Source organism: Anabrus simplex, chromosome 13, assembly GCF_040414725.1.
Source record: "Anabrus simplex isolate iqAnaSimp1 chromosome 13, ASM4041472v1, whole genome shotgun sequence".
Lineage (NCBI taxonomy): Eukaryota > Metazoa > Arthropoda > Insecta > Orthoptera > Tettigoniidae > Anabrus > Anabrus simplex.
The window spans coordinates 16,777,830-16,849,918 of NC_090277.1; the positions used below are offsets into that span (position 1 = coordinate 16,777,830).

The following is a 72,089-nucleotide window of genomic DNA, read 5'->3' on the forward strand; positions in this document are numbered from 1 at the left end:
AGTCTTGTTTGTGTTGATAATGACACCTGCACAATCCGCTTCCTTCTGCAACCTACTCAGTTTATCTTCTATGTCCCGGTACCGCTGCGCCATAAGGCAAATGTCGTCTGCGAAGTCAAGATCTTCAACCCTGTCTCTCATCCCCTATTGAACAACCCTCTTCCGTCCTCCTATTTCCTTCTTCATCACACTGTCTAGGACCAGCGGGAACAGAGTGGGAGAAAGAATACACCCCTGTCTCACTCCAGACTTGACGTTCATCTTTTCTGTTAGTTTTCCTTCATGAAGAACCTGACACTAATATCCCTCGTACATCTCCTTCATGACCTTCATAATATTTGATGGAATTATGTCTTCCTTGAAGGTCTTCCACATGATTATTTGGTTTACAGAATCGAAGGCTTTCTCAAAGTCCACGAATGCGAGGTAGAGTATATTCCGCCATTCCACACTCTGTTCTATGATGATACGGAGTGTATTGATGAAATCCACACAGCTGTGATGTTGCCGAAATCCCGCCTGTTCCTTTCGAAGCCTTCTTTCTACTGAATCCTTTATGCGATTCAGGATGACTCGGGACAGCACTTTGCTTGGAATGGAGAGCAAGGTGATACCCCTCCAGTTGTTGCAGTTTGTTGTATCCCCTTTTTTCGGTAACTTGACTATCATCTCCTTCTTCCAGTCGGTCGGTATTTTTTTTCCTCTTTCCATATCTTCTCCAGCATTGGGTGCAGCAATCTGATTGTAGTATCAAGGTCTGGTTTCAGTATTTCCGCTGGAATGTTGTCCAGACCTGGTGCCTTCCCATTTTTCATTTGCTTCAATGCTGTCCGTATCTCACCCTGGGTTGGAGAGTCAAGGCCGATGCTTGGATCACCTTCTGCTTCTTCTTTTCCTTTCTGCTCATTTTCCAGTCCCACATCTCTATTAAAATCCTCCGCAAAGTGTTCCCTCCATCTACTCAGCTGTTGTTCGCACGCGGTGAGGATCTCGCCTGTCTTGCTCTTCACAGGCCTAGTTTTATGAAAACCTTTCTTCGAAAGCATCTTTGTGATACCATAAGGCTCCTTTATATCACCCCTTTTTGCCGCCTGCTCTGCTTTCTCTGCCTGCTCATCAATCCACTTCCTGTGATCCTTTCGCACACTACTCTTTACTTCCTTATCTGCTATTGAATACTCAGCTTGAATTTGAGCCTTCTGCTGTCTAGTTTTGCATATATTTAGCTTGGCCTTTATTTCCTTCCTATAATTTATCTTGTCCCAGGTCTGATCAGATATCCATTCCTTCCGCAGGTAGTTTGTACCCGAGCTGCTTCTCACTTGTTTCCACAAAGATGTTCTTCACCTCGCTCCATACAGAAAATGATTGGAAGAACAACTAAATACCTGGCAGAGGGCAACTGAAGAAGCAGGCACGGAAATGAGTTTAACGAAAAGTGAGGTAATGAAAATCAATAGAGAAAAAAGGAAAATGACGGCTGTTAGGTGTAAAGGAAAAATTCTTAAAGAGGTAGATGCTTTTCAATACCTGGAAAGTAAGCTAATTGGGAAAGGAAACATCAAGGAATACATTTTGGAGAGGATAGGAAATTGCTCAAAATTTTATTACTGTGTATCGTACATAATTAGAAATTATTTACCAAAGCAAAATATTGACCTATCGATCAGAAAGCTGGACTTTGACAAAAAGATATCTGAGCAGATTACAAGCGACAGAGATGAGCTTTCTGCGAGGGATCTTGCGTAAAATGAGAAGGGACAAGAACTGAAAGAATACGAAACAATAGAAACTACGGAGAGAAATAGGCTGAAAGGGTACAGCCACGTCAAAAGAATGGGACAAGAAAGACTACCAAGAAGAGCTCTGGAATGGACAGAATCTGGAAGAAGACCACGAACAAGATGGAGAGATCAGGTGGAGGATGATGTAAATTGGAGAAGGCTATAATGAGACACAGTGAAGAACGATATAATGTGGGAAAAAGAGAAGATTAGAAGAGGATCTGAACGAACTGCATCAGCAGAAAGGTTTCAGGAAGAAGAACTGACAAATGAGGAGCGTTGTTATAATTGTTTATTGCAGCAGAGTAAACTTACAAAATATTCCAATGTAATTACAATATTTATGAAGGTAAATATAAATTACATTTTAAAGTTCATTTCGGTTAACATAACATAATGTCTATGGACTTCCCTTTGACATCCATAATTTGAATGTTGCAGAGTTAGAATTATGTCAAAAAAAATTAATGTTAAGAGACAGTGGAACAGAATAGAACACAAAGACAAGTCCGCAAGCTCTTCATGATCAAACAAAACTAGGTTTTGCTGTGTTCACTTTGCAATTCTTGCAGTGACTCTGGGTCAGTGAACAGATTCATTTATGGGTAGCCATTTTCTAGCAGACGCAAAGGCCCAGCAGAGCTCATCTGTTACTTGTTTACTCCAGCAAGGAAGTCCGTGCGTGGACAACTTCTACATTCCATGAATAAGCGGAACTAATTCCAAACTAGTGTACTCAACAATGTGTGTTCACGTGGTCCAACCGAGATGTGAATGTCTAACCTCCTCAGCCATCATCATCATCATCATTAAACTTAACCGAACATCGTGCTAATACTTCTTCGAATTAACACGTACGTTGTGAAGAGAAAAGTGTGAGCAAAGTGTTAGTTACATTTTATTTCGCATGTCACACCGCTATGAAAGAATATCACCCTCCTGTCGAGAAGATGCACACCAGAATTTACAACTGGAACTTGGAGACTTAATATGTGACGTGCAGCAGAAGCACTAGTATGAAGAAAGGAAAATAATTTACCTTTACTGAGCACTTGTCCCGTTACCCTTCCCACAAATCCGAAAGTTTGCGGCAGAAATCCTGTCGATCTTTGGAAGTACTTACAGATGTGAACCGTTCTTTTTCTTGGATGAAGATCAAGAAGTCTCAATGTAGCACCATCAAGCCTAACACTGACTGACGAACGTTAACAGGGAACATAAATGCGTCGCTTTTAGACAACGGAAGTGAAACCACGATGCCGTGGATATAGACAAGTGCTCACCAGAATGAATTTATCTCATCACATGATTGTTTTGTCACCGAGAACACTCTTAATTTATTAAATTATGTATCTTGAACATGTCAGAATTTGATTCTTTGTTTAATATTTGGTTAATGTCTGCAGCATTTATGTAGCCAACAATTCTATCGTCTTTGTATATATCGTTAACATGTTTATTATTTCATATAAATTAACAACTTACAGTGCTTTATTAATGATATTGGTAAAGGATGGCCCTAATTTAGAGGTAGCGCACTTCGTTCGCAATGAAGGAAGGAATGCTGTGCACCCCTAACACATCTCCTTGGAATTTCTCTGCTCCAGTCAGCCTTTGCCAGTTGAGACCGCACGGGAGTAAAGACACCTGGTTTACACCGTGTTAACTTCTGTCCTAACAAGTTATGTCATCTTGGGCTCAAAATTGACAATTAGACTGTCAAATCACCAACCAAGAACATGTGAAAGTCAGTCGCCCTACCTAAATGCGGAGACGTGGCACGCGACGTGCCTCATGACGGCGCTGTACGACGAACAAGCTGCCCTGCAGACTGGGCACGGGTAGACGTTTTCCAAGCAAGAATGCGCCATCAAGCAAAAGCCAGATTCAAAGTCACGTTTGCACAACGGACAATAAACCCTGATTCCAGAGCTGTGCGTGCAGAGATGCAGTCGGAACATTTCCTTCCGATCAAACCTAACTTTACAGGGCATACATTGATACTCCCACCTACGATGCACCAGGTTGTGGGTCATCAGAAAGTACTCGTGTCTGAATGTCTCTGAACAAGTAGAGCAGCTCAACTGCTTGCTGTTTATCTGCAGATTGGGAGCCCTGGTAGTGATAATCATTACTGCCTTCTTTGCTGCTACGTTGTCTACGGCGCACTTCTCCGAACTGGAAGGAAAAGAAAAATACAAACCAATGAAAGGTGCACGATACCGCCGCTAGATGGCAACAGTACTAAGTTGCCTCCTATGCCATTCAACTGTTTTTGTTTCCTTTTCCTGACGTGATAAATGTATGCATAGACATTAATTATGTCCTATTTTGTGAATAATTGTTCATCAAATTATAAGCTACGTGTATAAATATTCCTTGTGACTGAGTTTGTGTTCATAGAGAGAAGAAAGTCTGTGACAAAGGCATTTGTACCCAGTACTTGTGCAATATGGTCGAGGAAGCAAAGGTTGTTAAACCTTGCAAATTAATTTCCATGAATAATTTAAAATGTTTTAACATTTTTTTTTTTTTTTTTGCTAGGGGCTTTACGTCGCGCCGACACAGATAGGTCTTATGGCGACGATGGGATAGGAAAGGCCTAGGAGTTGGAAGGAAGCGGCCGTGGCCTTAATTAAGGTACAGCCCCAGCATTTGCCTGGTGTGAAAATGGGAAACCACGGAAAACCATTTTCAGGGCTGCCGATAGTGGGATTCGAACCTACTATCTCCCGGATGCAAGCTCACAGCCGTGCGCCTCTACGCGCACGGCGTTTTAACATTCAAGCTGTGGCAGAGCATTTCAAAAGCTGTCAGCATCAGATTTAGAAAATGCAACAATAAAAGAATGTTACCCCAATGTATAAAGGGGCCGTAAGGTGAAAGGGAATCTAGATACTCAATGAACTTAATTACAGATGAAAAGGGAAGGATTTAGGCCGGTATTCATAGTCGCAATAAGTAATACATAAAGTCTAACTTCATGAAGCTGGACTTATTGGAATTCATATTCATTTAAGTGTTAACTTGTGTGATGAAATAAGTTGAACTTCGTCAAGTCAAGCAGACCCTTGACTTATTTCGCATGTTAACTTATAAAATGGATGAAGAATTTGAGGAAGTGTTAGAAGAAATCCGTGCTCCAAAGCGATACTTGCAAAATGTTATGGACCCATTTGAATTTTACAGTGAAGTGGAATTCAAAAGGAGGTTCCTGTGATGGCATTTCATATTTGCCCATACATCCCGCAATTGTTGGCATCTCGCTATAATAAATTATAACCAAATTAGTGCTAGGTATAATAATATTTATACAATCTTCGCTTCTGAAATAGTATTTTTACCATTATAAGAATATTACTTACATTTTCTACAGTATGTATTGAGGAAATGAATTCTTCAGCAATACTTAACCAAGCATCTTCCTTTTGCTTAGAAGATACCGCGTTCGTCTTCTTATTCTCTACTAGCAAATGAACTCGTGCTTCGCTACGGTATTCTACGTTGTATACAGATTTCTACGTGAATTACTGTACACGCGGTGAGTGAGATTTTATTAAATAGCATGTCTCTTAGCATTACCGAAGAAACGCCACAGGAGGACCCCATACGTTCTTTCCCGTGTAACGTACGAGTTGCGGAGTTGTGATGATAACGGCAGGCTCACTTGCCTATTGCCATTCACAATCGAGTTGGAAAGTTTCATTATAATGGCAGGCCCCCTTGTCTACTGCCGGTCACAATCGATTTGGGGAGTTTTCGTTACAATGGCAGGTCCCCTCTCCTACTTCCGGACACATTACAGATGAGGAGCTTTAATTACAACGGCAGGCACCTTCCCTACTGCCAATCAATATTGAGTTATGCTGTTGTCATTATTAAGACAGGTCCCACTTTCTAATGCCAGTCAGTATTAATAATAAAAATGACACACACTTTCTAGATCGCTCCAAACCGACTTCCTTTTATAATAGATGACAGATAAACATGGGCACGTTTGTAAGTGCAGACCTTAATTTATAGATTTACTGCTCCTAAACGGTTCATCATATCGACAAACGGTTTAAGCCGTCAGACGCCACTTTTATCGTTCTACATGTTTGGTCCTCAAACATTTTCTCGTATCTCCCATATTTATGGGTTGAGTTAGAAAATTTGAATCCGGTGAAATTTGGGTACATTTTTAAAACTTTATATTATTTTCGCATACGTACGTGGAAGCTAGCATTGGTCGTGTCAGTGTCAGTGTGCGTGCCAAATTCGATGACTCTCTCTTTCCTATAAGTGTGTCAAACTATGAAATATACGTGTAAAAATCACAACATGTACGTACAATCGAGAAATACAGCCACATGTAACGTATAATGGAGAGAGAGACGACAAAAAATCGAGAGTAAAAAGTGAAAAATTTAAAATTCTTGGAATTTTTCCGTCGCTTACAGGCTAAAAGCTATACCTTCCTCGAATTTCAATTTTCTAGCTCGTCTGGCAGATCGTGCTGCCAGCTTGATTTGGAGGGAAGGGGGATAAAAGTTAGGAATTTTTTGAAAGTTGTTTTAAGCCCACTAAAACTATAAGTTATCGCTTTGGGTTAATATATATGAGTGCGTTCTTATGCTGAGCCCAAAATTTCAAGCCTCCCCCATCCCCCAGCGTGCCCTCTGAGGGAATTTTGAGAATTTTCGATTTTTCTAGTACGTTGTAAGTTTCTGAGATGCCTGGAAGTGCCTCATTAATTCACATCTCTTTTCATTTTTGTACCTTTATATAAGTTATATATGTATAGACCGACTTGCTTATATTAGATAGATAGATGATTTGAGAATGTTTAAATAAAATATCCTTGAAAACCTCCTTTTTAACGGAGGTAAAATGCTTGCGACTGCATTTCATATCCATTTAAGAAAAAGTAACTACAATTTTAGCCGCAGAGGAACAGGCAAAAGGACAAATAAACAAACAAAAAACTCGGAATAAGGAGCGCAGCATAATCTAGTTGGCCGTGTCTGAAGGATGACTCGCATATTCATCTGTTGTGATGATGGCTGTACTATTTCTCATACTATAAAGTTCAACTTAATTGTGCAGAGCGTCTGCATAATAAGTAACGCTTTATCAAGTCCAGCTTAATAAAGTAGAACTTGACCAACGACTATGAATACGAGAAACGTTTAAGTCGACTTCACGAATAAGTACAGCTTTGTTAAGTCGTTCTTATTAAAGAAATAAGTCGCTGACTATGATTCCTTACCTGGAAACGAATGAACATCAAGAACATTACCGTATATGCACATCTGTGGAGAGTGACTGAGAACACAGCACCTAGAATACTTTGATAGAACTTAGCACCAGAGTCTGAATTTTCTTCAGCACCAAAATATTCCAACTTTGTCATTAAACTGCCAATAATGTGTGGTAAGAAACTCGTTGTTGTAACTTTGAAACGTTTGAGGAATAAATAATCAAAACACTGCACTACAGACAGTTTTTTTGTAAATAACTTCTGTTCATAAATTTGGCACCTTTCCAACTGTTGGGCCTCTGCTGGCAAGATCAAGTGTTTGTGAGCAATGCTAGTAACACCTCACATTGTGTGCTGGAGAGCAGACAAGGCAGGATTTCATTAACATAAGTTCCAAACTTTGTCTGAAGAGAAACAAACACCGAGTGTGAATTGATACAACTGATGATGATCTTAACGAAACGCTGGCCAGGAGTGTCTCATGACCCCGAGCAGTCTCACACAGACACCAGTGTCGTGAAGGATCATCATCGGTGCACAGATCACAGCACACGCACATTCAGGTTTCCGAGGTCAACAGCGTTGAGGGTGGATCTTCGATATTGCAGAGAAAATTTTAACACCCACGTGAACCGCCGCACGGGAACACCGCAGGTATTTAACGAACGGACATCGCGTCGCCTCCGCAGAACCAGTGCACTGGCACTGCCGGTGGCTCCAAGTAGCCTACGCAGTGGCCTCCACGGTATGCACTAGCCAGCGTCTTGGTGGGTGTGCTTTTTAGCAACTGATGAGCCCAACTTAGCACACTGGGTCGAAACGCTGGCAACCAGAAATGAGTTAGCTGGAAAATGTATAATGTCCAATAACAGACCATTTATACTGAAACATACTGTGCGCTCCATGGGCTACTGTCAGTCGGATCACCCCCCAGTTGAATGTTGGCAGTCAGGAACCCAGGACTGTAAGGAGGCAACATAGACTTCACCAGCCTTTGCTGACTCCTCGACACAGAGCTCATGAGCCCGCGAACATCAGCAATGGACCATGGAACAGTGGCAGCGTGTGGTATGGTCCGATTAATCCCCGTTCCATCTGTATTGAGCTGATGGGCGCGTGAGAGTGTGGCGTATGCCCCATGAAGCTATGGATCCTGCGTGTCAACAAGATTGTGTGCACGCAGGAAGTGGCACGGTTGTGGTCTTGTAGAGTATACCTATTGGTGCCGTTTTGAGGGCTCGCGGAGGAACAACTTCCTATTAACATCACATTCAGTGTCTTCCCATGCCTTTTGGCCACTCAGTGCATTTTGATCACCGTGAACTTCCATGAACAGAACAAATGTGGCTTATTTACAGCTCACCTTCTAGGAACTTGCAGTGCTTTTTATTTCCTAACTGTAGCCTCTGAAAGCACGAACATTTCATCAGGTGGGAGTCATTCTCCGGACGAGTAACAACAGTGCTAACTGAAAGTGTTTTAGATCTGGAGAACAGTGATTGCGATTATGATAACATTAAAGAAGAAATCTGAAGTGCAAATTATATTTCATTGATACGAGTGACAGTAAAATCATGCCTAAAGTCCCACGTGCTAAACCAAAACAGTGACTGGCTGTGGGTTAGTAACAGAGATAACCAACCAATCACTTTACAAGCTCTCGAGCGGTATTTATTTATTTCGTGTCAGAGTGTTGAGAAACTTAAACTGAAAGACGAATATTTAGGTAAGCCTGTCTGTATTCTTGGAGGTATTTGACACCAATGAGCACGACATTAAGGCCTTCTTAGCGGTCTGTATTCTGATGTCCCACGTTCATAAGCCTCACATCCAATTATATTAGAACAAAGACAAATGTATTGAGACACCAATTTTTCGAGAGACAATGACTAGTGTGAAATGCCTCTACATATACCCTAATACCACACAAAATCAGTGTTAAGTACAATTCACTGAAACTTCTGTTTGCTGTTCCACTATACTTGGTGGCTTACTCGTGTTGAGTGCAGGACCATCAAACCTGAAGCGATTGGCTTTATTCCTTGTTTAATACAGCGCGAGCTTGTGTGTTCGACAATTAACGGAGACGACACTGGAAATAAACGTATTAGGACAACGTAGCAGCTGTTTATGCACCGAGCGCAATACATAGACCACGATTGCTCCGTTTACGCACAGAGAGTAGGCCAGCAGTCGTATGGCACGAGAAAGCCAGTAGATGAGACAACTGGAGTACATGCTAACAGTATTGTGGTCGATAAAGGAGGCACATGGCTTGCTAAAAACAAAACACTAATAGAAAAGATCGCTAAAGTGGACAACTTCACAAAACATTTTCCAGCATATACACGAATAAAAGTGTGAATCAGAAGCATTTGTCACTGGACCTTGGTCTGGAGATATTGTATCATTTATATCGAGCCAAGCTTAGTGACATGATCTCTTACTGTACAATATAACTATTTATAATAGTTTATTTAAATCCGCCTTGATCAATACACTCATTAAATGAAAGAAACATTATTTATTAAACCATACATGTTTCGGGAAATCTCAACCATTCCCTTCATCAGTGGTTAGATCAAAGAATAACATAATATGACACAATCTTTTGTTTTACAATTTGAAGGAGTATTGTGTCCCAATACATCATGTCAAAGAGTAAAGAAAACTTATGAAATATTATAAAAATGATCAATACATACAATTTTGGTTGAACTGAATGAGAAACACTATACAAATTTATGATCTTCAAGTTTTTCTTCTTTTCTTCTTCTTTTTGTTCCTTAAATGATTATATGCTAGCCTAAACAAAGAAGAAGAAAAGAAGAAAAACTTGAAGATCATAAATTTGTATAGTGTTTCTCATTCAGTTCAACCAAAATTGTATGTATTGATCATTTTTATAATATTTCATAAGTTTTCTTTACTCTTTGACATGATGTATTGGGACACAATACTCCTTCAAATTGTAAAACAAAAGATTGTGTCATATTATGTTATTCGTAGTTCATCATTTGTTTTCCTTGGCAACCGTGAGAGGTGTTGTTTGAACTTCAGCAAATAGTTTGAAGTTTATTTACTGGTATATTTTGAAGAACTTTGTGCCTCCAGTCGCTACCTAATACTTACACATTACGATACGCTTAGTCGTGTGCTACGTGTTTTCAGTATTTGGTTGTGAGGATTCTTTTTTCTTGTTTAAGTGCTAGTGCCGTGTGTTATTATGGCTGCCTCCAGTGGAGGTGAAAGCCTTTTGTTAGGAGATAAGTTAGTTGTTGTGCAGGAGGAAGAAGTTCGGATGCAAGACGAATCTTCTGGAAACCTGGCAACTCAATCAATTTTGACAGACTCACAATTATCACAAAATTCTAATTCTAATGGTGTCAATGTACTGCCGCCTATGGAACGTGAACAGTATTCCCATTCACACCTTGGACGTTATATTGTGTACGTTGAATCTCTGGAAAACAAAAATTTAGGGCAACTCCATCCTATGGCCCTTGGGAGACATTTTTATGAACGTAATATTCCCGTCCAGTCTATCTCCCGTAAAGGTCGTAATCGCCTACAAATAATTTTTAATAATGCGGGCCAAGCCAACGATTTTCTGTGCCACCCTCTGCTCACATCTCTACATCTTAAGGCATACATCCCGTCATCTAATATTTTTCGTGTGGGGATTATTCGAGATGTGGATAAGAACCTTTCTGAAGACGACATTCGACTTTATCTTACTTCAACCGTACCGGTTAAAGCAGTACAACGTCTCAATCGTCGCATTGTTTCCAATGATGGAGTTGGTTATGTCCCCACTGGGTCAATTAAAATTACTTTTCGAGCCCAAAAGTTGCCTACACAAGTGTCTCTTTTCCAAGTCTACTTGCATGTTGAGCCTTTCATTTTTTCCCCTGTTCTTTGCAGAAAATGCCTCCGATATGGCCATACACAGGCCCAATGTCGTGCACAGGTAGCACGCTGCGGAAAGTGCTCAATGGAGCACGCCACCGATCATTGTACATCTCAAATTGCAAAATGTGTGTATTGCAAAGGCCCACATCCAACGGGAGCAATAACTTGTCCGGAACACAAATACCAACAAGAGATAAAGAAGGTCATGAGCACGGAACATATCTCATTTCAAGATGCTAAGAACAAGACTTCCCTCCCTCATTATCATCCGTCTCAACACCCCCAGGATTTTCCCCCCCTGGTACCAGAACAAGTCTCTTCTTCCCCTGTTCAAGATTTTTCTAGAAAACGTAAATTTACACAAGTAATCCAGAAATCTGCCCCTCCGCCTTTGACTCCGGGTTATGATAGAACTGGTTATCTTGCCTTGGTACGCCCTGACCCTGGTTCTACGGGCCGGGTTCCATTTTCTTCTCCTCCGCCTGCTACAACACCATCTTCTCTTCCCACAGCATCACCTCCCTCTACTTCGGGTCCTAGTTACCCGCCCCGATCCCACGACTCTCAACTGTTAATACAAAGAAACCAAGTACATCAAGAAATCCAACAAATCTTATTCTTGCTTCTTCAGAATGTGGGAGGAGAGTCTCCCATTTCACCGGTAATTTATCAACTACGAGATCGCATCGCTCATATCCTTACCCTATATGATACGCGTTTTGCAGTGGAACGCTAGAAGTCTTTTTCATAAAAAACATGAACTTCAACTGTTAATTCAGGAAACATGTGCTAACATCATTATAATACAAGAAACGTGGTTTTATGCAAACACCCTTTTTCATCTTCCTGATTTTCGAGTCGAACGCCTTGATACTAATGGAAGTGAAGGCCTTGCCATTTTTATTCATAAGTCTATTCCATATGTCCCCTTTCTTCTGACGCATTGCATTCCAAATACTCTTGCTTTAGGTATTATCGTGCGAAATATATATTTCATCAATAGGTATTGTCCTCCTGATGTTTATATCTCTACCTCTCACTGGTCCCGCTTCCTTACCCAATTTGATTCCATAGACAATGTTTTTCTCTTTGGTGATTTTAATTGTTCCCATACTGCCTGGGGTAGTTCTAAAGATACATCTAAAGGGACAAATTTTCTTACGGCAACTCAATCCCATCACTTTACCCTTTTAAATGACGGGTCCCCAACTCGACTCACCCCTCCTGGTTCACCCCCTAGTTCTGTTGATCTTTCGCTCTGCCATGACCACATGACTCCTAATACCGTGTGGCATATACTCAGTGACACTCATCTGAGTGATCATTTCCCTATTATTATTTCTTTTGGTGTTTGTAAACCACCCTTTTCCTCATCCCCACCCTCTCAGCTCAGTAATATTCGGTCTTTCCGAAATTTTGATAAACAATCGTATTGTAGTTTCCTTCACACCCATTTCCTTCAATACACGCCCAATACCTTAGACTATCCTACCCTTCTACGCATTCTCTCCTCATATGTTGAGACTTTCCATCCATTCAAATTTATCCCCTCCCTCTGCCCCCGTCCTTATCAGAAAATACATTGGTGGGACGACGAATGTCACAAGTTAATACTGCGGCGAACAGCTTTATTTAAATTGTATCGTAAGAATATGACACTAGCTAATTATTTAACATTGAAGCGTCATAATGCATGTATCAAACGCATATTTAATGCAAAGAGACGCGAGTCTTGGAAGGCCTTCATCTCCTCTCTTAATCATCGCGTATCTGCAACATCCCTTTGGAACGCCATTCGCGCACTTACCCGTGTTACTTCTGTACATCCTGCGCATTCGATTATTCTGCCTAATGTCCTTCTTTCTTTTCTATATACTATAACACCTGACTTCACAATTCCGCCTCCCTTTTCTTCTTTCCGTCCCATATCCCCCCAATTTTCTGTTTTACTTCAACCCATCCAACTGTCCGAATTACAGTCCGTTTTACAAGTAGTTCGTAGTTCATCTCCTGGTCCTGATAGTATCACTTACACTATGCTCCGACTTTTACCCCATACCGGTCTTCTTGTCTTACTTTCTCTTTTTAATACCTTCTCACCTTACAGGTACCGGCACAGTGGAACAACTTTCATTTAGTCCCAATTCTTAAACCTGGAAAAGATCCCTCTTCTCCTTTAAGTTATCGTGGCATTGTTTTAAGTTCCTGTGTTAGGAAACTCTTTCAAAAAATTCTACTACGGCGTCTTCTCTGGGTTATGGAGAAACATCAGATCCTTCCTAAATATCAGTATGCCTTTTTTAAAGGACGTAGCACACAAGATCCACTCAATATTTTGTTGACTGATCTCCTACTAGCTAGACATCGTAAACATAGCACTATTACTGTTTTTCTTGATATTCAAGGAGCTTATGATTCCGTTCCTTTACATCTATTATGGTCGTGCCTTGATTCGCTTGGCTTTCCCTCTGCTTTTATTTCTCTATTAGAACGCCTATATACTTCTCGCACTCTCATTCTCAAATCCCCCTACCCCCCGTTTCCAGGAAGACACGTTTCGCATGGAGTCCCACAGGGTGATATACTAAGCGGTATCCTCTTTGCGCTTTATATGCGAGATTTAGAACGTATAATTACAAAGAACGCACGAGTTTTAGCTTACGCAGACGACTATGTTTTATACGTATCACATGATAGTGTTGATGTGTGTAGGAGAAAAATAGAATGTGTCCTTCATGAGGTTGCTCTCTGGTTACATGAACATGGTTTCTCTCTCTCGCCTTCCAAATGTGCTGCAATCCTATTTACCCATACTCGCGCACCTAACCGTTCTCCTCTCCTTCTTGATCGTCTTACTATCCCCTTTGTTAATCAGCATCCCTACCTTGGAGTCATATTGGACCACAAATTATCATGGTCTCCTTATGTGGTCTCTCTTCAACGTAAAACTGATCGTTTTATTTCTATTTTACGTACGATCACCCGTCGAAGTTGGGGCGCTGACCCCGTTACAGCTATTCTCCTTTACAGAGCAACTATTCGATCCTTGCTAGATTATTGTGCTCTTTTTATCGACACCGCTTCTGCTACTACCCTTGCACATTTAAATACAATACAATACCGCGCACTACGTGTCTGTTTAGGAGCACTTAAAACTACACCAACCAATGCCTTATTAATAGAAGCCGGTGAACAGCCTTTAAAGATTCGGCGACAGACTATAGCCGCTAAGTATGTCCTCAAACATTTTACTGTCACCCGGTCTCAGCTTATCCCCAAGCTACGACTTTTACATTCTTATTATTCTTCCAAATCTCCCCGTGGAAACCGTGTCCCTGCTTTATATACCGCATTTCGTTCTCTTATACCAAGAGAAGATGAGCTCCTCCGTTTACCCACATTGCCTTTATACTCTATCCCTTATGACAGTCAGTCCTTTTGTCCTCAAGTAATTATATCTTCTTCTGAATCATTTTCTTGTCTAACACATTCTACTCCTCTTTCCCCTCTTGCAACTAAACGTATTCGACTTTCCCTCTACATAAGGGAAGTAAGCATTTTTACTGACGGATCAAAATCAGCACACGGCGTTGGAGCAGCCTTTTATATCCCCCAACCATATACTCTCTCTGAGTTTTCCCTCCCTTCTGCCTTTTCTGTTTTTACCGCCGAATTGTTTGCTATTCGACAAGCCCTCATTACCATCAGGTCACATGCTTATGATAAGGTTACGATTTTCACGGATGCACAAAATGTTCTGCATGCCTTATGCTCGCCTCTCTCTTCCCCTAATTGGTACTTATATAGCGTTAAGTATCTCTTATATATCCTTACTCGTTCTGGTGTTTATATAACTCTAGTTTGGGTTCCCAGTCACTCTGGTATCATGGGGAATGAGACTGCTGATCAGGCAGCTAAACGAGCATCACAACAATCCCCCTCTCTTTTTCTTGCGATCCCCCCTTCTGATCTCATTCATGAAGTGCGGGATATAGCATATCAACATTGGCAGTCCGATTGGAATGAAACGTCACGAGAAAAGGGATGTTTTTATCATCAATTACAACCTGTTATTCCTCTTAAACCGTGGTTTTATTATGGTACGTACTCTCGACGCCATATCACATCTATTATACGTCTACGTTTTAATCATGCCCTTACTCCCCAATATAAAAATCGTTTTCATCTTCCTCCCCCAACTTCCTGTGCTTGTGGCTTGTCTGATACTGACAGTAATCATCTTCTGTTACAATGTCCTGCTTTTGATGTTCCCCGCCAGCGCTTCCTATCCTCTTTGCTTAACATGGGCATCCCCTTCCCCACAAGTATTTCGTGTTTATTATCCTCTCTAACTCCTAATCTTGTGAACAGCATAAATCAGTTTCTTGATGAAGCACATATTATATTATAATCCTCTGACAGTCTCTTTATGCTCTCTCTTCCATTGCAAAATGTTTATCATAATTTTGGTAGGATATAAATCTCTTTACCCTCTGTCTATATGTTATCATCGTTTTCTTGTGTGACTCCTATAGAATGTTTTTTTTTTTCCTTTTTTTTTCTATCAATTACTTTTTAAAGTACAATACGAGTGATACATGTGTCAGTGTTAAGTAATTAATGTTTTCGTGACTGGACGATAACACATGAGTCCAACCACACCTTTCAAGAAGAAGAAGAAGAAGATATTATGTTATTCTTTGATCTAACCACTGATGAAGGGAATGGTTGAGATTTCCCGAAACATGTATGGTTTAATAAATAATGTTTCTTTCATTTAATGAGTGTATTGATCAAGGCGGATTTAAATAAACTATTATAAATAGTTATATTGTACATTCAGACCAGTCAATACGGACTAAACACAATATTAACCTATCATGGTTAAGTTTATTAACAATGATCTCTTACTACATTCTTGATCATATTTTTAATAGACTATTTAATTTGTCAGAATAGTGGCCTGACCCACAACAAAACAGCTAAAAAATATACTTTTTTTTCACAAGCTGCATGGATACAGATAGGTCTTATGGCGATGATGTGACAGGAAGAGGCTAGGAGTGGGAAAAAAGTGATCGTGGCCTCAACTAAGGTACAGCTCCAGCATTTGTCTGGTATGAAAATGGGCAACCACGGAAATAATCTACTACTACTTTCAGTGTGAAGTCTGCAATAGGCCTTCCCTCTCAGCTGGTCGACAGGTTGCACTTTGCTTTATCATCAGCAACTGGTCCGCGAGTACTTTGTATGACATTCACGTCCCTTTTGCTAAACCCGAGTCAAATCACTTCCCGTACTAAATTAATTCTCCAGAATATGAACCTCAAAACAACATCTCAAACATGATTATAGCAGGGATGACAGGAAATTTATGAACGAACCTTAAATGATTTTGGACCCTCACATCTTCATGGAGAAATACAACTCCCATAATTCCAGACAACATGAACGAAATTATGTAGTGATTCCATACGAAATGAAGTCGCACCACTTCCCTCAACCTTCTCCAAAATTCTAACCAATTCCGAACTTATCTTTTCATCTCTAAAAGCATGATATCACTCATTAGCAGTTATAACAAGATTGCCCGATGAAGTTCTTCTTCGCCTTCCCTCTCTCTCTTTAACTCTGGATCTTTTCCTGATGGTTGGAAATACCCATTCATAAATCTGGTGACAGACATAACCCCTCCCTCAAACAGGCCACTTTTGAATCTATCCTTTCAGCAACCACTGAGGAATTCTACACTCCTGACTGATATATTTCACAGCCCCTTTCTTGTCAGATACCGTACAAATTCATATTTTGAAGGTATTCACATATTTCTGCATACATATTTGAAGTCTCAGATTATTTTAATTCTTAACTTCCTCAATCGTAATTTAAAGAGTACTGCACGTCCCTTAAGGAAGAATTTTTCATACCTTCAAAATATGGAAATACTGTCCTTTCTTCCCAGCACGTCCTCACCACACAGAGATTGACCAATAGGGGGACTTTAAATCACATGATAGGCCTAGTTGGGTCTTAGCAGGTGCCAGTAAATCTCTTTGCGTAAAGTTCCAGAATTTTATTTAGGAGAAGTGTAGTCGAAGATTTTTATTAAAACCCTAGATTTCAGGCAATACAAAAGATAGTAATATGAGAAAATATTTCAACTTTAAACATTCTAAGACAACAGTACACATCAGATCAACAACACGCCAAATCTAAGATTAACAACCAATCCTTGTGAAGCTGTGTTATGAACCTTTACGTTCATTTCTGGAAAAATACTGTGTTAAGTAAGAAAGTAACAAATGAAACACTTATCTACTGTCACTGTATAACTCAATCATTGTCACAATTCGAAGTGACATTGGATAAAGCATAGTAAACTTCAGTTTTTTTTTTTTTTTTTTTCAATTTGCTTTATAATCATTAACAAGAACTATAATATACACCACCTTTCCAATACTTATCAGTCCTTATATTTAGGATACAAACATTACGACTGGTGTTATAAGTTGTGACGTGTTTCACCGTAAGCATCCTCAGCCAAAATAAACCTTAGCCTAAAGTTTGGTCAGGGCCCAAATCTAGTGATCTTAAAGTATATGGTTCCCTAAGATCTGAACTTTACATTAGAGACAATCAGTAGCCTTAAAACTAGTGTGAAAACTTCTGACAATGTTCGATATAGCTAAGAGTAAAAACACTACAATCGTATTGATGGAAGTTAAAACATTAATTAAATAAAATCATACAAGATATCATATTGCTATCAGTCAATCAGTAAAAATGTGGCAATGGGCAGACGATTACCAGACCTCGAGCGGCTAAGCTGACCAGTCACTGCTCTTCCAACATAAGGGACTTCAATTCATGCTCATTGCATCTTACTTTCTCCATCTATGACTTTGTTGAACTCCCAGTAGAAATTCGAGGACACCTGTTTTCAGCTTAACCAATGTTTAAAGGAACTGGATACAGTGTCATGTGTTACTGCTCATTAGTCAACTACTAGATGTGATTTTTTTCAAGTGACTCATGTCTATGCAAAGGAATCAGATTTAACTAGCGACTATTCTAATTACCTTCTTCATTCCATTTTTATTAACGAAGACAACAGAAAATATTCTGGGATTAATTGGAGAATGAATTGCTAAAGACGCCAAGCAATCGTGCCAAAATTTTGATGGGCGATTTCAACGTGCAGGTGGGGAAAGAACGTAAGTTTGAAAAAAACAGTAGGTGATTATCCAGCTCACACCAGAACAAATACGAATGGGAAGAGACTTATTAACTTATGTGAGACTTTTGATCTTAAATTAATGTCCACGTACTTCAGAAGACTCCCAAGGAAAAAGAAAACTTGGTGCGCTCCACGGATAGACCTAGATGAATTTCAACTGAACAATGTTGCAATTTCGAGGAGAAACACTAAAGAAATTATGAATGTGGTAGTATGGAAAGGAGCTAATCTTGACTCTGATCACTTCTTGACCCGCATAAAATTCAAGCCGTTACCGTTAAACAAGAAGAGACGCTCTCCGAATGTGTCAACAAAAGTAAACCACGAAAAACTTAAAGGAAACAGAAACGACTTTCAAAGACGTATGCGGGAGAAGAAAATGGAGACTTGCGAGGATATTTGAGAAAATATGGCAAATATAGCTAAGGATGTTGCACCAGTGCGACAAACTCTCAGACACCAATGGTGGACCACAGACTGATGTAGCAATTGAAGGAGAGCTGCAGCCTATAAAGCATCGTACACAGATAAAACAGAAGATAAATTTGAGACATACAAAGAGGTACGCAAACAGACACCAAAGACCCTCTGGCAAGCCAAAAGGAATCAAGTATCTGAAGAAATCCGAAGTATTGACATGGAATTTAAGAAGAACAATATTAGAACCTTTTACAGGACCTTTAAAGAGCAATAAATGCACATCAATGATCTACCATGGGATTTCGAAGGGAAGATGGAAAATTGGCTGTGAATAAGAACAAAAATTGTGAGATATTAGCTACATATTTTGAGAAATTTTTGAACGTTGAAAAACCTAAAAATGAATGGCCAAAAGAGGATCCAAAGCAACGGAATGAAAACGCAATACCCCCTGATGAAAAAGAACTCCGTGAAATAATTACAGACTTAAAGAACAACAAAGCTGTAGGGGAAGACTCCGTCCCAGCAGAGATGCTGAAAAGTGGTGGAGAAATCGCAATCACAATTTTAAGGCAAGAAATGGAAAAGGTCTGGGAAATGGAGGTTATCCCTGAAGACTGAAAAAAATGCTATCATTCATCCTCTACACAAAAAAAGGTGATATAGCAGACCCTAACAACTACCGTGGCATTTCCATCACACCTGTAACATATAAGACACTTTCTAAAGCACTACAGAAGAGACTTGTGGAACAAGTGGATCACCAACTAGGCGAGTATCAAGCGGGATTTAGGAAGGGAAGATCATGCGTTGATCAAATCTGGAGTCTGATACGTTTACTAGAGAATCATCTCTCAAAGGATCTGGTAGTGGTTTTTATAGACTTCAAGAAGGCATATAATTCAGTCGACAGGGAAGTGCTATTCAATATATAGATGGAATTTGGAATCAACACCAAAACAACGGCAATTAGCAGACTTTAACTGGGACACATTCAAAAGTTAAGTTTATGGGAGAGATCTCCAAGCAGTTCAAAATTAAAACAGGAGTCAGGCAGGGTGATGGACTGTCACCAATTCTTTTCAACTGTGTGTTGGAGATTATTATCTGGGAATGGGAAAAAGAACTGGACAGAAAAGGATTACTTAAGCAAGTATACATTGGAGGGTCAAAAAGTGGTGTCATGATCAATTGCCTTGCCTTTGCTGATGACGTTGCGCTGCTATCTAAGAATACTGACACAGCAATAGAACAGCCGAATGTACTAAAACTACAAGCAGAAAAAGCAGGACTAGAGATTTCTTTCAAGAAAACTAAATAAATAAACATCAAAACAGCCCCTCGGTACCTGAAGACAGAACACGGTAAAATAGAAAGAGTTGATAGCTTTAAGTACTTGGGTGAAACAGTGCAACTGAAAAATAATGAAAGAGAAGCAAACAACATAAGACAGGAGAAGATGACTGCGGCTTTTCATAGGACATATCCTATATACAAGAAGAAAACCATCTCCAAAGGAGCTAAACTAAGGCAATACAATAGTGATTTAAACAGAATGTCTGTACGCTAGTGAATGCCTCCAAATGACAGGGAAAGCAAGACTGAGAGAAGCTGAGAAATTCGAAAGATCCTTTGCAAAATAATGGGTCCAAAGATTGTGGACGGTGAGTACAGGTCTAGAAGTTTCATTTCCGTATTGATTATATTCACAAATATGAAGTTTTGAATCTTCCACCTAATCAATACATATATTTATATATTATTGTTCTACAGTGCTGGTTTCGACCTTGTGAAGGTCATCTTTAGCTGACAATCACAACATACAATTAAAACATCACAATAGGAATGTCACATGATATGGGTAAAAACATAGTCATTACAAATGTTCTAGTTTAAATAATCGTCTAAATTAACTAATATAATAATTAAATCTTAACATTACTATATGTACATGAATGATGTGTGTTAAAATACATATTTCTTAAATTATAAAGGTGTCACATAGTATGGATAAAAATGCGACAATGAAAGGCTGAGTCCATGAGAAAACAGAGACCTAAATTCTATGGGCATTTATTTAGAATGGATGAGAAAAGACTAATGAAAAGGATTTTCACAATACTAGACACCAGACCTAAAGTGTCAGACAAATGGTTCAGAGAGGTGAGAAAGGATCTCAAACAGGTGGGACTAAATTCAGAAGACATCTCAAACCAAACAATGTTTAGGTCAGAGATCGACAAATTCCAGGGATTCCATGACGAACCAAAACTTAACCTTGGGTGGACGGAAGAAAGAAGACAGGCTGCCAGAGAAAGGACGCTAAAGTTTTGGGCTGTGAAGAAGGCTTCCAGAAACATGTAACTGTTACCTAACATGGTATCTAATGGCCTAAACGAAAAAGAAAAAAAAAATTAAATTACTTAATTCTATTTATTTCTTTACAATACGTCTACAGTTTAACACTAGCAACTTCCATACTTCATGTCATGCTTCCTACACTGTCATCACCGCTCCATTGTCCACCCCATTTCCCTGAATTTACCGTCCTTCGATTGTTCAATTCTAGTAGCACAGTTGTCAATGTAGAAGCCATTTTTCAGTTTCTTTGCTTTGGAAACAGAAGTTTCAACTTCACTGCCTTCAATAAACTTTATTTTATACATGGAAATCAATAACAGCAGTTTAAAAAAAGGACTAAAAGAAACCCTGAATAAAACTCTTGTGTGACGAAGAATTTGGAATTCTCCTTCTCGACTGTGCCCGAGAAAATCCTGATCACCCCCACCAACTGCTGGCCCCACTACCAGTACGCGACCACTCTCGCCAAGAAGTGCACACGAGCCCTACTCATTACTGCTGCTACTTTCACTCACGTTACTATAAGAATACCAGCTCTTCGTTACATGTTTTCATTTGTATTTGAATTAATAAAGACCCAATATTTGTAGAGAATTTAAGACTATCAACTCCAATATGAAGTTAAAAATGATGGCTTTGAAAAATGTTCTCCATGCAAATGAAAAAAATCAGCACGAGGCAGCAAACAGAAAACTGGTGGTGATTATTGTTTTTAAGAGGATGTCCAACTGGGAGAATGGAAAGAAAAGTTGAAACTGAGTTGGGAGAAGATCAATTTGGCTCAGAAGAAGCAATCCTGACTTTACGTCTGATCTTAGAGGATCAAATTAAGAAGAACAAGCCCACATGCATGGCATTTCTAGATCTTTAAAAGGCATTTGATAACGTTGATTGGACCAAGCTATTTGAGATTCAGAAGGGGATTGGAATCAAATACCGTGAAAGAATGATCTAAAATCTGTACAAAAATCAATGACCAGTGATAAGAATCAACGCTGGAACAACTGAGCCATGCAGTGCAGCAAGCATGGGCCACAATTCCTCTGGATGACGAAATGAGATTACTTTAGTTGAGGAATATTCACAATTATTGATATTTATATAGCAGGCGAGATCATTAACAAAGTGATTGTTTAATATCTTGAAAGTCAGGCCAATATAGGTGGTTTTCGTTTAAAACATGATAAAAACAATCCAGTCATAACAATTGTTTTACTTGCCAATGTACCTAACAAATACTAATAATAATAATAATAATAATAATAATAATAATAATAATAATAATCATCATCATCATCATCATCATTTCCCTTTATCCAGCTGTAGCCGGGTAGGGGCAAATATGGTTCCTCTCCACTTTCTTCAGTCTTTCCACCACTCCTCCTCCAACACTGTGTCCCAGTCCAGGTTTCTTTCTATAATGCTGCGTTGGATGGTATCCTTCCATCTCAATCGAGGTCGTCCACGGCCTCTCCTTCCTTGGATTTGCATTTCCATCACCTCTTTTGGCATTCTTTCGTCGCTCATTCGCTTTATGCGCCCAAACCATCTTAGTCGGCTCTTCTCTATTCTATCATTCATTTTTTCCACTCCAATTTCTTCCCGGATTTTCTCATTCCTTATTTTGTCTCGTCTACTCTTCTGTATCATACTCCTCAAGAATTTCATTTCGGCTGCCTGTATTCGACTCTCATCCTTCTTTGTCATTGTCCAAGTTTCTGCTCCGTAAGTTGTTATGGGTACGTAATACATCTTGTACATAGTATCCTTTGCTTCCATTGGCACATCTTTGTCCCATAACATATTTCTTACACTATGATAGAAACAACTTCCAGCTTGAATCCTTTTACTAATCTCAGCATCCAGTCGAGCATTCTCCATTAATTCACTCCCCAGGTATTTAAACGTTTCCACTACTTCCAGGGGCTTGTCTGCAAGTCTAATCTGACCTTTCCCTTCTTTCTCCCCTCTCGTCATAACAAGAGTTTTACTCTTTTCTACACTTATTTTCAATCCACATTCTTCAATCTTCCCATTCACCACATTCAACTGTTCTTGAACCTTCCTGTCGTCTTCTCCCCAAATCACAATATCATCTGCAAATAACATCATGTTCATTTCTCTTCCTCCATATGCTGCTTTTGCTGTTCTCATGATGTCATCCATTACTATTGTAAACAGGATTGGTGATAGAACACTTCCCTGTCTCAGCCCACTAGTTATTTTGAACCAACTTGTCCTGCCAACTTGTGTTTGCACGCAACTACAACATTCCTTATACAATGCCATGATCATTTTTATTAATCCCTGTCCAGTTCCTTTTTGCACCAGACTGTCCCAAACTTTCGTCCTAGGGACACTGTCATATGCCTTTTCAATATCAATGAATGTCATCACCATATCCTTCCCGTACTCCCAATGCTTTTCCATTAGTTGTCTCATAATGAAAATGGGCTCTATTGTTGATCTTCCACTTCTGAAACCAAACTGATTTTCCTGTATCTGCTTCTCAAGCCTCAACCTTATTCTACTTTCCAGTATTCTTTCCATTATCTTAGCAACATGGGATATTAGAGTAATTCCCCTGTAGTTCTTCAAAACTTTCTTATCACCTTTCTTGAAAATTGGGATGATTATTCCTTTTTGCCAATCCTCAGGGACCTCCTTATTCTCCCAGACATTCCTGAGAACCCGATATGTCCACTGCAGGCCTACAGCTCCAGCTGCCTTTATCATCTCCACTGAAATTTCATCTATTCCAGCAGTTTTTCCATTCTTCATCTTTCTTACTGCCATTTCAATTTCATTCATTGTAATTTCTTTATCCATTTCTTCGTCAACTAATTGTCTTTCCTGGTCGTCCATTGAATGACTGTCATCCGTTCTTATGTTCAGCAGCTTCTGAAAATACTCTCTCCATCTATTTCTTATTTCTTCTGGCTTTGTTAAAATTATGCCACCTTCATCCTTCACAAATCTGGTGTTTACTTGATCTCTCTTTTTGTTTCTTAAGATACCATACAGTAATTTCTTGCTGCCCTGCGTATCATCTCTCAATTTCTGTGTGAATAAGGCCCAGCTTTTCCTCTTTTCTTCCTCCACTACTTTCTTGGCCAAATTCTTTGCCTCCACATATTTTCTTCTACTTTCTTCAGTCTTAAATGTTTTCCATGCCTTCCATGCCATTTTCTTTTCCTTCACTTTAATCTTTACCCTATCATTCCACCAGTGTGTTTCTTTGTCTTTCACATTTCCTGATGTTCTACCACACACCTTTTCTGCACATCCAACTAGTGCTTCCTTAAATCTTTTCCATTCCTCTTCAACATTCCCCACCTCTGTCCTGGGTACCAAGGGTATTATTTCCCTTTGAAATTCTTCTTGTACGCTTTTCTCCTTCAACTTCCATACTTTAATTCTTTTCTCTCTTCTTAATTGGGGTTTTTCAATCTTTCCAACTTTCAATTTTCCTATCACAACTCTATGATCTCCACCAAAGGCTTCTTCAGGCATGGCTGTTACATCTACAAGGTTCTTCCGGTGTTCTTTCTCTACGATTATATAATCAATCATGGTCTTTGTTCGTCTGTCTCCCCAGCCATACCTTGTAATCTTCTGACTGTTCTTCTTCCTAAACCAGGTGTTTCCAACAATCATTTGATTCCTCATGCAAAAATCCACCAACAACTCTCCTTCTGGATTTACATTTCCATATCCAAAGGGCCCTACAACATCTTCCTTTCCTTGTCTTTCCATTCCAACTTGTGCATTTAGATCTCCCATCAATAGTACTTCCTTATCTTCTATCTGTCTCTCCACTTCCTCTAAGAAGTCCTCTAGATAATAATAATAATAATAATAATAATAATAATAATAATAATAATAATAATAATAATAATAATAATAATAATAATTTCATGTCCCCACTTTTAACGAATTTCGGAGACGCAAAACAAAACATAGGTGGGGTATGCATTAATTTAAAAAATGCAGACAACGAACGGACAAAATTAAACAATACGATAATAAAACGCATGACCACCACACCTGTAGATATCCATAAAAGCAGCAAACTTTCCTGTTATTTTTATTCTTTCCGTTGGGAAAACTTTTGGCACTATCCGGGAGATAGCATACCTAAAATAAACAATGCTGTCTCTCTTATCTCATTTACAGCTGTTTAGGTAAATCCTGATGTGATAACTACAGAGAACAAGCATGAAATATACTTAAAAATAAGGGTCTCGCTTTCAACAGCTGCAGTTATCTTAAGAATGCTTCCAGTCACTATGTATTACATTAGGAAATACAACTCTTAACATACGTGAGTTATCAGCTGGTGATTGCGCACGCTTTCTACAGCACGGCTTTGCACAGCTTTATTCGGAAGGAGTGGCTTCTGCTACACATACACAAACTCTCCAGAAGCTATTTGGGAATAGCTTCACACAATTTGGACTCTAGAGTCTGGAATGAAACTATTTTTAAAAAGTTTCAAAAAGACGGGACCTCGAATGCTCTCGATTGCAGTGCACGGCTGATGAGATAGCAGTGTTATGATGACAGGAAAGTTGGTGGTACAGGATGATACCGTATTCACTCTCGTATTAGACTCCTTTTTTTCCCCACTTTCAACGCCAAAATAAGTAAAGGAGGGTCCAATATGCGATAACAGTGCAGTGAACACGACTTCTAGACCATAAAGAGCTATAAATTGTATATGTAAACATTTTACACTATTCTTTAACAAACTAATCAATGTATTTGACTTCTACTGGCCATTTGCGTTGGAAGGCAGTATTTCTAAATGTTAAGTCAATAAATGGTGATTGTTACTTTTAGGCCTACATATGAAGTAAATATGGTCTTTTTTTGTTACCCATATCACGTCTTTGTTTCATCTCATTAATTCCACTGATGAGGTTGATGCCAGGAAGGGCATACGGTTGTAAAAGCTCTCTAAGAAGATTCGTCTCGCTTCATGCGCGACCCCGTAGAGAAAAGGGATAGGGGTATCGTATTATCACATCGCAGGCATCAATTTTTAGTGATGAGACAAAGTCTCTTAGTGCATTGGCACTGCCGGTGGCTCCAGTTAGCCTACACAGTGGCCTCCACGGTATGCACTAGCCAGCGTATTGGTAGGTGTGCTAGGTACCAACTGATGAGCCCACCCTAGCACACGAGGGCGAAACGCTGGCAACCAAGAATGAGCTAGCTGGAAAATTTATAATGTCCAATAACGGACCATTTATATTGGTATTATAAATTTGCTCATTCAGGACAAATATTTCAGATTCCCTATGGGAATCAACGTCTATATCATCTGATGGCCAAGCAGGCATCAATTTTTAGTGATGAGACAAAGTCTCTAAGTGCACTGGCACTGGCGGTGGCTCCAGTTAGCCTACACAGTGGCCTCCACGGTATGCACTAGCCAGCGTATTGGTAGGTGTGCTAGGTACCAACTGATGAGCCCACTCTAGCACACGAGGGCGAAACGCTGGCAACCAAGAATGAGCTAGCTGGAAAATTTATAATGTCCAATAACGGACCATTTATATTGGTATTATCACATTATGCAATATTGATACAAAATAACTCAATGGCCAGTCATTCGTGTCTGTCGGGTGAGCAGAAGGCTTACCAGACAGTAAACCTGATCGCTGCTTTCATTTTAATTGTCTTGCGCTGCAAACGTTCTTGCTACCGGTGTGTCGTCATTCCAAGTGACTTCATCTTCACTGCCGTCTGGTTAGCCATGCACTGCAATTGAGACCGAGAGCATTCGAGGTCCCGGCTTTTTGAACCTTTTAAAAACAGTTTCTTCCTGACTATAGAGTGCAAACTGTGTGAAGCTATTCCTAAATGGTTTCTGAAAATGGTCCCTGATATTCCCAGCTGGTGTATGTGTAGCAGAAGCCACTTCTGAATAAAGCCGTGTTGTTGAAAGCGTACCAAACCACCAGCTGATGACTAGGGTATATTACGAATTGTACTTCCGAATGTGATACATAGTGACTCGGAGCATTCTTTTGATAACTGCAGCTGTTGAAAGTCAGACCCTTATTTTTAAATATATTTCATGCTTGTTTCTCTACATTTATCACATCAGGATTTATCTAAACAGCTGTAAATGAGATAAGAGAGACCGCATTGCTTAGGTTAGGTATGCTATCTCCCGGATAGTGCCAAAAGTTTCACGACGGAAAGAATAAAAATAAATAACAGGAAAGTTTGCCGCTTTTATGGATATGTACAGGTGTGGTGGTAATGTGTTTTATTATCATAATGGTTAATTTTGTACGTTCGTTGTCTCCTATTTTTTATTAATGCATACCCTAGTATGGTTTTCTGGAATCTCCGAAAATCGTTGAAAGTAAGTGGGGACATTAAAAAAAATCAATACTACTATTCTTTGTCAGGTACGTTGGCGAGTACTGTGACTGGATTATTTCTAACACTTTTAAACCTACTTCTCTCCCACAAACCCTATATTGGCCCGAGTTACAAGATAAAGGATCACTTTTTTAATGATCTTGCCTGCCTATATTAATAGGCCTAGCAACAACCGTGATTATTTCTGAACCAAAGTAAACTCGTTTCCTCATCCCAAGGTGGTGCAGCTTTTTTTAGACGGGCCTCCAGAGGAAGGGAGTTGCATGTACCATTTTTACCCCCAAATAAACCTTCCTGCCATTCGTAAATCTCTGGCAATACGGTACTGGGAATCGAACTCGGGCTCCCGAGAAAGGCAGCTAATTACGCTCGCGGACATTCTTAACTACAAAAGAGAGACATATATACAGGCCTGATGCGTGCTTGCTATGTGCGAGTCGGACACGAAACTATTCACCTATTTGTGTGATGTCACTAGGGCTAAGCTATGGAGGCGGACACTTCTTAACTACGACGCGTATTTTCATTTCGTGGGTCGTACGGACGAAACTATTCACAAATTTGTGTGATGTCATCAGAGCTGCATAAGGCTTGTAACTGCTTGAAAGCAGAATCATCGTTCTTCTCCGACGAATTACGCTGGCGGATCTTGTTTGTGACTTTTTTCATTCCTTCGTCTCAAAAAGCCAGGGGGGGGGGGGTCTAATATGAGTAAATACGGTAATTCAAAAGAAAAAAGTGATCGAGTTTACTCAGGTGTACTGTGTGGTAAGCCTACTGCTCAAATGACAAATGATTGGCCATTGAGTTATTTTGTATTAATATTGCAAAATATCATAATGTGATACCCTTATCCCTTTTCTCTACGGGGTCGAGTATGAAGCAAGACGAATCTTCGTATCGGCTTTTTACAACCGTACGCCCTTCCTGACGTCAACCTCATCAGAGGAATTAATGAGATGAAATAAATGACGTGATATGAGTAACTAAAAAAGACTATATCTACTTTTTTAAGTAAGGTCCGTTTTGTTGTAGGCACTAGTAGTTCGCCCACATATCGCAACGAGCACGTGTCATGTACCAGCATGCCTCGGGAACAACTGTGCTGAGTTTCAGCTCCGTAGCTAACCTGTACGGTTCTGTTCTGTGCTTTCAAAATGTTTGACTATCAACTCGCCCTCTGCGTGTGAGGTTCGGTCAGTGATACGGTTTATGTCAGCAAGGAACCTGTCTGATGCAAAAATTCATTGACAGATTTGCGAAGTGTACGGTGATACTCTTATGAGTGAAAGCAAAGTGCGTAAGTGCGTACGACAATTCAAAGATGGCCATGACAACGTCCATGATGAGGACCACTCTGGTCGCCCTTCTTTGATTACAGACGATTTGGTGGCTTCAGTTGAAGCGAAGATTCGTGAGAACAGGCACTTCACAATAATAGGTCTCTCAAACAAATTTCCTGACGTGTAGAGATCAGTGCTTTACAACATTGTTTCTGAACACCTAAAGTCAGGAAACTGTGCTCCCGTTGGGTCCCGTAACTCCTAACAGAGGCCCACAAAAACCAAAGATTTGAGTGTGCGATGAAGTTCTTGACTCGTTATGATGAAGAAGGTGACTGCTTCTCGAGTCAGATGATACAGATGTTGATTCCCATAGGGAATCTGAAATCCCAAATTGGTATTATAAATTTACTCATTCAGAACAAATATTTCAGATTTCCTATGGGAATCAACATCTATATCATCTGATGGCCAAGCAGGCATTAATTTTGGTAATGAGACAAAGTCTCTCATAGTGCATTGGCACTGCCGGTGGCAACAATTAGCCTACGCAGTGTCCTCCACGGTATGCACTGGCCAGTGTATTGCCAGGTGTGCTAGGTACCAACTGACAAGCCCAGCCTAGCACACGGGAACGAAACGCTGGCAACCAGGAATGAGTTAGCTGGAAGATTTATAATGTCGAATAACGGACCATGTATATTGGTATTATTTCTTGAGTCAGATCGTAACTGGAGACGAAACATGGGTTTCGCATATCACGCCCGAATCGAAGCAACAGAGCATGGAATGGAGACACACACACTCGCCTGTAAAGGTGAACGCCAAACAGAGTCTGTCCCAAAGCAAAATCATGGCGTCGGTGTTTTGGGATAGGTATGGTGTTTTGTTGGTCGACTTCATGCAACGAGGAACCACTATCAATGCAGAAGCATACTGCAAAACCCTGAGAAAGCTACGCAGAGCGTTTCAAAACAAAAGACGCGGCATGCTGACAAAGGGAATTGTCCTTCTCCATGACAATGCAAGACCTCACACTGCAGGTCAGAGCCGCAATTTATTGGAGAGTTTTGGCTGGGAAGTTTTAGACCACCCACCCTACAGTCCGGATCTTGCGCCGAGCGATTACCATCTGTTCCTCCACCTCAGTGGCAACCATTACAATGATGACGACGATGTGAAAACGGCAGTGAACTCTTGGTTATCGGAGCAGGTGGCAAGTTTCTATGAAGAGGGTATTTTAAAATTGGTTACGAGGTATGATAAGGGTTCGAACAAACTTGGCAACTATGTTAAACAATAGAGTTAAGTATGTACTTTCTGAAAATGAATTTACTTTTTTGAAATAACCTTTCGTTGTATACTTATTTTCAAACGGACCTTACTTAAAAAACATGCCTCGTATGTAGGCCTAAAAGTCATGATCACCTTTTATTGACTTAACATTTAGAAATACTGCCTTCCAACGCAAATAGCCAGTATAACTCAAATACATTCATAAGTTTGTTAAAGAATAGTGTACAATTTATAACTCCTTATAGCCTAGAAGTCATAAGTTCAATGCACAAAATTTGAGCTTATCGCATACTGACAGGTAGTAGAGCCTTCGATAATTACAGATACATACTGCAGACAACGGAGAGTGAAAGTAGCAGCAAAATGCCTGTTCTCGATGTACTCGTTTGCAATGGGCAAGAGTGAGGAATATAACTGCTAACATTCCAGTTGTTGGTGCAAGCGGAGTAAGCGGAGAATTTGCATTTTCCAAATGAACTAATTGTAATCTTAAATATAACCAAGTTTTTTTTTTCCTTTTTGCTATTTGCTTTATGTTGCACCGACACAGATGGATCTTATGGCGACGATGGGATAGGAAAGGCCTAGGAATGGGAAGGAAGTGGCCGTGGCCTTAATTAAGGTACAGCCCCAGCATTTGCCTGGTGTGAAAATGGGGAAACCACGGAAAACCATCTTCAGGGCTGCCGACAGCGGGGTTCAAGCCCACTATCTCTCGGATGCAAGCTCACAGCTGGGTGTTCCTAACCGCACGGCCAACTCGCCGGGTTAACCATGTTTTAATGTAACCCTTGCCTGTGACTGGTAACAGTTTTAATGAACAAAGTGTATCTCGTGAGATTAAGAGTAATAACATTTGAACAATAAAACTTAAAACATGAATGCGCTACAGTACTAAGCTGGCTTTTGAGAATTCGTTTTAACTTCTTTTTGACAACTTACCCATGATTTTTATTAAGAATGACAACGTGAAGAGGAGTTTTCTGCACACGTTTTGCCTAGAACAGAAAGAAACACATTACAGAGATGAGTTAACACAATTATCAGCCACACTTAGCCCCCCCGCCCAGAGAATGGAAATGGCCACAAAAGAGGAAGGTCCATGAAATAAGGACACACTTATTTTTTTTTTTACACATTTTTTTATTTATTCTTCCCCCTGATCAATAAACAGTTTATATCATCGAACGGCACTAGTTTCAGATGTTTATTCTGGCCATCCTCGGGTATTCAACATAACTTATTAGAATGACATGGTATTACTAAAATCAAAAGGGGCTGAATCCCATACGTTAAGATTACAGAATACAAAGCTAAATACACAAATATACATTTGAAAAGTTCATATTTGGAGTAACAGTCTTGTGGATTGGAGTTTCAAAATAAGACTATAGTTGGTCACAGAATTCATGTAACTTGATACTGAAAGACAATTCAGTCTAGCTGCATTGAAATTGGCAGTTAATCAAACAAAAGTGACATAAAATGTCATTGTCTAGTAATCCTGCATCACTGACAATGGGACCCTGAGTAGTGAAACAGCCAAGTATACGAGTAGTGTGTGGCTGAAGTGGCGGTCTATCACTGGTGCCCTCTGCGACAAAAACATTTCTGAGTGGTTAAAGATAAAAATACATCGGACTGTCATACGTCCAGTTGAACAACATGGTGCAGTCCGCTGCCCTGCAAAAAAGAAATAGGACATTGACTAGTTATTATGGAAACCACAATGTTTCGTTGGACATCAGGCCTGGCAGTCCACAATCATGTCACCAACGATGCACCATTGAGGGAAAGCCAGCTACGATGGTACAGACACGTTCTTGGAGCAGACAGTACATCTGTTGCAGGAACAGGTTTGACTGCAGAAGTTGCGGGAAGAGGATCAGGAAGACCAAAGCAGAGATTGCTCGACGCACTTCACTATGAATTGAACATCGTAGGTCTACACCTCGACCTGGCATATGATTGTACCAAGTGGAGAAACAAAGCCAAGAAAGCAGACCCCGCCTTAGGGCAGGATAAACATGGAGAAAGAGGAAAAGATTATTTATTTATTTATTTATAAAAATTGCAGAATATATTTTAAATACCAGTTATAAAATAGTGAATTTGATTGAAACAAAATATTTTGTTTGCAATCAATTGATTTCATATGCCTCTAAAATATTGTTCATTTTCAATCTTCCCAATTTGAATAAACTTCACGGTTTTTTCGTTTTTATCATTCTTATTGACGAAAAACATGTGAGGTCAGCTTGTAACAAGGGAAGTTCAAACGCACTACTGATGTGTGTTACTTCAGTACGAGCCAAGATAAGAACCATTATATTTCATGTATAACTGTTAGTCTGCCGAAACTAATTCTCAAAGGAATGTTATTTGCTTTATGTCCCACTAATTACATTTTTAAGGTTTTCGAAGATGCCCAGGTGCTGGAAAATAATCCCGCAGGACTCCTATTATGTGCCAGTAAATTATCAACAGGAGGCCGACGTATCCAGCACCTCAACCATCTCGGCTACTAGCTCGCCCACCTGAATGACGTGCTTCGTTCCTGAAAGAACATCACATTCAAACATTTAGAAATGAATGTGTATGTATTTCTATTTAAATAGTTAGCAATTTGAGATCTGGAACTTACCTTAACGATGTCTCTACTGCAAGGTTTTGCTGCGTCACGGCTCTAGTTGGTCGACCTACTTCTGCCACGTCACGCCCTAGGTCTTTTTACTTCTAGGTTTGTTTTTTTGTGCTTCCCTCAGTATTACCGTTGTTGTTATTATTATTATTGCGCCGTCTGTGTGGTGTAGTGGTTAGTGTGATTAGCTGCCACACCTGGAGGCTCAGGTTCAATTCCCTCATCAGCCATTCTCAAAGTAGTTTTCAGTGGTTTCCCACTTCTCCTCCAGGAAAATGCAGGGATGGTACCTAACCTAAGGTTACAGCTGCTTCCTTTGCTCTTCCTTGTCTATCCCTTCCAATCCCCCCCCACAAGGCCCTGTTCAGCATAGCAGGTGAGGCTGTCTGGCGAGGTACCGGTCTTCCTCCCCAGTTTTATCGTTCCAACCCAATGTCTGACTCTTCAGGACACCGTCCTTGAGGCACTAGAGGTGGGATCCCTCCCTCCCAGGACGGTAAACGGATTAGCCTCATATTTCAATTCTTTTGGTAAAGTAAGCAAAGGTTTCTTCATGAACACCTTATTCTATTATAACAGTAATTTTCGTTATTTAATTTTCCGTTACTTGAACTCTTTGGGAAAAGTACATCTGAGTTCATTCAGATTAATCCACTGTTATCATAATTTGAATTGTTTTTCAAAACTATTTAGGGATAGTCCAACGAGCTTTTTGACGTGTTAGTTAGTTTTCCTTTAACTTTCCATTAAGTAATTTACGTTTATGTGAACGGCTTTCGTGGAACAATATTCATAGTTTAATTGGCCGCTGTGGAAGAGAACGATCACAGTTCTTTAAACATGTACGGCATTTAGTGATGTAAATGAACAACTTTTAATAGTTGTGACAAGGCATAGCCAACGCAAACCGATGAGGTTCCTCACCTAGGTGTACTAATCACAGGCAACACCCAGACCCGCGGTGTTGCTCATATGGGTACGACTCACGAGTACTGGAAACCCACAGACCAGCCTCTTTGCTGCTACTAATCACAAACCTATTTCGTACCTAATACAGTGGTACTACTCGCAAGTACAGGCAACCCATGGTGTTCCCCGCGTGATGGTACGAATCAAAAGTAGTTTCATGGTTCTAATTCAATCATCCCTTGGTCGCCCCTTTTAGTCGCCTCTCATGACAGGCAGGGGATACCGTGGGTGTTTTATTCGTCTGCGTCCCCCACCCACAGGGAGTAAAGAGAAAGAGAAAAGAAGTAGAAAGAAGGGATCCGTCACTTCGAAAGATGAAGTAACCAACGAAGAAAGGCAAGGGCCACGAAGGGTGTGAAAATGAAAGGCTCCCTAGGCCTCAAATGCTCTAATACCATCGGGGTCTATAAAGAACAAGAGTTGACCAAGGGAGGTCGGACAGGATAGACTAAAGTGAGGAGCCTGGCACAAGTAAGTGGAAGCAATGCCAAGACTCAGGTAAGGGCCCCGTGGTCGCCAATCCACACTCCCAAGTTGAGAGCCCCTTGGGCCCCTTTTAGTCGCCTCTTACGACAGGCAGGGGATACCGCGGGTGTATTCTACATGTGCGTCTCCCACCCGCAGGAGGTAGTGTGTTTGGTCCACGAGAGGTATTTTATTTCCGTCAAGTCCGCCGGCAAGCCAGTTAGGACCCCCTATCCGCCACCTGGGACGCGCCACGTGGGAGTGTTACCTCTCCCCCTGCTACGCCAGCATAGTAGGTTCGTGGCATGTTTTATTAGCTACGTTTGAAAGTATTACACTATGAAAATAGTATGAATAGAAATAATTTTAAGGTTAGAATATAATGTTTTGATATCTAATCCCCGCTCTTTAATTTTATTATTACATCAAGAAATCATAATTCATTCAAAACGTTTTATAAGTTCCTTAACATTTTGTACATTTATATTAACAATCCGTTATTGTCCTCAACAAAATCTCCCACATGAGTGTCATAGTCTGGCATTTCACTGTTTAAAGTTTGCTGCTGCTCAAACAGTGTCTTTTAGAAAATGAGGTCATCTTTCCTTATCCACTCTTTCCTGTAATATTTGGTCAGCTATGTGTTCAGGTCATTGAGCTTTTCTTTCTTCAGAGGAACCCCTTCCTCCACTGGTACAGGCACAATAGCAGAAAAGGGTTTCCCATGTTTCAATATGCTTTTTGCTTCCACCACAATCGCTGTTATAGTTTACTTCACCTCTTATCACACAGTTGAATGTAAGTATGATCCTCTTACAGGGTTCTGGGATATAACGAGCTTTGCTGCATAACACACGCTGGACATAACGACTTCTGCAGCGGTTCCAGTTATTTGTCACCTTTAAACGTATGGATTAAATGGACTTTGCTCACGTATTACATTACTGGATTGTGTATTTTGATGAGCTGCATACAATGGCGGTGATAACTCATTTTGAGAAAAAATGGACATAACGGGTTTTGCAAATGGATGACTCAAATATGAAAACCTGTGCACACAGGCTAACGAAAGTATGGAAGTATTATTGCAGATCACACTCTTTAAAACAAATGTGAGTAGGAGCCTTTTACTTCCAAGCAGTGGTCACACTCGACCACGTGCAACTGCGAGCAATGACTTTGGCCGCCAACTTGAGTGATCGAGTCGAAACTCGTAACCTCTGCTCACTTATGCCAGTCCACTTTCTTCATTATTCTGCATCCATCACTAGGCTATCACAAGACAAATATGCACCACGCTAGTCAATCCAGATATAGGTTACCGTATCACGCTACACTTCACTGTAACACTCAAGACATTTCTGAAGGAATGTGAAATACAAGCACTAACAAGCTCACTCTGCCATTCAACAATCTCGCTGCTAACCCACAAGCAAAACTGAACATTCCTGAGGCTAATGGTTTGGTCCCTGAAAGTGCAACTTATCCTTTGAAGTTCAGGAATTTAAGGCCGCCTGCTGTAATCACGTAACTGTGACTAAGACTCTTACCCGAGTTGGAAATCACCTTTCTTTCACAAGGGATGACAAATACAGTAACATGTTCACATCTAGGAAAAATGTGATCGTACTAAGCGGTGATAGTAAAAATTTGTGATGCGATAAGTGAGGTATTTTTTTAACAGATTTAATATGATGAGAATCGGGACTTCGAATTTACAACGTGCTAAGCGGGAAAACCTGTTAATCAGGAACACACTAACGAGGTTTCACTGTCTTATTAGGAATAAAAGAGAATGAGGAAATAAGACATCACTCACTGCTAAAGGCTGGCAGAGGAAGGAGGGAACACTCCACTGATCCCAAGGGATAAGACAACAGTCTTCTTAAGTAGCTGTTCAGCTGTCTATACTCCTTCAAGCCAGTTAAATAAGACTATAGACAGCTGAACAGCTACTTAAGAAGACTGTTATCTTATCTTAACACACAAAATTAACATCTTTAACAGTCTATCGGCTGTACTTTTTCTTATCCTCCAACAGGAGTATTCAAGGAAACACATTTCTATTTCATTATAAAGACTAAGCTGTTTATTGCTCTACCGTCAACAGGTTTTGGGCGCATTGACTCAGCACTCCGGAAAGTATAATCTTGTGAACTTGTGACATGCAGCTTGATACTACGATTTTAACCAAGGACATTCTAACCATTTTATGTTAGACAAACACCTACATTGATATCATCTTTTTACGATTTGTAAGAACAATCAGGATCCTGATTATTCACCTTACAGGTTTGAGTTTGAGGCGATGATGCCCTTAATATACCGGTACCAGTAACAAACTCAAGCACATGGTGTCAAGTAGTTCGTGGATGGCCGGCTAAGAAGAAATCATCAACTGAATTTCCGGAAATAAACATCAGAAATAGGTTTTCTGCCCTAAATAATTTCATTCTGGAAGAAAGCGATCGCGCGCATGAAACCAAATCAATGCGATCCGCTGCCATTGCCGTGCCGAGGTTAAAATTTAGGCCTAGATTTCAGATTCAAGACCCAGTTAGGCCTAAATCAGCAAAGGAAGCTGTGTTTGGTGATAGCCAAGGAAGAGGAATTGCAAGAGTGATAAACGACGAGAATAAAGCAGCAACCGGAGAAATATATCCAGGAGCTTCTATCAGCAGTCTCCTGGAAAACGTAGAAGAAGCAACTAGGAAGTTCGGGAGCGGCGATGCAGCACTTATCAACGGTGGGACGAACAACGTAGCTCATGACGACGCCAAGAATGTAAGATCACAACTTAAACATACACTAGGGAAGCTGACCCACACTAACGTCTTTGTAGTGAACGTGCCCTACAGGCATGATTTGAGTAGAGACTCGTGTGTGAACATTGAAGTGGACAAGGTCAATACAGATATTGTTAAAATTTGTAAACATTTTTAGAATACTCAGGTTATTGAATGCAGCAGTTTTGAGAGATACAGTTATATAAAACATGGCCACCATCTAAATAATTAAGATAGCAAATATCGTTCTAGATTTTATTAATCTTAAGATATGTACTGTAAAACAGGCAACTCCCTTCAGTTATAATACTGACCAGAAAAACTAGTAGAAAGAGCCAGCTGTACTTCAAGCTGGCTCAGTCAACTAGAAAATGAAACTCAGGAAAGTAAGGAATTTCAAGTTACCCAATTGCAACAGTCAAGTTTTATGGAGGAAGGGGGTCTGAGATTGCTCTTGGTAAACTGTCAGAGTGTAGTAAATAAACAATTAAAATTTGGTACATTGATGGAATCTTATGAGACTGATGTGGTGGTAGGAGTGGAATCGTGGTTGAGGGAAGGGGTGGGTAATAGAGAAGTATTTCCAGAAGTGTACACAGTCTATCGTAGAGACCGAGGAGATAAGAAGGGAGAGGGGGGGGTGTTTATTCTGGTGAAGAAAACTTCTTGTTCACATGAATGGTTTACCGATGAAAGGGATGAAATATTAGGGATAAAATTAGTTTGTGATAATATGAAGGAGGTGGGAATTATAAGAACATACAGGCCTGGAAGAGAGGAAAGAGACATGGAAATATTTGAGAAAATAATAGATTATGCTCATAAAAACAATAATAATGATACGTTAATAATTGGGGAAGATCTAAATTTGCCTGAAGTTGAACGGAATGGAGCTGCAAGTGAAGCCCAAGAACAGAACTGGCAAATAAGTTAATTTGGGAGGGAGGATTTACGCAAGTAGTACAAGAACCGACTCATCTCAACTTGCTAGATGTATTCTTGGTTAAACCATAGGAAATTGTTGATAAAACTGAGGTAATTGAAGGAATAGGAGACCATAAGGCTGTAATAATGGATGTAGGACTCGTACCAAAAAGGCTTAATAAGAGGGTCACACAAGACAAGAAATTTTACAGAAAAACTAAAGTTGATGAATTTGGGACTTACCTTAAATCACAATTCAGTTGTTGGATAAGTGAAGGGAGTAATGTGGATACGCTTTGGGCTAAATTTAAAGGAATCATTTGGGAAAGAGAGAAGAGATTTGTACCTGTTAAGAAGGGTAAAATGACCTCAGACCCTGTTTATTATACAAGGGAAATAAGAAAATTAAAAAGAAAATGTAGAATAGTAAACAGGAAAATCAAAGAGGGTAGGGAGAGTAGAGAAACTAGAAAACAGCTAATGAGGAAAATGAATAGAGTGAAAAAAGAAGCAAAAGAGAATTATATGAATGGCATACTTCAAGAGGGTAATGACCACAAAGAGAAATGGAAAAGGCTGTATTCATATATCAGGAATCAAAAAGGAAAAGGAATCCAAATTCCTACAATGGTGGGAGAAGGGGGTGAACACTATTCAACAGATACTGAGAAAGCAAACCTATTTAGTAAGGAATTCAGAGATTCAATAGAAGATTGTCAGAAGTTGGAAACCGAAACAGAGGATAGAGAGGGAGAGACACAGAGGGAAACAAAATGCTTCTCATTCACAAATTAAGATATTTTCAGCAAGGAAAAGCAGCAGGAAGTGATCAAATTACTGGGAAGGTATTAAAGACAATGGGGTGGTACATAGTGCCTTATTTAAAATTTCTCTTTGACTATGTCATAAATAATAGTGTAATACCAAAGGAATGGAAGGAATCTATAATACCAATTTATAAAGGTAAGGGTGATAAAAGGAAACCAGAGAACTACAGACCAATCAGCCTGACCAGTATAGTTTGTAAAATACTGGAGAGTTTAATATCAAAGAGGGATATGTGATGGTAAAAATTGGTTCATGAGGAGCAAGTATGGATTTAGAAAGACTGGTGGGATTTCAGCAGGACATATCAGATCAATTGGATTCAGGAGGTCAGTTAGAATGCATAGCCATAGATCTTTCCAAAGCCTTTGATAGAGTGGAACATGGAATATTATTAAAGAAATTGGATGGAATAGGATTGGACGTAAGGGTTACACGTTGGATAAAAACATTTCTAAATTCAAGGGTTCAGAAAGTCAAAGTAGGAAATAATGTATCGCAGGCAGAGAAAGTTTTGAAGGGAATTGCACAGGATAGTATAATCGGTCCGTTACTTTTCTTAATATACACAAATGATTTAGGGAACAATATAACATCAAAAATAAGACTGTATGCAGATGACATAATTGTTTATAGGGAAATAAATAACATTGAGGATTGTTCAGAATTACAAAGGGACCTTGAAAGTATCCAACAATGGGTTGAAGAAAATCATATGAAGGTTAATGGAGGCAAATCAACTGTTACAACTTTTACAAACAGGAGTTTTAAAACTGATTTGAATATACTTTGGATGAGGTAGTTATCCCAAAAGATGGCAAGTGCAAATACTTAGGTGTGAGATTTGAAAGTAATTTGCACTGGAAGGGTCATGTTGATGACATTGTTGGGAAAGCATACAGATCGTTACATGTCATAATGAAGCTACTTAAAGGATGCAATAAAGAATTAAAAGAAAGAAGTTACTAAAGTATGGTTCGTCCATTATTGGAATATGCAAACAGTGTTTGGGATCCTCACCAAGAATACCTATTAAAAGAAATAGATAGTGTGCAGAGGAAAGCAGCAAGGTTTGTAACAGGGGATTTCAGCAGAAACAGTAGTGTATCAGAAATGTCAAAGGAACCTGGGTGGGAAACTTTAAGAGAAGGGAGATAACTAGACTTATAGGATTATATAGAGCCTATACAAGAGAAGCATGGGGAGATATCCGTGAGAGGCTTCAGTTGGAAAATAATTATATCGGCAGGACTGACCACAAGTATAAAATTAGAAGGAATTTTAGCAGAAGTGATTGGGGTAAATTTTCATTCATTGGGAAGGGTGTGAAGGAGTGGAACAGTTTACCAGGGGTAGTGTTTGATCCTTTTCCAAAATCTATACAGATATTCAAGAAGAGAATAAACAGCAATAGAGGAAATAAATGAAGTGTTAGAGGGCATTTGACCAGTGCAGGTTATTGTAAATAAAAAAATGTGTGTGAATAAATTAATTCCATCCCCTGGTCTAAGAGGTTTGGACAGCCAAAGTAGGGGACTGCCTGTAGGGGTGAAGTACAGTGGGGACTTCGAGGGCCCTGGGACCACTACGGTAGCTGTGAAGGCCCTTCAGGAACTCTGAAAAGTGGTGGCAAAAGGGGCTCTGGTTAAGACGCAGTAGGTCGTTATACTACTTAGGTTCCAGAATGGGTAAAAAAAAAACGTAAATAAATGCAATGTAAAGTTTAATCTTATACCAGTTGTATAGTATCATTTGAAGTAATTCCACATACTGTATATCAGTTGACTATATTTGTAAGTAGTACAGGAGATATTATAAATTAGAATTTTGTGAACAATATAAATTTATTAAGGATGAGCTGTGTGTTTAATAGAAAAAATTGTTAGCGTAAATTGTATAATATTGTATTACAGGAAAATTTTCTTCTCTTGTTAATTTAATATTTAGTGCTTGACAATAATGTATTTTAGTGTACCATTTGCCACCGAGGTAGACACCTCATTTGCAAATAAAGAGATTTTGATTTTTGATTTGATTTTTGATATGGGCGAAACATGTCCCTTGTAACTTTTTATGATAAGATTTTTTTTTTTTTTGCTATGGGCTTTACGTCGCACCGACACAGATAGGTCTTCTGGCGACGATGGGATAGGAAAGGCCTAGGAGTTGGAAGGAAGCGGCCGTGGCCTTAATTAAGGTACAGCCCCAGCATTTGCCTTGTGTGAAAATGGGAAACCACAGAAAACCATTTTCAGGGCTGCCGATAGTGGGATTCGAACCTACTATCTCCCGGATGCAAGCTCACAGTCGCGCGCCTCTACGCGCACGGCCAACTCGCCCGGTATGATAAGATTTAATTCTTAATTTACTAGATCTCTTTGTATTGAATAGGTGGATATTAAAAATAACACTTGTAACATACTTTGTATTTACGTACATTTCAATATGGATCTAACATGAGAATTATAACGTGTAAGTGAAATTGAGTACGAGGAATATTGCTGGAAGAAAATGTTCACTCTGTAATCAGTTACCGCCGACGACAGGGACGACAAGTACTCTTCACAGTAAGTTCGCTTTCTAAGCTTGGCCATACGGCTGGAAGTCTGAAAGTAAAGATAGGAAAAGGAAAGGATAGGAAAAAGATGAATACATGTGGTAAAGGTCTACGAACATGTCCTCATGATGAAGCTGGGAAGAAGAATCCTGCTTGTCAGACGATGAGAACAACTGGGATTCAAAAAGACATGGAGGAAACAGCCATTCCCTGCACTTAGTTCTCCACACGTTGCACAATTGCTCCTCTACACAGAGTGTTGGGCAGCGAAGGAGCCCTCCTCAGAGCACATGCCTCAAACTCATCAGGTAGCGCCTGAACCCCACGGCAGAAGCGGCCATTAGGACTGTGTCGTAAAACTTTGCCCCAGAACCAACGACACACCCGGCCAAAGGCTAGAAACTGCTCAAGATGATGATGATGATCGATATTCTGGCAGGCTCGGATCCAGTGTCATCTTTGCAACCGAGTTGTCATCACATCTACAGTCACCTGAACCAGGAAATTGCCGGAGCTGTACCTTAATTATGAGCATGGCCACTACTTCCCCCCTACTTGCATCTCCGAGAACATTGGACAAGTTACAGCAATGTTAAAATATTAGGGAAATAAAACTCTGTTACACGTGATAAATTTTGTATTTGAGCCCGTATTGCCAAAAAGTATCAACTTGTGAAAACGTTAAGAACAAATGTTTCACCTTTACAATACTGTAATAGTCTTTATTAATAAGACTACAATAAACTGTATTGGTGATGCATGTTTCGTCCTCATATGGGACATCTTCAGTCACACACAAAATCATTGGAAATATGGTAAGAACACATTAAAATTAGCATCTTGTCAATCCTGAATCTTAAAATAACATGAACATGATGTGAGCCATGAAGTCCAGTTATTGCAAAGGTCAGAATGTCGTTACATGCGTGGGATTACACAAATATAATACAACATGAGTGGCTATGTGAACATATTGTACATGTTCTTGAATGTGTACATCAAATAGTGTAATATTAATATAAATTAGAACTCTGATCACCTGGTGTAGCTCAGGATCAGAGGGTTCCACTTTGATCTTCGGAACAAGGTCAATAGTAGGCTCTTGTTTCACTTTGAACTGCAGAGAACTGATGTCTGGTTTCATGTCATCCTCGATCTGAAAACAAGAGGCGGTACGTGTAAGTAATAAACCAACATGACATTAACGAAAAGAGCACACACGCAAGGACACTGAGATCAGTGTGCACTTCTCCTTCCAGGGGACGCTATTCCTCCGAGACTGTATTGGCTTCCCAAAATACATAAGGAAGGTGTTCCTCTTAGGCCTATTGTTAGTATGATTGATTCCCTGACATATGCCCTTCCTAAATATTTAGGTAGTCTACTTCAACCACACCTCGGTAACACCCCTTCCTATATTAAGGATTCCACACACTTCATTGAAAAGTTAAAAACTATATCACTTCAGCCAGGCAATATCTTCGTGAGTCTCAACGTAGTGTCTGTTTACTAGAGTACCTGTAGATGGTGTTATGTCTCATTAATTATATTTTTACTGAAGAGATCGCTAGGCTTTTCTATCACTGCATGACCTCCTCCTACTTTCTATGGAATGGGAAATATTGTGAACAGACAAATGGTGTGGCCATGGGAAGTCCTCTCTCTCCTGTTGTGGCTAATTTCTTCATGGAAAACTTTGAAGAGAAAGCTCTGTCGTCAGCACCTTGCAAACCGAATATCTGGTGGCGATATGTAGATGATACCTTCGTCCTATGGACAGAAGGTGAAGACAATCTTGGTCACCTTAATCGCCAGCACCCTTCCATTTGTTTCACCATGGACATGGAATCTGACAGCAAAATACCATTTTTAGATATTCTCGTCACCAAGAAAGAGGATGGATCTTTAGAACACAGCATTTATCGTAAGCCTACACACACCAATAGATATCTCCACGCAGATTCTCACCATCACCCTGCCCAGAAACATGGTATCCTTACAACTCTGACTACCAGGGCCAGGAGGATTTGTGAAGTGCCAGCTCTACAAGAGGAAATTAACACCTTGAGAACCACCTTCGAGAGCAACGGTTACAGCAGAGCCTTGATCTCAATGGTTATGAAATCGACACATAATCGGACGTCTGCTAAGGAAAAAAGATGTAAAAGGAACTGCTTACCTACCTTACATACACAACACGACGAATTGTACTGCTAAAATCTTACGTAGGTTCCATGTACAAACTGTTTTTGGAACATCAATTAAGATTAGGCAACTCCTGCAACCAACTAAGGATAGTTTGCCTAAATTGCAACAACCTGGTATCTACAGAGTTCCCTGTACTTGTGGCAAGGTTTATATTGGGCAGACATCGAGGATGATATGTACTCACATCAAAGAACATACCAGATGTATCAGACTCAACCAACCTGATAAATCAGCTGTTGCTGATCATGCCTGAACACCTGGTCATGATGTCTTGTTCCAAGAAGTGGATGTTCTTGCCTGCATAAAGCAATATCGCCCAAGAATTATCAGGAAGGCGGTTGAAATACGTAGTAAACATCCAGATAATTTCAACTGCGATACAGGTTACAACCTCAGTGGGAATTCATCTTTATATCACGATCTTACGTGATCAAAGTAAACTTCCCCGGAACCACCTAATATCAAGGGCACAAATGTTAATTCACATAGACAGCATACAACAGCACAAATTCACTTATCCCAGATGTACACAGACTGAAATATGTAATGAACAGCCAAAATTTTAAGAATTTATATCACAGTAATTGTAACATAATTTTAACTTATCTTGTGTATCACTACAGTAATTGTATTTTATAATGTGTTAAAACATGTTTTAGATGTTTTAGGAAAATATATATATTGTTTAGTTTGTATTTAACCCTCTTGGAGCCAAGAGCCGATCTGGTCGGCCGCTCCCCATCAGCTGGAAGAGGCCAGAGCTCTGCCTCCACTCTACTACTGTAAAGTGCCAGGCCGTTTTCAGTGGAAATACATGTATTTTAAAATTCGCGTATATCTACCGGGGTATAGCAAATACCGGCCTGAAATTTTCTACATATCGATTACGCAGAATAAGAAACTGGTTTGGAGTGATATAAAGAGTCAAAGACTTTTTATTGTTGATTTATAGTTGTCGAAAATGCTTATTTTTAGGAAGAGAAAAATATTTTCGCACTTTCTCTCTCAATATCTACTTTGAAAAAATAATTTACGATACAAAAGAATATACGTAATTGTGTATAATGTATTTCTAAATACAATTCTATAGAATAACTAATTTGAATGAGAAAAATAAAAACGTAAAAATAAAAATTCAAACATGTCACTAATAAAAACAAGACAATTTTACTCACCGATAAAATTCGCGTGTATGTATCGATGTTTGGCAAATACTGACAACAAATTTTCTACATGCGGACAACACAGTATTAAAATAATTCTGTATTATTAAATAAGTAAAAAATAGTAGTTGATATTATAGTTTTTGTTTTCAGATAAAATAGTTTCTCGTTTTTGGTTGTAGTATATATTAGAAAAAAATTTTAAAATAAGGGTCACTTAGATTGAGTGAACCTCGAACCAACCCTCAGGACCAGGCGAAAATTCTTGACCTGGGCGGGAATCGAACCCATGACCTCCGGGTGAGCGGCAGGAACGCTACACTTGGCCCGCGGAGACCGGCATTTAGGTAATGATGGAGGACTATATGTGACTATAAGGTTTAGCAGAGAGTAAGTGAAAAGTAAATTGAAATGTAATATGGGCAGAGAATCAGACGGTAGGGCATGTTTAGGTCCAAGAACTTCCTTGAAGGAGACAAGAGGTTGAGGAATGTTGTCGGGTTCATTGGGACAAATTTCCACAAAATGTTATCCAGAGACATCATCATCATATTCATTATCACTAGTTTCATCTACCACCATATTCAGAGTAGCTTTAGTGCTGTTAGGCACAATTAAACATCTCTTCTTTAGCTGCGGTAATTCCGCGGACGTGTCCGGTATAATTTCGTCGCTATTCTCTGAACTAAATTCCCTATCACTATCCGATAAATCATCAGCGTTAACTTTGCACTGTTCTAAATACTGCATTAATTTATTGTCATCAATACCTGCTGAAAAATTATCGTGTGAAAAACATGCCATTTTCCTGTCACAAATCCACTCACTGCAAGGAGCCTCTTACTGACCGGTTAGCGGTATTTGTAAACACAGGAAACGACTCTTGTGAAAGGTATAACACCCTCTTAGAACTGCCAAAGCAAGGCCAGGCACACAATAACGTGTAGCCCCTTTACTACAGGTTGTAACAAAAGAATGCACGTCACTATAGGTTGCCTCAAAATTACGTACATGACAGAATTTTTAGCCGGCCGATGTAATCGGCTCTGGCAACTTCTGACTGGATTGTTAACGGCCGACCAGATCGGCTCTGGCAATTTAAAGAGCGGATGCTCGCATTACCGCCTGGCACCAAGAGAGTTAAGACTGATGATGGCACATAGATGCCAAAACTAGTACCATTTGACATGTGACTGAATCACAATAAAACATCATTGTATTGAATAGGTGGACCTTGAAAGAATTTAATTTTACCTCAGTGAACCATATGGAAAATCCTAAATTCCCATGGAGGGAATTAGATATTTTTCACCAACAGAGCATGTCAAAAATGTCAAAAACATATCAGATGTAAGGCTTTTCAAGTGTTTGCTGTATTAACCAGCGTTTTGTCTTAGGTCTGACACTAGACTCATCAGAGTGGGATGTGTCAGACCCTACCCTCTGACGCTGGAGTGTATGCAGGTGGACTGTGCCTCTTTGAAGTTGTTGGGATGCAAAAAATGGACTTTGAATTACGTGATTTTGAATTAACCACGAACTCATAATTCAGAAATGCCGACAAATTTAGGGTCACATAATATTATAAGACCCACTACTGCATGCAAACAACCTTGATTCACAGTTTAAACCTTTCAAATGCCATTTCCAAAATGTATCCAACAAGGTGCATTTACAGTATTCAAATAATGCACTTCAATAACTCAGTGGCAAACATAACCTCACAAATAAAGAAAAAAAGCAGGATTCAAAGACAAGGAGAAATCTATGCTGGGTCCCCTGCTGAATTACTGTATGCATTTTAGATGCGTTGTACCTGCACGGAAAGTACCCAATGCCCTTCAAATACCGTGGCTTTTCAAACTTTTCTATGACGAGGAGAGGAAGTCTCCACTGCAACACAATACAGTGACATCACACTTGTACGATTTTCTCTCGTTTAAAACCGTAGGTCTGTCTGGGCTCGGCATTAAAAAAGAAAAAAACTACACAGTTTCATCGGCATTGACGATATTGTTTGGTGCATACGAGCTGATTGCATGAGCCACACTTTCTTGTCAAGTGTCAGCATTGTCAGTGTTCACGGATTCTTCATCTCAGCACACTGCCTGCTACGTGTTATTGTGGTGTTCCTTAAAATGCTGAATACAAAAGAATTAAAATTTCACTTGACCTTAGCAAATATGAAACACACTGTAGACACACCAAAATGAGGAAAGTGCGGAATCCTACCCTTGCACGTTCCGGAAGACTCATTCCATTGTGACGCCGAGAAATTCTGAATTTCAATTACTCCATAAAATACTATTGTTTTTTTAATGTAAAGGCAGTTTTGAATTAAAAGTCTGAATTTCGGTAATGGAACCGACACTCTTCTTCGAATTACAAATTATCTGTATTTCGAAATAATGACGTTAAATAACATGCAAAACCGTACCTCATGTTTCCAGGAAAGAGAGCTGCTTTGAATTAGGCGAGATTTTTAATTAACCGAATTTGAATTATCGAGGTTCTACTATACTTAGAAGAAAGTGGCAACGGAACACAGTTAAGCAGGAACAATGGTGGTTGGACAGAGGAAGATGGAAAGCTCAACCCGGTAGGAGCTGTTCTAGCATCATGGGGCAAGAAACTGGTGAATTTTCATGAAACTTGATATTAAATCATAAGAATCTCGCTATACGACGTTAAAAAAAAGATTCAGATTTACATGGCGCATATAACATGAAACTCGATGTATCTCTTTCAGGGTTAGTTTTTATAAGAATAGCTCACAACAAGACTTATTTAGAACATTATCTACAAAATTTTTGTTCTACACTTTTTTCTGATACAGTAAAAAATATCAGCGACAACCGAGTGTAACTTCAAGTCCAAGAGTCAATAATCAACTATGGAAATCATCCCAGCAATGTTTGTACATCACTCGTAACATTTTTAGTGTTAACGTGATGCTTGGTGTTTATACGGGAAGGACGAGATCAGACCAAGAGCAACAATAACGTAAAAGGCAAAGGGCCAGAAAGAGGTGATGACAAGCTGCAGACAGAGCCTTCGTAAACAATAAAGATGTAATCACACACATGCTAACTCAACTGCTACTTTAACACAAAACTAGCCCCTACCCCACCGTTCAAGCATAAGTACAAAGTAGTCAACTCACTATGATTACATCGTCGTCTGTGTCCTCCAGCGGCTCAGTCTTGATGGGTCCAGCAAACTCCATGCTCCTACAGAAAAAACACACAGCTTGTTACTTTACACTTCCTGAGATCACAACCACCTTCCAAACAGTCTGGACTGCCACAAGGACAAACTTGAATCACACTTAGATCTAAAGAAACTTATGGGTTTGGCCTCTCTGTGCGCCATTTCAACCTTCAGCGTGGCATGGTACTACAGAGGTCCAGTACATCAATGAAAGGACAATAAAGGCAACAGTTCACGTTGGGAAAGAGAAGCTGACACTGGTGCAAGTGTATGCCCCTCAGACAGGTTGCAATCAAGATGAAAAGAACAAGTTTCTCGAAGACCTAGAAGAGATCATCAGTGAAGAGAAGGCAATCATCATCCGGGACCTCAACGCACAGCTCGGGACAGACAGGAATGGCTATGAGAACGTGATGGGACCACATGGCTATGGGAGAAGGAATTCAGAAGGGGAACATCTCCTAGACTTCTGCATAAGAAACTGTTTGGTAGTAAAAAACAGTTGGTTCAACAAAAGAGTCAGTCACAAGATTACCCGTTACAGCTGGGATGGAAAGAGAAAGACGGTCATTGACTATGTCATTACAGATAAAGAAGGAAGTAGACTGGTGACTGATGTTAAGGTAATTCCAAGTGAGAACCTCAATAGTAACCACCGGTTATTAGTAGCAGATCTGTACTAAAGATAACAACCAGGAAATTACCTAAGATTAAGGTGTGGGAACTACAACAGATTGGAAAAAGGACCAACTACCAGGAACGTATAAGAGGACATCAGCTTACAGAAGAAGTGGAGAGTGGATAAGATTTTAAAACACCTTGATAAAAGAAGCAATAGAGGTTTGCAGGAAGAAAAGTGCAAGAGTAAGGGAAAAAGAGACACCCTGGTGGAATGAGAGAGTAAGATCCTTAATGAAGGAAAGAAACATGGCACAAAAAGAACGGGATCAAGAGAAATCTAAGCCAGAACCAGTAAGGGACGAGGGGAAGATCAGAGACCTCGAGCAAGTTTACCGGGACAACAAATTGACAGTTAAAAGAGTAGTAGAAGAGGAGAAGATAAAGTGCTGGCAGAAATTTACTCAAAAACTGAAGAAGTCAGCAAAGGCAATATGAAACTATTGTTCAGAGTGATCAATGACAAAACGAATTCAGTTGAAACCATCGAAGCAATTGAGGATCCTAATGGAAACCTGGCCAGGAAAGAAGAGGACATCAGAGAGGTTCTGAGGAATCATTTTGATCACCTATTGAACAGGACAGAAGCAGATCGGAGAACAAAAGGACCAGCTGTTGAATCCTGTACAGAGGTACCTCCCATTACATGGGCAGAAACAGAAGCAGCCCTTAAGAAGATGCCGCAAGGGAAATCCCCAGGAATCGATGAAGTCAGCACGGACATGATTAAAGCAGCAGGAGTCCGGGGTTTACAGTGGCTACACAGAGTGCTCAATGCAGTTTCGAAAGATGGCAAGATACCTACTGATTGGAGCAAGGGTGCCATTATCCTCCTGTTTAAGAAAGGAAATTGCCGAAAATGCTCCAACTACCGGGGAATAACACTCCTATCTCATGGGCTTAAGATTCTTGAGAAAATCTTAGAGAGCAGATTGCGAGTCATCTTAGAGCCACAGTTTGAAGAGGCCTAACAGGTCCACAACAGACCTAATCTTCAGTGTCCGTACGTTAATGGAAAAATATTGGGAAAAAGGCAAAGATCTGTTTATGGTTTTCCTTGACATTGGGAAGGCATATGACAGCATTGCAAGAAAGAAGATATGGGAATGCCTGAGAAAAAGGAATGTGCCAGAGGGACTGGTGAGGCAAGTTGAGATGCTGTATGAGAACTGCACTAACTGTGTGCAATTGGGTGACGGACATTCATCTTGGTTCAAGACTGAAAGTGGAGTCCAGCACGGCAGTGCACTATCCCCATTATTGTTTATCACCATCATGGATGACATGATGAAGAACATCAAGAAAACCTCTGGTGAACTAAATGCAATGTTATCATCTGGGGAGAAATTGAGGAACAAGTAGGCTACAGTCAAGACTCAATGAATGGAAGGTTCAGTTCCAGGAGTTCAATCTCAAGATAATCGAACTCAAAACAGTAGTGATGGCAATAAACAAAGAGGGACGACCAGCAAACATGATGCTAGGAAACTACCCACTAGAAAGTGTGGAAAGCTTTACATACCTCGGCAGTGTAATATCTCGAGATACACTAGCCACAAAGAAGGTGGCAAATAGAGTGCAGAAGAGCTCTCACTTTTACCAGCAAGTACAAACACTCCTCTGGGATCCCAAAGTACCAACAAAATCAAAGCTGGTGATATTCAATCAGTACTTCATACCAATCTTAACCTATGGTATCGAAAGCTGCACCCTCACTAAGAAAGACTCATGAAGGTTGCAGGCATCCGAGATGAAGTTCCTTAGGTCCACAATTCAAAAAACCAAACTGGACAAGTTAAGGAATGCCGTGGTTAGGAAGGAAGCTGGGATTGTTGCATCATTATTAGATCGGATCAGCATGTCCAGACTGAGGTGGTTTGGGCATGTAATGAGGATGAAGCCAACAAGGACAGCATATGTTAACTTGGAGCGACATGTGGCAGGGAAACGGATGGTAGGAAGACCAAGAACCCACTGGATGGACAACATTAAGATGGACATTGCTGATCGGGGAAGGACACTGGAGGACGTCATTAACAACAGAATGTATCTCAGTAAGACAGAATGGAAGAGGTTCCCCAACAGCACCCAGGAAACTGGAACTGTAAAATGATGATGATGATGAAGTTAATCTTAAATATTTGCTACTTGAAATGCAATTATAAGAAAAAAATTTGACAAGAGGGTTTACTTGATATACTGTACTGAAAAGGTGAATTTATTTATTATTTTCAATGTATTTACTGTGGACTTCCTGTCGCGCACACACCTCCTGTGTGCACGCTGCGGGACTGGTTCCACTTTACCACAAACCTTTATCGTATTAGGAAAAACAACACCTCACACAATTCTTCTACTCCGACTCCATATTTCTGAAATTCTTCGCCTGCCAAAGGCAAGAAAGCTAGACTTATTCTGAAAAAAAGAGACTATGAGAGACTAACCCCCAAATAAGACACAGAGCTAAAAAAAAAAAAAGACCTACTCCTGGGCATGCAGATGGTGAATCCCCGTCTTGACTTACCACAAGATGGCATCCCATGTCAGAGAAGAGACACGGAATCTCAAGTCTGTTTGAAATGCACTTTGAATAAACTGGCTGACGAGGCTTCAAGTAATACTATTTTTTTTGCCATTTGTTCCAAGTCGCATAGACACAGACAAGTTTTATGACGATGATCAAGGTACAGCATCAGCATTTGTCTCGTGTGAAAATGGGAAACGAAATATTTTACAGCTACTTACAATAGGGTTTAAACAGCTCATTCCGCAAATGAGGGCTGCGTGACACGAAACTCATAGTCAACTCGCTCGATTTAGATTGAGCTAGGAGCTAACGCAGGACATCAACTAAGCCCTATAAGAACAGTGAAATGTTGGAAAAGCCAATTTCTTGGTCACTTACTGACAGGGAGTTTTTGCAGGGTCAAGTGGATGCTCGTCATGGACCTGGGAGGCTGGACTACATCACGGACTAGACAAGTTCAACCCAGCCGTCACGCTGATAGGCTATATGTAGGGAGTTGAAGTAGGGTATTTCAAATTATAGCACTGGTTAACCTAAGTCCTATAGTTCCTAAGATATAAGAGGTAATGAGGAAAAATAAAAAAGAGGAAATTCCTGTCTAGATAAATCTCCCACATCTATTATCTCATTGCTGTTCTAAATAAGTAAAATGTTGAGAGATACATGCATTTAAATGTCTTGAAATAATTCATCTTCATTATAATAATTAGATGTACATTCTCTATATTCCTCTACATAGCTCAAACCATATCCATCAATACAGCCTATCGTCCGTTCAGATTTATCTTTTAATGAATATGTGCTTGCATTAAATTAAATTAAAATGGTAGCCTATACAATCCAACCCTGATAAAGGAACGTTTACCTTCCTTAATTATTGAAATGATATAAAACAAAACTGTGATGGCAACAAATTGAAAACTTCGTATTTCATTACACCCAGATACAAAATTAATAGCAGTGAAACAGCTTTGCTTGGCATATTCTAGAAAAACATCTTGGTGGTAAAATATTACAACCCAGGCAAATATACAGTGGGTCACATTGAAACTCATGCACGATCGTAATCTATTTGTTTCATTATGAACAGAAAGTTGGGTGATAGGCTATATTCATCATATTTTTATATTCAATGTATCGTGTATATATAGTATCTTATTATTATACCACAACTTGTTAGTTATCTTGTCCATAAATTAACACAATATGTCTGATTCTTCGGTATTATTATGCTGCTGCTTGAGGTAACAAGGAAACTCATACAGACCTCAATGGACAGGTATAAACACCGTACGTTTGACTGTCAAGTGCAATACAAAACACAGGAGAAAAGTTCAGTCTATCGTCAAGTGCTGAAGTAAAAACAAGTTGTAGTGTAATAATGAGCAGTCAGGGGGGCCAGTCTTCAAAAGAGCCAGGCTGAGTGGCTCAAATGGTTGGGGCGCTGGTCTGCTGACCCCAAATTGGCAGGTTCAATCCTGGCTCAGTCCGGTGGTATTTGAAGGAGCTCAAATACGTCAGCCTCGTGTCGGTAGATTTACTGGCACGTAAAAGAACTCCTGCGGGACTAAATTCCGGCACCTCGGCGCCTCCGAAAACCGTACAAATAGTTAGTGGGACGTAAAACAAATAACATTATTATTAGTCTTCGAAAGAAGAGAGAGTTGTTTTTTCATTATAAAGCACGAAAATCATTAAGAGAAAGTGACAAAATTGTGAACAAAAGTCATTCAAGTCTGCAGTGTGTGGTATAAAAGTACCAACCGGATTGAAAATAAGTACAAAGACAGAAAAGAATCTTTCATTCAACAGATGAACGCTGGATGCTAGAAGAGGTTAAGAAGAATCCAACGATTAGTGCTCCAAAACTTGCTGCGAAGAAAGCAGATCCAGAAACAATTAGGTCCATTACCAGAAAAAGTAAGAGGTATGAAGAGTAAGTAGGAAAAAAACATTGGTCAAGAAACTGAATAGGAAGAAGAGGTTACAGTTTGTTAGAGAGCAATATGCATCCAAGTGTTAAATACGGTGGAGGAGGTGTTAATGTGTGTGGGTGCATGGAAATTGACTTTCGGCGATGGGATAATGGATAAAAATGTGTATTTGAACATACTGAAAAACAATTTACCTGCTAGTGCTCAAAAACTTGAAATACATGAACAGTGCAAGTATTATCAGGATAACGACCCCAAGCACAAAGCTCACATAATGAGAATGTGGCTCCTGTATAACCATCCAAAGGTGCTGGAAACAACTCCTCAGTCACCAGATTTAAATGTTATAGAGAACTTGTTGCATCATTTAGAAGTACCAATAAGGAAACATAAGATTTCCAACAAAGATGACCTGAAAGCTGCTTTATGCAAAGAATGGGAGAAAATAAGTCCATCATACTGCGAAAAATTGGTGCGGTCCAAGCCTGGGAGATGTTAGACGAGCCAAGGGATATCCAACAAAATACTCAGTTTGTAGGTCATTCTGTGTTATTCCGAGCTTCAAGGACCTACACCACAGGATGAGTTGCACTGTGATCTCTTTGTGCATGTTTGAGAAAAGCTTTTTAGATGAAATATATTTATGTTAATTTCGAATACTGTAGTAGAAAAATTATGCATTGGTTATGACAGAGTTAAAAAGCTTGCAATAAGAACTATATATTTGTTGGTAAATGCTCAAAAAAATATTCTTCTGATGTACGAGTTTCATTGTGACTCACTGTAGTTAACCATCTTTATACAGTTTTGAATACTGCGTTTACCAGCATTTATCGCTAAACTGAATTGTTACCGACCACTCGATAGTTTTACAATATATTTCGTAACCGGACTGAATGTACAAATGTCAATATTAATCACAGCGTAATGAGCCGTGGTTCCATAACCCCTTTGTTGTAGAGTTAAAAAATTTCACTGCCTTACCTGTACAATAAAAAAAAACGCAGAAGTCTACGCTGAAGAAGGTATTATATATACTCCAGTTACGTCTAAAAGTAATACTATATCCTTGCCTTTTAGAGTTTACTAGCCGTACGTCAAAAAACTATCCCTACATGACAGTTCAAACATGATAGGTGAACAGCTGACGACCACGGCCCACTGGATCCCTCGCTGCGCTCCTTATACCGGCCTTGACATTCGCGTGTGAAGCCAAAGCCTACGGGATACTAGAAGGCCTGGACAGAAAGCCAATTTCTTGCATTAAAAGCGGGGTAATAGTTTTTCTCTTTTCTACCGCTAGGTTCGCGTTTATGGTCTGTTGTTTGGCGTGAATTCTGTGCTGACGTGTGTTACTGCAACATGTTTTATGAGAAGAAATTATATATTAAACTTTATTTTATAAGGGAAGGCCTTATCTAACATGAAATATGAAGAGTTTTGTCGTTTTTTAATTTATTTGGTCATGGATGGTTGCTGAGATGCATTTAACATTTATTTAGTTATGTGTTTCCAAATTACCGTCAAGGTGGTGGTGGTGATTATTGTTTTAAGAGGAAGTACAACTAGGCAACCATCCTCTATATAACACTAATCAGAGAGAAAAACTGGAAGGGGTCCGACACTTCGAAAAATGAAAGTATCGGCCAAAGGAAGACAAGGGCCAGGAAGGGCGTGAAAATAAGACTCCCTAGCCCTCGGAAACCTAATAGCGTCGGGGTCAACAAAGAACTAGAGTTGACCAAGGAAGGTCGGATAGGATAGATGAAAATGAGGAGCCTGGCAAAGTAAGTGGTAGAAATACCAGGACTCAGCTAAGGGCCCCGTGGTTGCCAACCCACGCTCAAAATTTCAGAACCCCTGGGGCCAATTACCGTCAAGTTTCTCTTCCCATTCTGTAGGTTAAGATGGTTTATTGCCGGGCTGGGTGGCTCATACGGTTGAGGCGCTGGTCTTCCGACCCCAACGTGGCAGGTTCGATCCTGGCTCAGTCCGGTGGTATTTGAAGGTGCTCAAATACGTCACCCTCATGTCGGTAGATTTACTGGCACGTAAAAGAACTCCTGCGGGACAAAATTCCGGCACCTCGGCGTCTCTGAAAACCGAAAAAGTAGCCAATAACATTATTTTTTATTAACATTATTAAGATGGTTTATTGTTGCGTGCCTAACTGCACATCTGACGCAGCGAAGAAATATACACAAATATTAATTTTCACCTTTTTCCTAAAGATCCGAGTTTACGGGAGAAATGCAGGCTTGCTATTTCTGGACAGGGCAGCAGAAAAGAATCCCTTCCGGCTCCTAATGATAACTCCAGGATATGTAGCTTGCACTTTTTCGAATCAGATTACGGTGTACGTATTGTGAGGGGAATTCTGCCTCCCCGACAAAGTGCCGATGCAAATTCTTCTTCTTAAAAATGTATTAATATTTACAACGCGGGCGTTAGGGTATCTCGGAAAATGTAAACTTGTCCGAAAGCTGAAATTCCTTACCGCTCCAAAGTTTAAAGAGACGTTTCAGTGCCACGACTGTGATCAAACACACATCACATACGTTATACTTACAACTTTTTCAGGCCTGTGTTTGATAATAATGCAAAGAAAGTGACTAATGACTATGATTTATTAAACAAATTCAAGAGCAAGCTTCTGAGCATAAAAGTGTTGAAATTATAGAAATAGCGAAAAATCGGGTCAGTACTTCCACTTAGGCCTATTTCCATATTCTTTACTCCTTTGTGATAAACAAGTGCAAAATGAAAGAACTCTATGAAGTGTAGTGTGTTCTAAGTTGTTTTATATATTTAAATCTCATCCACACCGGACACAATGATAAAAAAAAGGTATTATTTCGCGTTATTGTATGAATCTTCAATATAAGGATATAGACAGAACATGAGAACAGTAGAACATAAACGCGATCCAAGCGGCCATTGACTGAACTACTTCGTTCGCCCAGAAATGTGTCGCCTTGTCCAGGCCTTCTATTATAGCGTAGGCAACGGTGAAGCCCAGCATGAAGCTGTAATTAGGAAGTTTCACCATAATGCCGCTGGAGCGCTGGCCCCCTACTCACTGACAGGAAGCGGTACACCGCAATTGCCGCATTTCCAGTGTTATTTTTATTGTTTTGCTGTCGTAAATGAGGTGCTTGTTGGCTTAATATTGAGAGCTGATAGTTACGTGCTAGTGAATTTATTTCTTTATTGTGTAGTGTGGTGATAATATTTTTTTAAATTGTGTTTACAAATCTTCGAATTTGTGACATTATTGTACGCCTTTTTGTACTTCGAGCAGAAATTGTCTGCAAACAAGAACAATAATTGTAATGAGTGGCTCAAAGTGATTTCTCGCTGTAACTTCGTCCTAAACAAGAATTTTAATTTACGCGCTAATTCTTTTTTTTTTTTTAATGGTGTAGTGACTTGCTTTTCTTTCACTGTATTTGGAAATATTTGAATATGTATTGCTGTGTGCCTTTTTTTATTTCGAACAGGAAAAAAAAGAGCAAAGGGACACTATCATTTCACGAATTCTGTGTAGACCAGGGGCCTATTCCACAAAAGTATGGTCTTGTACATTACAAGTTACTAGTGTGGGTTCTTGTAATGTATGGAGTTGTACATTTCTGTGCCACAAAAGCTTGATAGTCTCTTGTATATTACTAGTGAATTATTACAAGTTTTACAACTGACAACATATCAATAAACATACTACGTCATAGCATGAATCAGCTGTTTATCTTCATATTCCTTTCGTTGAAGTAGGTTATGCTTGCCTCATTAATCTTAATATCGTATTTTAAGTTAAGTTATGTAGCAAAGATTCAAAGAACTCTAATATTTCTGTGAATTTCTCAATGCTACAATGTTATTTTTCAGTTTATTTCTTTGATGATAGGAAATAACTTCGTTATTATCACCCATTCTGTTCTTCCGCGATCCTCGCATATGTTCCACGATAGTCTGACATACCCACCTTGGTCTGTCATTTGGAATCTGATGCCGCTAATGACGACATTCGGCCGCCAAACTTAATGTTACAAAATTGCACACTCTGCATGAATTGTTAAAATGGTGTCAAGGAAAGGAAGTTATTCATTTTGAAGGAAATAGAAAGAAGGAAAGATATTCATTTCGGTGCATTCAGCGAGAGTCTGAAAAAAACAAGACAAAATAAAGGGTTGGATGGAAATATTTGATTTGGAAAAGCTCATGGAGTTTTTGAGGGGGAAAAGTTGGATTAATGATTGGAATTACTTGGAATTAATGATTCCAGGAATGTCCTTCTTGGAACATGTTTGTTCAGTATTTTCAGGTCAAGGAACAATTTGAGGAAATTTTATATAATTTATTGCAGCTACCACAGAATGTATTGACCTACAGACCGAAGATTTTGCCATCCAATGCATATGTGCAATACCATGGTACTGACCAAAATTTCCTAGCCAAAGCAGTGTTGTTAGTAGGCCTAACTGTTGTTTACCAGAGAGAGATTTATTTCTGTTCGTAGGATGTTTCAACCTATGATAAATATCCATGAAAAGTTCTTCCACTTGTATTGTGCTTAACCTAAAACTCTCATTGTATTCAAATAGTGTTAAACTGGAAGTTTATTCTTTCCCTATACAGACGGTAGTTTTCATTTTCATTACCATCACTATCACTTCTGCTAGACCACATATTTATCAAAATGTATCTGAAATAAGTATATTTAAATAGCACTACTACATTTATACATTATTGTCCTTTCACTGGTAGGGAATCGTTCCCAATTCACTAGTAAATTGCAAGTACTAGTACTTTTGTGGAACATACCTATAAAAATTCACTGGTAATTTGTAAGTACCGGTATGGAGTAGTAAAGTACAACTGTAGAAAATTCTTTTGTGAAACAGAAACTCTGGTATTTGTACTAGTTACTAGAGAATTTACTTGTAATGTACAAGACCATACTTTTGTGGAATAGGACCCAGGACAAAACTATGGAGTGGCTCAAAGCAATTAGCACTTTCATCTTAATTTTCCGTTTCTATTTCGGGTATTTATGATCTTTCTTTCTTTCTTTCTTTCTTTCTTTCTTTCTTTCATAATGTTTACCCCTCCAGGGTTGGCTTTTCTCGCGGACTTAGCAAGGGATCCCACATCTACCACCTCAAGGTTTTTTTTCTTTTTGCAAGCTGCTTTAAGTCGTACCGACACAGATAGGTCTTATAGCGACGATGGGATAGGAAAGGGCTAGGAGTGGAAAGGAAGCGGTCGTGGCCTTTATTAACGTACAGCCCCAGCATTTGCCTGGTGTGAAAAATGGGAAACCGCGGAAAACCATTTTAAGGGCTGCCGACAGTGGGGTTCGAACTCACTATCTCCCGGATGCAAGCTCACAGCTGTGCACCCGTAACCGCACGGCCAACTCGCCCGGTCACCTCAAGGGTAGTGTCTTTGATCGTGAGACTTCGGGTTGGGGGATACAACTGGGATGGATGACCAGTACCTCGCCCAGGCGGCCGCAACTGCTATGCTAAACAGGGGCCTTGTGTTGGGGATAGGAATATTGGAAGGGATAGACAAGGGAGAGGGAAGGAAGCGGCCGTGGCCTTAAGTTAGGTACCATCCCCGCATTTTCCTGGAGAAGTGGGAAACTATGGAAAACCACTTCGAGGATGCCTGAGGTGGGAATCGATCCCCCCTCTACTCAGTTGACCTCCCAAGGCTGAGTGGACCCAGTTCCAGCCCTCGTACCACTTTTGAAATTTCGTGGCAGGACCAGAAATCGAACCCGGGCCTCCGGGGGTGGCAGCTAATTACGCTAATCGGGTAATTTTTACCTCTTAATTTTCTTTCATTGAATAATCCTTGAGGCGGAGTCATATTTGCCATACGACAGCAAGAGAACTTATTTTTATCCAAGATAATCTTAACTTTAACATTTAAATTCTGACAAGTAAAAACCATTACCGTTATGACGGTAAGGCCAACGTATGAAGTGTTGTTACCTGAGCAATGAACAGTTTACAAAGTATTTACTAAAAATACGTTTCTCTCACTGAATATTTATTTAAAATTCTTATTCTGTTTTGCTATTTGCTTTACGTCGCACCGACCCAGATAGGTCTTATAGCGACGGTGGGATAGGAAAGAGCTAGGAGTGGGAAGGAAGTGGCCGTCGCCTTAATTAAGGTACAGGCTGATGTGAAAATGGGAAACCACAGGAAACCATCTTCAGGGCTGCCGACAGTGGGGTTCAAACCCACTATCTCCCGATTGCAAGATCCAGCTGCGCGCCCCTAACCGTACGGCCAACTCGCCCGGTATATTAAAATTCTCGTGCAAGGTCTGAATGAAATGTAATCTGAATTTATACATGTATATATATAAATTAAAATTTAAACATGTTTGAGTCAAAATACGAGTATTCATGTTATCCGTACAACGAATATAGAAAATAGTAAGACTTTTATGTTTTGTCCAGTCCCCTTCCTGAGAGCAGCACGTGAAGAATTTTAAAACTCTAATTGAACAATGACTCTTAATCTCAGCATTAACATCAGAAGACAAAAGCATTGTGGTAAGTTCTGCTATGTATCTAAATGCTATTATAATAAAAGCGATTACTATTATTCCTCACAGTTAAGGAACCTCAGTGGGACTACGCCATCTCTCCGCAGTTCCATTTCATGACGTTATTTTGACAAATATCAACGAAAGTAACCTTTAGGATTAATCATTTTAACAGTATTTGTCAATGTAACATACTCCTGTATTACCTAAATTAAGATAAATCGGCAATCAGAGTCAATATCAGAACGTCAGCTGGACTACGCCATCTCTCCGCAGTTTCATTTCACGACATTATTTTGGCAAATATCAACGAAAGTAACCTTTAGGATTTATAATTTTAACAGTATTAACCTATGTAACATTCGCCATAACTCTAAATTACAATAAATCGGCAATCAAAGTCAATATATTTTCCATAAAGAAGTATGCATTTTTACTGCAAATAGATAGGCCGCCAGCGCCTCGTGTCGAGCTGTGTAACTACTCCGATTACAGTGCGTGGACCAGATTGTCAAGGCCGGTAAGAAGGTAGCTAGAGCGACGCATCAAATCAAGACCATCTACAATACTCAGACTTAATGCAAAATAAAAATGGCCGCCGCATCGGTTTGACATATAAGTTCTGTACTGTATTATCACATCATTTTGTTTAAGATCTGTAAGTGCTGTGCTCCCCAGAATAGTTTACAAATTTAATCAAAGCATGTTTTCTACAATGAAAATAATGAAATACTGGAAACTTTATGGAAATAAAACCAAAATTTACCACGCTTTTTTAACTAAATATCGAACTTTGACGTGCATAACCTAGAATACAAGTGCGATGTTTTTTGCACTAATTATCTTAACAGATATTCATCATCAACTGTAAAGCAGAACATTTACATATAAATAACAGTGTGACACTTGTAAGAACGTTATGAATTAAAAAGTACTTGCTTTAATGGACACTGTTTCTCCTAAATGTTGCTCATACTGTATTATTAAACTGTTTACATTAACATTTAAATTCTGACAAGTAAAAACCATTACCGTTATGACGGTAAGGCCAACGTATGAAGTGTTGTTACCTGAGCAGAGAATACTAGGTGAGCCAATTAAAAAAATTAAAATAAACAAGTAATTATATGCCCAAGAGGCTTACCTGATAGATGACCAAAGGACCTGTTAGTGGCTGAGTTTTGACTGCTTATGCGTTCTCACTTTCTCACCAAGTTCAAAAACCACAGCTGCTGCCCATTCTCTTCCCCGCAAGCTTTTTAGCTAATTCTAGTGAGGTGTTCTTCTCGTTTATTGCTTTAGTATAATTGTTAATGAAAATATTGCTTAAAATTTCCAGACACTTTTCAACAAGCACTTTCAGAGGCACACCACATCCGCACAGTTTATCCAGGTGTTTGATATTCAGTTCACAAATCTGAATCCCTGATGTAACTGCATCTTGCTGATTACTTAATTTCATAAATACAGCTTCATAAGCACAGCTTATCAAAATTTGAAATAGTGCATAGACATTTGGACACAAGGTAATCTAGAAAGGCGAGGAACATTTCAGACCCCCTCGACTTAGTTTTGAGAAGTATGAAAAAAGGTCCCTATCACATACGGTACCACCTCCATTTCATCATTGGACTGTCACTGTAAAGCAGAAAATTTACATATAAATCACAGTATGATACTCGAAGGAATGTAATGAATCAAAATGTACTTGCTTTAATGGACACCGTTACGTCTAAATGTTGCACATACCGTACTATTAGATTGTTTAGATTATTTTGATAAACACACAGAGAATACTAGGTAGAGATATTCAAAAATATTAAAAAAGAAGTAATTCTACGCCCAAGGGGCCTACCTGATCGATGACCGAAGGAGCTATTAGTTGCTAAGTTTCAACTGCTTACGCGTTCTCACTTTCTCACCAAGTTCATGACACAGACACTGCCCTTTCTCTTCCCCGCAAGCTTTTTAGCTAATTCTAATGAGGTGTTCTTCTCATTTATCGCTTTAGTGTAATTGGTAATGAAAATATTGCTTATAACTTTCACACACTTTTTAACAAGCACTTTCAGAGGCACACCACATCTGCACAGTTTATCCAGATGATTGATATTCAGTTCACAAATCTGAATTCCTAATGTTGTAACTGCATCTTGCTGATTACTTGATTTTGTAAATACAGGTTCATATGCACAGCTTATCAAAATTTGAAACAGTGCACAGACATTTGAACACAAGGTAATCAAGAAAGGCGAGGGACATTTCAGTCCCCCTCGACTTAGTTCTGAGAAGTATGAAAAAAAGGTCCATATCACATATCACCTGCATTTCATCATTGGACTGTAACATTACCCGACACTCATCACAGTTTCCATGTTTATTTAATTTCTCAGTGACTATCTTGCTAGTGTAACTTGCAATACATACAAGAATTTTCTGTGTTTCAGGGGAGATTGGAACATGCGTTATTTCATTTATTGCAGGTTCCAGATATTCTAGATTATCAGATACACTCCCTTTACTACCTTTTTGAACTGTCACAGTAAAATCACTAAAGTTCAGTTCTCCGTATTTAGCAGACTTGAGCTTCAACACACTTAACACTTTCAGTTTCCTTTCAGATTCCAGAACCTGTTCCACAGACACATTATAGCTACAGCCACTTAATCGTCTGTACACACCAAATCTTGCTTCTAAACAGTCTGTTTGTAATTTAGCAGTCAGAATGTAGGCTCAATTATATGTATCAAACAGATATTTGCATAATTTGACCAGTGAAGTGTTTGTGTGTCATAGCAACGTATGTGTCGTTACTCAGCTTTCCTTGTTTACCGGTACCAGTATCTGATAAGTGCCAGATATCTAAGTATGTCTTTAAATTTTGAAGAAACACAAGTTTTGAATCATTAGCCCCACTGATTGGAGTAGCATCAACATTTTTAGTGTAGTTCCCTTTCATCGCGTGCTTTACATTGCAAATTGTCCACCACTTTGTGAACAATGTTAAAAATTGGATAGTGCCGTCACTAATGTCAACACCTTGTTTCTTCACTGTTTCAAGAGCTACTATATTCTTGGAATTAAAAATATTGACAGCTAACGAGACATTTTGACGCTCTATAGAAGTAGGATATAAAGCTTTCCTTGACGCGTAGGTGCAAGTTTCAACAACATACTCTTTTCTGAATGAAATAAATCTTTCAGATCAGAAAATCTAGCTTGAACTGTTGTATATTCACACATAGTGGTTTTGACATCCTCACTATTTGACATGGTATCTAATACAGGGAAAACCTGTTCCACATTGGGTATAGTAAATGTTTCCTTAGATTTGTTCAACCAGTTGTTACGAATACTTTTTAAAATGTGCACATTGTCGAACAAAAGAAAGATTGGCTTTGAAGGGCTAGCTGGATTTGGTATGCAGCTTTTGAGACTACCACCACACAAGAGTTCAAACATCTTTCCATTTACACGGTTGTTATCAGAAATTAAACTAACAACATGAAAGCCAAGTTCATTCATCACATTCAGTACTTCTATTGTAAGGTCGTATAATGTGTCAGCATGCACACCTTTTACAGGAAAAAGACCAATTACATCTTTGTTTTGAGAATGCAAAGATGAAGACGTAAAAACTTGCATAGTGGTGGCTGTATCTACATCTACACCATTGTCTGCCAAACTCAGTACCTTTCCTCCCTTATATGTTACTTTCGAATTAAGATACATTTCATCTAACACAACTGATACCACCTTATCATCATTCTGAAGAAATTTACTTTTCTCTTTCAAAAATGCTTTATGTGAAGCTCCTATGCCTGGACTAATGGGGCCAATTTTACCTAAGAATTGTTTAAGGTACACATGATGTGGCAAATTCAAAACATGTGTCTGTCTTATGGACTGATATGCACCAGGAAATGAGTAGCACATTGTTGCAGCCCAAATCAGGAGTTCTTGGGAATATCTGACTTGTTTCATTAGAGTGAGCTCCAACTGTTCCAGAGATAATTTTATTTTAATGCCCTTTCTGTATCGAAACTATTTAAATCTAGAGCCTGTTTTTTTTTTTTTTTTTTTTTGCTAGGGGCTTTACGTCGCACCGACACAGATAGGTCTTATGGCGAGGGGCCTGTTTCAAGAAATTTATTAGCAACATAATCCTTTCATCAATTTCAATTCCCTCATCATTAAAACTCTGAAGATGACTCACCAGATTGTCGAATTTTGACCATCTATTGCACTTTAGATCATCTTGGCCTTCTGATTCTAGTATCCACTTGAAGTTGTCTGGAGGCACATACATATTTTTGTAAAACACTTTAACATCCAAACCACTGGTAACCTTAAAACTTACTGTAAGTGATTGGATATCGGTAGATTCTTCATCCTTTACTTTAATAAAAAGAACATAGTCTCCCTTGACTAATGAAATGAACGGTTTTATGTCTCTTTTCATAACCTCACTTTTAAAGTCATCAAAACTAGAAGTCTTATCTTGTTCACACCAGTTGTTGAAATCTTGTTCATCTCTAATTAACAGGCGTTCTGAACGAGCGGCTAAATCATTTCCTATCTTTAGGGACCTTAACAGTGTGGTACGAGGGTTGATTGGGAAAAATACTGGGGTAGGCATCATCTCTGAGTTTCGGCTTTTTCCGGGGCACAATCACTGGTTCACCGCCAACTACAGGAAAAACGTCCTCTCTAATTATAAATTTATCTTCAAAATGTTTAATACACACTAGTGAATTATCTGTCACTACAAAATCATCATGTCTGTCGTAGCACTTTATCCTTAGGGAATCTAAATGCTGAAGTGTCTGTAGCACCGTAATTGGATTTGCATCCAGGCACACAGCACGAACGACCCATTCTAATAAGTCATACCGCACTCGTTTTAAAATGTAGATAAACTAGATTTAAACACAGAACTGTAATAAACACTGACTTAATGCAACTCGAGGCAAGAACTACACTCGTGTTTCACACATGGTCACAACCAAGACCATCCAGGTATGCAATACGATCGACACGTCCTAACATATCAAAATAGTTTTAAAACCAAATTTCAATAAAAACATCACTATACTAACGTTTCCTATTCAAACCAAACCAACAAAAAGAACTAAACAGATGCTTAGCACATGTCCATGTTTACATTTGAACAAACCGATCGGGGCGCCATTTTAGCTGATATCGATAGCTGCATTAAGGTCTGATATATTGTAGTTGGTCTTGATCAAATCGGCCGTGAGATGACTCATAGATTCACTAAATAATACACTAGAGGTAGCACTGGCGCTGCAGTCGCGTGCGAAATTGAACAAGCGCGCTGTTTGGCAAAAACTGGATTGTTTGGCACTGTCACTACTGGAGTTTCTCGATAAATTGAAGTATTATACTTCTCTTAGAGGAAAATGTCAGTCTCCTAGGGAGGTTCATAAAGGGTAATGGCGAATCATTTCACATGTATGTGTATTTCAAATTAATTTTCGTGCGAATAAAATAATAATTTGTGTGACACTTATAATGTGGATTTGCCTACTTGTGCTGACTTCACGGTTTCTTTCCTGTTGGCGTGAATGAGTTTCTTTGGACTTTTACCATGCAGACTGAACTTAATGTTTTAGGAAATATAAGGGAAGACATTTTTCTTTCCCTGAATGGCAATGCATTTGAAAGCGAATATCCAAAATATCCAGTGAAAGAGTATACGAATATAGGCCTGTGTATACATCGTGTTGGCAGATCATACATGCATGATCCCAATGATAGAAGTAGGTTTACCGGGCGAGTGGGCCGTGCGGTTTGGGGCGCGCAGCTTTTATCTTGCATCCGGGAGATAGTGGATTCGAGCCCCATTGTCGGCAGCGCTGTAGATGTTTTTCCGTGGTTTCCGATTTTCACACCAGCCAAATGCTGGGGCTGTACCTAGGCGACGGGCGCTTCCTTCTCATTCCTAGGCCTTTCCTATCCCATCATCGCCACAGGACGTAGGCCTATCTATGTCGATGCGACGTAAAACAAATTCAAAAAAAAGAAAGAGAAGTAGGTTAACAAAGACAATTTTGTTTCGTAACAAATAGGTTGATACACTGTTACTCTTCATTATAATCAGAAAGTACTGTTGATTTCTCAGCATATTTCTTACTGCGCTGATTATATTGACGGGTATAAAATTGGCTCCTCATGGCCATGATTACCAAATACAGTAAAGGCAATACAGTACAAGACACTTGGCGAGATATCGAGGGACAGCTATTGATTCTGTCATAACAGCACGTGTATGTGTGTGAAGGTTTCTGACCTGCTCGACCCACATTTTAACTGACTTAAAATATAATATGCATATTTTATTGTATAGTGCAGCAGTTAATTTTTTTTGTTGCTATTTGCTCTACGTCGCACTGACACAGATACGTCTTATGGCGACGATGAGATAGGAAAGGCCTAGGAATAGGAAGGAAGCGGCCGTGGCCTTAATTAAGGTACAGCCCCAGCATTTTCCTGGTGTGAAAATGGGAAACCACGGAAAACCATCTTCAGAGCTGCCGACAGTGGGGTTCGAACCCACTATCTCCCGATTACTGGATACTGGCCGCACTTAAGCGGCTGCAGCTATCGACCTCGGTAGTTAACTTTCAATACCGATGTGTTGGTGTAGGTGTGATCTGTGGATTTGATTTAATTCAGGAAAATACATATGCATATGAGTGTGGCTGGTTGAGTTCCAAGTTACCCCATTTGGACTGGCGTAATGCGTTGTTAAGCACTGAAGAAAATATGGGTGGTTTAAGAAGTGTACATAAGTAGTATAATGCAGGGATACTGCGGCCTCCTCCCGCGGGAAATTTGAATTTTGGCGGGAATTTTTTTAATTCTGGCGGGAAATTTGAATTTAGGCGGGAGATTTGAATTTTGGCGGGAGATTTGAATTTGTAAACAAAGCCACGTGCTTTTTGACAGCTGTCATCGACAACAACGCATCGCTAACCTCACTGCTGCCATCTTGACGGGCCTAAACCTCAGTAGTGCCAACTTAACCTAACTAGCGTGAGGTAAACAAAACCACGTGTTTTTTGACAGCCACGTGCTTTTTGACAGACAACAACGCATCGCTAACCTCAGTACTGCCATCTTGACGGGCCTAAACCTTAGTGGTACCAACTTAACCTAACTAGCGTGTGGTAAACAAAGCCACGTGCTTTTTGACGGCCACATGCTTTTTTGACAGCTGTCATCCGTCATCTTTAAACCACAGAGCACTGTGCTGCCCTCTTTATCGTAGCAGATGTAAAATTCGTCACCTGTCTTCGGCAGTGCTGCCATCTTGGGGGGCCTAAACCTTAGTGCTACCAACTTAACCTCACTAGCGTAAGATAAACAAATCCACGTGCAGCTGTCATCCGCCATCTTTAATCCATAGAGCACCGTGCTACCCTCTTTGTGGTAGCGGATAATTTGAAAAATGCTTTTTGACAGCAACCATCTTTGAGCACCGTGCTGCCCTCTTTAGCTACTTACCTTTGAAATGTGGTGGCGGTAAATTCCACGTGCTTTACAAACCTATATGCTTTTCTGACAGCTGTCTTCCGCCATCTTTAATCCAGAGAGAACAGTGCTGCCCTCTATGTGGTGGCGGCAAATTCCACGTGCTCTTGTTTGGAAACAAATCAACATGCTTTTTTGACAGCTGTCAACCGTCATCTTTAATCACCGTGCTACCCTCTTTAGCTACTTACCTTTGAAATGTGGTGGCGGTAAATTCCACGTGCTTTACAAACCCATGTGATTTTCTGACAGCTGTCATCCGCCATCTTTAATCCAGAGAGAACAGTGCTGCCCTCTATGTGGTGGCGGCAAATTCCACGTGCTCTTGTTTGGAAGCAAATCAACATGCTTTTTTGACAGCTGTCAACCGTCATCTTTAATCACCGTGCTGCCCTCTTTAGCTACTTACCTTTGAAATGTGGTGGCGGTAAATTCCACGTGCTTTACAAACCCATGTGATTTTCTGACAGCTGTCATCCGCCATCTTTAATCCAGAGAGAACAGTGCTGCCCTCTGTGCGGTGGCGGCAAATTCCACGTGCTCTTGTTTGGAAGCAAATCAACATGCTTTTTTGACAGCTGTCATCCACCATCTTTAATCACCGTGCTGCCCTCTTTAGCTACTTACCTTTGAAATGTGGTGGCGGTATATTGTACGCGCTCTTGTTTGGAAACAAACCGGCAATTTCGTTAGCTGTCATCCGCCAGCTTTAATGAACAGAGCACAGTGCTGCCCTCATGCGGGGCAATTTCGTTAGCTGTCATCCGCTCGCATCCCCGCAGTGATGCATGTTTAGACTTGAACACACACATACTACTGTTCAAAACTTATTACAACTTGAACTGCATACTAGTGTTCGATGTTGATGAACACTGCATTGTATAACTAGAATCGAGCACTGTTTAGAAAGAAAAACAAAATATCTTTTCAACATACTTACTAACTGCTCTTCTTCCTCTATCAAGCTACATCTCTATCGAACGTGTATTGCAAAAGCAAGAGTATTGCAAGTTTAGACTTGAACACATACTACCGTTTATAGTTCGATGTTGTTGAACACTGCATTGCAATCAAACACTGTTTAGAAAAAAAATCTCTTCTCAACATGAGCTAGACAATAACATACTTACGAATCTGCTCATCACCTTCTTTCTTGCTTTTCTTCTTTGAGTAATAAACAAAAACTCTATCTTGCAAATAAGGAGCGGGAGGAAGGTAATACCTAACCTAAAATAAAAGAATATACCAATTCTACATTATTTATTTACATCTTGTATGTACAAGTTTTATCTCGAATCATTTTACCCTAGTGATGTTTGCGTACTTCTCGACGCAATTCTTGAATGTACAAGTTTAAACTTGCCGTACTACTCTCTCAGCGTAGCTCTCCCTACAATATGTACAGTGAATTGTGATGTAAGACAGCGTAACGTAAGTACACACCTCTAACATAATGCTTACACACACATCTGCTTTATGTAAAGTAGTACCTATCAATACTACTATGCCCCCAGGCTAGCGTGTTGGTAGAATTTGGAATGACAAACCGTTTGCAATCAACATTATTAAGGGCTACCTTACTAATTAAATGAGTGTACAACTGGTGCTTCTTGCTTCTAATGACAGACATTTGCTTATGCAAAACAGGTGGATTACTTTTAATGCAATTGTTATAGTTTTCAAAACTTAGCTGATTCTGAACGACATTCTTTTTAACCCCCTTCAATCTCTTTATTTGTAATTCATTTAAGAGTTTTATGCAATATGACTTGGATTTAGTACCTACAAATGAATCGATAATATTCCCAGCACATTCATCTTTCATTTTACCTAGAACCTTTTTGTTCACTAGCGGTAGATGATATTGATTATTTGCAGGATAGTTACTTGTATCAAACCTACCCAAGTCTGGCTTTATATCATTGTAATAGTCATCAGTTTTGATTTGATAAATAAACGAATCGGTATCTGTGTAGAGCAATTGCGCATTATGCGCGTACTTCTTCATCATATAATCGTAATGGAATTCATACATGAGTGTTTTAGCCAATTCAAGTACTGCAAAGCCGACGTAGGTAGGTTTGTCATACTTAACCTTAACACGATTCATCTGTATAATAACTAAATTCTCATGTATGATGATGCAGCTGTGGAAATTTGGTTTACTTATTAAATAGTTAGCACCATACCTTTTCTTAATATTATCCCAGTTTGTAATCAATTTTACATCAACGCGTTTGTCAACATTTTCCATAGTCTTACCAAACACACTGTTATTCATGAGCTTGTAGAAATCTTTTTCAAACTCGTTAACCGCATTCGTTCTCAAATTATTTTTCAGATCGATATATGGCTTTAGCCACGGTGACTGATTAAATTCTAGTACGCGATGAATTTTGGATAACTTCAAACCATGCTGCAAACACTGTTTTAAATTTCGGTAATGAATGATATACTTAGATTTATCGCACAAATTAGCAATTAGCATTTTCGTCGTTGATGCGATGTACGGGGGCTTCATATTTTCAGGGCAGAACGGTAGGTCATTATGAGAAGTGTGTAACTCTTTAGGATACTGTAAGTCAACTTCGAGGAAATAGCCTTTATCAGCTTCATCGCCTAGGGCGTGTAGCTGTAAAGCATCAATTTCGCACTGCGTTAGCCAGCGGAAACTACTCACCGGTAGATGATGACTCATCGCCCACCCATACTGATTATTAGCATCGAGGTAAACGATATACTGAGATTCCTGACTAGAATCGAAACTCGGCATGTACTTATTATTTGCCTTGGAATACCGCCCGCTGCACTGACTTAGACCGCCTCGAATAGATGATTTTATAAAGTGCACCATATCAATATCAGTTAGCAGTTCCAAATTCACCTGCGTGTATTTTAACATCGCGTCCCAACTTAACCCAGGCGCAGTAAAATACTGACATGGGTCAAGGCTGTAGGTTTTCTTGCAAACACAGCGAAAATTTTCAAAAACATCAGCTAACAAAAGTACATCCGTCTTTAAATATAAGTCGGAGTATTCACCCAGCGTTTGAATGTGGAACTGCTCCCAGATATGTTGTGCATGTAAATAGTCATCATCACTAATATCTGCTGAATTCAGCGAGCTGTAAAAGGATTGTTTCGATGGTAAGGCACGTTCTTCGAGGCGTTTTAAGCAGTCGAGATATTCATAACAAAAAACACCCTTACGCCGAAGTAAATTAAACTGCGCTTCTTCGGGAAAAACGCGTCGAATTTCCGTAAATTGTTCAGGCTGTAAATGACTAGAAAGTTTATCGAGGCTACTCGCCATAAAGCGAAACGAGTCAAGGAATCTCAGTTTTATAGAATGCTCAGCATCTACTTTTACAGACTTTGCAAACGCAATGTACCGCTCTTTATTCTGAGGGATTATATCTACTTTTTCATCCGAAGCTCCAAATTGTGAAATGATGAAATGAGAGTCGTAACCAGATAAGTTATGAAAAATTACAGGGATAAATTTAGGAACTCTATACTTAAGATTACAGCTATAATGAGCGGCACATCTGTAGAAACCAGTTAAATGATCATGATCAAAAACTTTAGGGTGATTTTCGGAAAATTCCCTATCACAAATGCTACACTTTGTAGCACGTTCATGATCATTTAACTGAATTTCGGTGAGTGGCTTCATAGGAATATTACTGTTTAGAATACGGCCAAGACGAACTGCATCACTTTCAAGTCTTTCTAAAAATATTTTAGCAGCATCATGTCCTCGATACAGCTCTAACTTGTTAAGCGTACTATCGTAACTACACTTGATGTAATACGCGAAGCTATACGGGACATGCATGTGCGTAGTATTAGTGAAAGAGATGTCAGGATTAGGTACGCATGTGTTGCATGGCGTGAGGATAGCTTCAAAGTCTGCATAAATCACGAACGGTACCAACATCTGCTTGTGAAAATTTGTAAATTTTAAAACATTATTGCCTGTAGTAGGTATATCTGTACGTACATGATTGCAGTCATTCTTGGAATGCTTCGTTAACTGATCTTCAGTTCTTAAATACTGCAAGCATCCATCACATAGCCACTTTTTACACCTTTCTTTGGACAACTGACTACCAACAAGTCTACTCAGATTTTTAATCCAGCAAAAGTGGCTATTCTCACTGTTTTCAACATAGAGCAAGTTAACATGAGTACTCTTCTTATGACATGTATAATACAGAGGACCTACTACAGACTTTTTCTCTACACCATACGCATTAATGCTAATGTTATTTAGTTCCTCAAAGCGCTTAATATCCTTTATCTGCACAGGAAATTCTATACTATCGAAATTTAGTTGCGTTGAATAGTGTGGATACGATGATGTTCTCTTAGCTACGTCTGATTTCGCAGGATTTAAAGCCGACATCACCGCCCATGCAAAACATGCTTCATCATTGTTTTGGATGTTTACAACAGCTTTTCTTTGCTGAATCCATGTCGGCAGCTCGATGTACGATGAACCTCGCATGGGATTGTACTTATTGATGTTAACTACTAGATACATTATTTCAACTAAAGCCCACCCTGATTCCTTTTTCTGAAATTCCTCGCTCTTAGTTGAAATAATGTTAGAGACATCCCTAAGTACATCACCAAAATTAGTCGACTCACTTATGACGAAATTCTTCGTATTAAATGATTTAATGTCCGTTATTTCGGATTCATCCGTGCTTTTAATGTACAAGGCGAAAAGTTCAAAATTAACTTTAAATAAATTATGATTGGACAAAGATTTAGCAAGAAGCTGTTGTACATCCGGTTGAACGCAATTTAAAAAGTTTGAAGTGCTCTGAAACTTTTGACTGGTGCGAATTCTGTAACTAGCAATCCTACTTTTAAATGCTGTATTAATTTCCTCGATGTTTGCGTTACTACCACTTCTACACGCATTATTTTATGTGCATTACTCCGTAAGTGTCCCTGAAAATGCGAAGATGGTACATCAGTGTTACAGTGCTCGCAGTGAATAGTTTGAAGTTCATTTTTCCTAGGTTTTTTACTACTAGTACTTTCTACAGCTACATCAGTAGCTGCACGCTTTTTCCCTACTACTACCTGAGGGCAAATAGATATTTGATGTACCTCTACTAAGTGAGCCTCGTATC

The 72,089-nt window shown here is 39.5% G+C and overlaps 1 protein-coding gene across 1 annotated transcript; it reads right to left on the minus strand.

Moving 5' to 3' along the window:
• Positions 1 to 2,054: 2,054 nt before the first annotated feature.
• On the minus strand, positions 2,055 to 51,319 carry LOC136885077 (myc-associated zinc finger protein). The gene is made up of 5 exons (XM_068230174.1): positions 51,266 to 51,319; positions 47,636 to 47,702; positions 42,141 to 42,257; positions 30,877 to 30,932; positions 2,055 to 3,962 (listed from the first exon to the last, which is right to left on the minus strand). The coding sequence occupies exons 2-5, from the start codon at positions 47,696 to 47,698 to the stop codon at positions 3,542 to 3,544; spliced, it is 657 nt and encodes a 218-aa protein (XP_068086275.1). The 5' UTR covers positions 47,699 to 47,702; positions 51,266 to 51,319; the 3' UTR covers positions 2,055 to 3,541.
• Between the last annotated feature and the right edge of the window lie 20,770 nt (positions 51,320 to 72,089).

Bases quoted from the DNA above. Each gene is read 5' to 3' on its own strand.
- LOC136885077 (XM_068230174.1), bottom strand. From the start codon at position 47,698: ATGGAGTTTGCTGGACCCATCAAGACTGAGCCGCTGGAGGACACAGAC. The intron at 30,933-42,140 runs GTGATCAGAGTT...TTTCTGTTCTAG, and splicing joins CTGATCCTGAGCTACACCAG to GCAAAACGTGTGCAGAAAAC. The intron at 3,963-30,876 runs GTAAGTTGTCAA...TTTTCCTTCCAG, and splicing joins ATTCTTAATAAAAATCATGG to TTCGGAGAAGTGCGCCGTAG.